This window comes from Panthera tigris, chromosome B2 (genome assembly GCF_018350195.1).
Source record: "Panthera tigris isolate Pti1 chromosome B2, P.tigris_Pti1_mat1.1, whole genome shotgun sequence".
Taxonomy (NCBI): domain Eukaryota; kingdom Metazoa; phylum Chordata; class Mammalia; order Carnivora; family Felidae; genus Panthera; species Panthera tigris.
Window position 1 is genome coordinate 48,287,528 of NC_056664.1, and position 72,089 is coordinate 48,359,616.

Consider the following 72,089-nt stretch of genomic DNA (forward strand, 5'->3'; position numbering starts at 1 on the left):
AATTCTTTCATATATAGGATGATTACCATATATATGTAATCGTTTATATTTGAATGTTTGAATCTAGTGCTTAGGCAACCTACATAATTCTAAATTTTAAAGACTGCATAAATACATGCTCATGGATATTAAGGGAATTTTCAATTCCCATTTCATACATAATCATGCCATGCATTCTAAAAGCATAGTGTTGGGGGAAAATCACAAACCAAAGTCATTTATATCTAATACCATTAGTGAGAAAACTTTAATATTAAAATGGTAAACATCAATTATTGCTATCATTGTGACAGTGTGGAAGAGTGAACTAAAAGATTGGGAACATAGACAGATGCATGTTTTGTAGCATTTTAATTATTTGGAACTCTGTTCAGATATATATGTGGATATACATATAGTAGTACACTGTTTACTTGTCCTGCCACTATTTCAGAAGTATTTTTCTCATTTTGTTTTGCACTGTTATCACTACCAGTCTACATTCAAAATTCACTTGATGATGTTATTTCAAAATTTTTTCTTTCCACAAGTCCATGACTTCTAGTGGCTTACTTTTATACTTTTTCACCTCTATAATTCAGCATTTGTTTATCCAGTTTATCCTGCATATATTCCTATGCATATAATATATTGTCTTAGTTTTAATGTCTTAGGTTTATTCATTGGTATTAACTAGGCACCCAAATGTGAGTTTATATGTATGTGTGGGTATGTTATACCTGATCTAGTTTCAAAAAGAAGAGATGGTTCTTTCTACTTACTGTGTGAATTGGTCAGGTTCAACCAGAGAAGTAAAATTAGTAGGATGGGTAGATGTGTGTATGTGTGTAAAACAAAGACTGACATGATTGTGGCTGACATGATTGTGAGGGGTTGTCTTAAGCAAGTTCAAAATCTGCAGGGCAGGCTAGAACTCCCTTTCCTGGGCACCTGCCAAGGTGGTTGTCCACAGGCAGAATCTCTCTGACTCTTTCTCTGAATCTTCATTTCTTCTTTTTTTTTTTTTAAATTTAAAATGTGTTTGTTTTATTTTTGAGAGTGAGACAGTGTGTGAGTGGGGGAGGGGCAGAGAGGAAGACAGAATCCAAAGCAGGCTCCAGGCTCTAAGCTGTTAGCGCAGTACCTGATGTGGGGATTGAACTCACGGACTGTGATATCATGACCTGAGCCAAAGTCAGCTGACCAACCAACTAAGCCACCCAGGTGCCCCAGTTCTTCTTTTAAGCCCTCCCAGTTGAGTTAATTCAGGATCATCTCAATTATCCAGGACACTTTCCTGTACCTAAACTCAATTGATTAGGGCCTCCAGATTCATCTGCAGAATTTCTTTACAGCAACTCCTAGATTAGCATTTGAATAACTGGAAACTGTAGCCTAGTAAAATTGACACCTCAAAAAGCAATCACATGACTTTTAGACTTTGATGCGTGTAGTTGGGGGTGGGGAGGGTAGATAAGGTATGCATTAATGAGGCAACTGAGCCAGAGGATAATTCCCAACTTGCAAGTGCTGTTGGAATTCAGAGGATTTGAAAGTTTATTGTTTACTGAAGTTAATCTGGGAATGCTTCAAGCTAGGTCTTGAGCTAGATTTGAGTATCTTAGTTGATCTGGAAAAGAGACTATGGATAATGTTTCACATTGAGAAGGATAAGTACAGGCAGATAGTAAGGGACAGGAATGAGATTAGGCTAACTGGCAGAAGTTGTAAACTCAAATGTCTATGAGCTAGATGGGTGATATAAATGAAGTTGGCAGGAATGGAAGGAGTGGTGGGACTGACTTGAAGAGTTGTGCCCAGTTTAAAGTTATTCACATTAAAACAAACATTAAAAAATGCTGTTTGAAATATACTGGGGGCATTGCTATAGAGTGGAAGCTTGTACTCCCCTCAAAATTCGTATGTTGAAACCTACCCCCCAGTGTGATGGTATTTGGAAGTGGAGCCTTTGAGAGGTGTTTTGGTCATGAAGGTGGAACCTAAATGAGTGGGATTAACACTCTTCTAAAAGAGACTCCAGAGAACTCCCTTGTCCTCTTCTGCCTTGGGAGTTTACAGCTAGAAGACAGCCATCTATGAATCAGGAATCCAGTTATCACCAGACACTGAATTTGCCAGTACCTTGATCTTGGACTTCCCAACCTCCAGAACTGTGAGAAATAAACTTCTGTTGTTTATAAGCCACCCTGTCTATGGTTGAAATATTGTGATTTATAAAACATGTGTATCTGGTCATTCAGATGACCAGATGTGTATTTCTAATATATATTTGGTCTTTGTCCACAGTTCTGTGTTCACAGCTCTCAAAATTCTTGAAATTTCCTGTCATAAGAGCAATAAATGTGTCCTTTGTTATGTTAATGAGGTGACTTTTGGAAGTCCCTTTGGTAACCAAAAGATGGGGGCTGGTTGCCAAGGGAATCAACCTTGTGATTGAAACTTGCAATCCTACCCTTGACTTCCAGAGAGGGGCTGGAGACTAGATCAGTTGCCAATGGCCTTGGATTTTATCAGTCACTGTAATGAAGCCTCCATAAAAACGCAAAAGGACTGGGTTCAGAGAGCTTCCTGGTTGGTGAACACATGAAGATGTGGGGAAAGTGGGGTAACTGGAGAGGGCATGGAAGGACTGTGCCCTTTCCCTATACCTTGCCCTATGCAGCTCTTCCAATCTGGCTATTCCTGAGTTATATCATTCTATAATAAAATGCTAATCTAGTAAGTAAAATATTTCTCTTAGTTCTGTGAGCTGCTCTAGCAAATTAATTGAACCCAAGGAGGAGGTTGTGGGAACCTCCATTCTGTAGCAGTTTGGTCAGAAGCACAGGTAACAACTTGGGCTTATGACTGGTATCTGAAGTAGGGGTTTGGAGGAGCAGTCTTATAGGACTGAGCCTATAACCTGTGGAATCTGATGCTAATGTCAGAACTGAGTGGAATTGAATTGAGTTCTTGGACACCCTACTGTTGTCTGTTGAATTGCTTGTTGGTGTGGGAACCGCCCCCCCCACTTTGCCCCCACTGAAATTAGTCTCAGAATCTATGTAATGGTATTTTATTACTGCAGCCTGAGCTGATTAATACAGGTATCAATTAGAGATATTTACATAGAGAATGTGACTTACTAGCTCTGTGACCTTGTGTAAATTATTTCATTTCTCTGTTCCTCAGTTTTCTCATTTGTAAACTAGGAATAGCAGTAGTACTAACCTGATAGGGTAAAAAAAAAAAAAAAAAAAAAAAAAAAAAAAAGGCATATAAAAGTTCTCCAAAAAAGAACATGGCACATGGTATGCATTAGTTGTTATTGATCTTAATGTATACATCTATAATGAACTAATTTCATAAACCAAGTTTAATTGGTAGGAATATGAATAGAAAACGTTTCTTCACCCTCCACCATTGTCTTCAAACAGGCTTTGATAAATCTCACTCCTTTATACCTTATCTGCATCTCCAGTGGATCCCATTCCTTTCCCAGTTATTCACATATATTAAAACATCCAAATATTCAGGTACTGAAGAATGTAGTCCAGTCCAGAACATCAGCCTCTCGTCCAGTTCAGACTTTCCCTGCCTCCCAATTCAGGGCCTGATCCATGTATACAGACCAGAAATTGAGTTTTCTTCTACTGTTTCTCTACCTTACTTACCCATTTCTGTTCCCCTCTCATTAAGCTGCTTTCTGACTTTTGCAGAGCAGTGAGAAAAATGCTAGGAAGGGGGCAAATGTCTTTTAATTCACTTGTGTGTTTACAGATTCTCTTGGCTGCTGAATACCCTGTGGCACTTTAAGAGTCTAATGCAGTCATTCTCATATGGGGGGCCTGTAGGTCCACTGAAGAGTCCCTGCAGGGTCACTCTGTTGGTACCCCTTTAAGACTGACCTTACCCTACAGCTACATACCTCTATAGTCTACTAGATAGCCATCTTGGGCAGAGTTCTTTCAAGATGTTTCAGGTCTTTTACTTTCAGCAGCATTAAAGACTCTGGCTAGATTAGGAATTAGAATTAGTTTCTACTTCCAGATGTATTTAGAATTGAATCTTTCTCACCACCACTACTGATATTACTTTGGTCCCAGGCACAGCATCTTTTACCTGAATTACTGCAATGGCCTTCTCTGACTGCCTACATTTACCCTTGTTGCTCTAAGGTTTGTTTTCAGCACAGCAGTCAGGGTGGCTCTTTTGAAATATAAGTTAGATAATGATCCTTCTCTGCTCTAAACTTTTCAGTGGCTCTATTTCGTAGTGAAGGACAAAATTCTTAGAGTGGCTTGCAAAGCATTACAGTTGACCTTTGAACAACATGGGGATGGGGGTGCTAGCCCTCAGCACACTCAAAAATCCATCTGTGACTTTTTGACCTCCCCAGAGCCTAACTACTCATAGTCTGCTGTTGACTAGAAGAAGCCTTACCAATAAGAGCCAATTAACACATGTTTTACATGTTATGTATATTATATACTATATGCTTACAATAAAGTAATCTAGGGAAAAATGTAACTAAGAAAATCATAAGAGAAAAATATATTTACAATACTTTATTTCAGAGAAAGAGAGCGTGTGAGTGGGGAGAGGGATGGGGAGAGGGAGAGAGGGAGAGGGAGAGGGAGAGAGAGAGAGAGAGAGAGAGAGAGAATATCAATCCCAAGCAAATGTGGGACTCAGTCCCATGACCCTGGCATCGTAACCTGCTCAACCACCTGATGCTCAACACCTGAGCCACCCAGGCACCCTGTATTGTGTTTATTAAAAACAAATCTGCATATAAGTGAACTTGCACAGTTCAAACCCATGTTTTTTTTAAGGGTCATGTGCACATGGTTGGCTTCGCCTTTCTTTGCCCTTCTGACTTCATCTCTTTCTACTTCTTTAATCACCTGATCCCTCCTTTTTGTGGAATCAATCATGACAGGCAAGTAGCCTCCTTAGGACCTTTGCACTGGCTTTTCACTGCCAGGGATGATCATGCCCCGACCCCCAATTATCCATGTGACTAACCCCCTTTTCCTTTTCAGGAGTTTTCTAAAAGGCCATCTTCCCAATGAAGACTGCTCTGATCACCCCTTTAAAATTACTAACCTGTGTACTCCTGTCGCTCCTTAGTCTTAATGCTGCTGTCATTTTCTTCTTTTATTTTTCTCTAATGCTTTTACCCCATGTAATATATTATGTAATTTTTTTATCATGTTTATTTTTATTATCTGTCTTCTTATGGATGGAAGCTCTGCAAGGGCCATGGTCTTTGTTTTGTTCACATATGTATCTGGAGTGTTGAACAGTGCTTCACATCTGAATGAATGATACATGGTCAGTTAGGTCATCCGTTGCCTTCAGCTTACAGCCTCAGCAGAAATTTCCAAATTCCTAGAGAACAGGAAAAGTCTCATTTAATATCTTGATATACAAAGTGTTTGTGGTGCTTTCATAAACACTGTCTCATCTGGTGTGATGAAAAATGCAACTTTCCTTTCACTTGGTTCCCCTTCCCTTCCCTTTCTTTTTCTTTCTTCTGCATGTATCTATTCAAGTGCTTAGTCCTTGCCAAGTTTGCAAAGGTTTTCAGCGAGGATGAGATGGGGTTTTAGTATAGGGAACACTGTGATAGAGGTAGAGAGGAGGTGCATGTTGGCCAATACCAGGACATTAGGGTGTCTTCCTGGATGAAGTAATGTATAATTTGAGACATGAGTCTTGAAAAGACATTGGCTAAGTGGGCGAGGTGGAGTGGGAAGGGTACAGAATGCCTTTCTGGCAATGGAGTTAGTAGATGCAAAACCAAAGTAGAGCATGGTGCTTTCTGAGAACTACAAGTAGTTCACTGTGGCTAGAAGAACAGTGAAGAGAGTTGAGGGAGAGGAATGGAGAGAAATAGGGCATGACACAAACTTTAAAAATAAAGAAGGGGTGCCTGTGTGGTTCAATTGGTTGAGCATCTGACTCTTGATTTTGGCTCAGGTCATGATCCCAGGGTCGTGGGGTCAAGTCCTGTATCGAGCTCCGCGCTGAGCATGGAGCTTAAGATTCTCTCACTCCCTCTGCCCCCCTCCCCTGCTAGCACACTCGCTTGCTCTCTCTCTCTCTCTCTCTCTCTCTCTCAAAAAAAAAAAAAAAAAAAAAAAAGGAGTCTCAGAGTTTTACCGAAATCCCTTTCCTGTGGTCATGTGAGTAGGACAGCTAGACCCCGGTCCTATTGTGCCTCTTCCCTGCTTTGTTGAGCTCACACCATGCCACACTTCAGAGTCAGCTTGCATTCTCTTTACCAGTATTAAGGAGAGAGAAAGGCAAAGACTGATTCCACTCATCCCCTTACCCAGAGACTCTTTGGGGAAAGAGCATTTATTTTCCTAAACAGTAGCCTTCTGAGGGAATGTTCTGCAGACAGAAGCCATTCAGAGGAAAATATTTTGGCTGTGTGGATGTAATCTAATCTATACTCTTTTTGGTCTTCCATGGCATTTTGTATTATTTAACACTTTTGATGATTGGATTCTTTTGTTTCTTTGTACATTTATGAGTTTTGCTTTTTAGGCCTTCACCATAGTGAAAAGCAGCCTAGCTGGTGGAGAATTCTTGTTCCAGGCTGGGTTGTCCACACCTGCGGCCTTTAGTACAGGCAATCTTGCAGGAGTCTGGAGCCTGATGCACTGTGGCCCATGGTGATCTTGTTGCATTTCCTTTTCAGTTTCTGTAACATGATAGCATTGGTTCATTCAAAAACTTGTTCAATGTATTGTATTTTTATATGCCTGGTATATACTTTGCTAGAGGTTTAAAATATATGGTGATAACTAATAATGAGGTGACATGTTCCAAATTTGTGCCCTGGTCCAAACTGCCTTCATATACTAAAGATAGAAGTGTTCTAGTCATAAAACAATATTTTCCAGCTGACAAAAGAAGCCAGTTCCTTGTTTGTTTTTTCCTTTTTTCTTTAAAATTTTTAATGTTTATTTATATTTGAGAGAGAGAGAGAGAGACAGACAGACAGACAGAGAGAAATAGTGCACAAGTGGGGGAGGGGCAGAGAGAGAGGGAGACAGAATCCGAAGCAGGCTCCAGACTCTGAGCTGTCAGCACAGAGCCCAATGTGGGGCTCAAACCTACAGCTGTGAGATGATGACCTGAGCTGAAGTTGGATGCTCAACCACTGGAGCCACCCAGGTGCCCTGAGAAGCCAGTTCCTTGTAATATGGGTATGGGTTCAGCTGTAGAGTTTGTATATTGCTGAAAAGTTGACTTAAGCAGTTCTGGAGAGCTGTCATATTTACACAAAGCTTGTAGTATATCCTATGATTTGCCTTGTGCTATTTTACTCATAAGTGAAACTTGGAGGCAGTATCAGGGAAACTAAAGACACAATCAAGAGAAATGGAGTTTTAGGCACTTTATTTAGATTATTATAATGAAAAAAAAATCACAACTGCCAACTATAATCACAAACATACTAAAATATTAAAAATATTAATATATTAAAATGCATAGGAAGAAAATCTAGAGTGAAAACTATCAAAACATGGAATAATGGACAATTAAAAAGAAGCTCTTCTTTACTTTCCAAAATTTCTACCATGAATATGAATTGCTTTTATAATACAGAAAAATAAAATGAGCAGAGACAGATATCTGTGCTGTAGAAGTAATTTTCCTGGATGGGAGAGATCCAGCTAGGTTGTCCATATTGATAACATTTATGAGCCCACTACCCCATTCATAGTATCACTTATCAGTAAGTTAGCTTGTTGGGCCAGTTATTTACCTCTTGAAGAGAAACAGTATAATAATGGATAGACATTTTAGTGCAAACTCTTTGTAAGAAGGAATTTTGTTGCCTGTCAGGACCGCTCTGTTTTGAAGACTAAAAATAACTAGGGGACTTGTACCTTTTCATGCATTAGAAATGAATATGGAAGGAGTCCAAAGTTTTGATTAATGCTTATTGATGGTGAACACTTAAAATAATTTATTAATAGTCTTTATTTTTTAGAGGAGCTTTAAATTTAGAGAAAAAGGGAGTGAAAAGTACAGAGAATTCTTATATAACCCCTCATGGCTCCACACATACAGTATCCCCTCTTAATTTCTTGCATTATATAATACCTTTGTTACAAGTGATGAGCCAGTATTGCTACAGTGTTATTAACAAAGATCTGTAGTTTGTATTAGGGTTTGCTATTTGTGTTGTACCTGCTGTGGATTACACAGAATGATACAGTTATAATGTATCATGTATAATGATACATGTGTAATGACATATATCCACCATTACAGTACCATACAGAATAATTCCACTTTTCTAAAAAAAACAAAACAAAACTTAAAAAAATTTTTTTTGAGAAAGGGAGTGTATGCATGAGCGAGGGACGGACAGAGAGAGAGAGAGAGAGAGAGAGAGAGAGAATCCCAAGTAGACTTCGTACTGTCAGCACAGAGCCTGACATAAGGCTTGAGATCATGACCTGAGCCAAAACCAAGAGTTGGATGCTTAACTGACTGAGCCACTATGTGCCCCCTAAAAAAGCCTTTTTAAAAAATCTTTAAAGTTTGTAGACTCTTGTGTTGACTTTTCATTCTAGTGCTCCCCTTCTCTCTTTTCTTTTTTAAGAGAGTCTCATCCTAACTAGATTTTGAGTCCATGGAGAGCTCCATATGTACTCCATGCATGACCCAGTAGGAGAAGTAAAGCACTGAAACAATTATTTCACTGTAATGGAAAGTTCTAGGTTTTGAAACATGGATGGATCCAGGAACTGTTCATGGAAAAGTAACCTCTCCAGATGACACTATTCATAGAAATGTAGCCTCCCAAACTTTCTGATTTCAACCATGCAGTTTTTCTTGTGTGTTACTCTTCCTTCTACCTATCCTAATTCTATCCATCCTGTTGTTAAAATCATGTTTCTTGATTCCCTGAAGCCTTCTCAGAATCGCTAGACCATTTCACTCTTTTCGTATTTATGTAGCAGTTGGCAGTCTGTAGTTCTCAATGTATTATTTCATTATATACTGTCTATTACTGTTTGCTGATGTTTAAAGTAATTTGATCTTGTCTCAATAATTGGAATGTAAGTTTCCAGAGGGTAGTGATAAGACGGATTGGGGCAATTAATGTTTATATTTCTTTGGTAATTCCTACATATACTAGAATCTTCAAAAGCATTCTTTTTTTTTAATAAAAATTTTTAAGTTTGTTTTTAGTTAGAGACAGAGAGAGAATGAGTGAGGGGGGGCAAAAAGAGGGGGGTGGAGAGAATCCCAGGCAGACTCCACGATGTCGGTGCAGAGCCCAGTGTGGGGGCTTAAACCCACAAGCTGTGAGATCATGACCTGAGCCGAAACCACAAGTTGGATGCTTAACCAACTGAGCCACCCATGTGCCCCTCCAAAGCATTCTTAATGCATTAATGGCCATAGGATCTCAGACCAGATGGTCAGTAGAGACATGACCTGCATTACTTGGAACAGCTATTTGCATCTTCATATTCACTCACAAATCGTCAGCTCTTTCATTTGCCAGAATCTTTCAGACCTAGGTATTTAAAGTCTATAGAATGGGCATTTTGTAGGACTTAGCATAATGTAGAGCTTCATTAAATATTGGCTACATTGAATTTATCGGAAGTGATGTGAAAAACCAGTAGTTCTATGTTTAGAAAGAAACAGCAGGGAAATAGTTACGAAGTGTGGAAGGAAAAGTAGGCTGATGAAAATTATGCCTTTATTTTAACTTTTATAAATATATGGTAAGTATAAATAGTAAAAGTTTCTCCAGAGTATTACATATGTTCATAGTGCAAATAAAAGAAAATAAGTATATTTACTTATAAATGTCCTAGAGTTCTATAAACCTGGACAAGCCCCATTCTTATTGAGCCCCAGAACCTCTTCTGTAAAATAGGGCTAATAACTTTCTTAAAAGATTATTCTAGATAATTTCTTGTGACCTGTATTGGCTCTAAAATGTTAGATTTGGGGATATTTTTATGTTCTCTGCATTGAACAGATATTCAGATTGTGTGTGTGTGTGTGTGTGTGTGTGTGTGTGTGTGTGGTGTTTTCCTGTTAAGATCTTATTCTAAGTGAGATTGTACAACCAAAGTATAACCCTCCAGGGAATCTGTGGAAATACAGACAGATTTAGCAGCAGGAATAAATTCTAGGGGTTCATCTTGGAGTTCAGATGAAGACATTGGAAACCCTGGGGCAACTTTGAAAGAGATTATACTATTAAAGGAATTTGGATAGAATATAAAGTGTTGCAAAGCAGCATCTCTCTGTACAGAGGGACTGTTATTGATAATATAATGAGGAATGTACAGATGTGGGTGTGTCACTGGGGAGTGCTCTTTGAGTTAGAGGGACTTGGGAGGGCCCAGGGTAGAATCATGAGCCAGCCAATAGAGGTGTGCAGTGCATATATATATGATGTATGTATATGTATACGTATGTATACATATGTATATGGCCTTTTGTTTGTGGCACTGTTGTTTTGGTATTTTCCACAGTACTCAGCATGGAGCACATACTTAGGTGCCCAGTAAGCTACTTGTGGATTGACGGTGTGAACAATGGCTTCGAATCATTAAGGAGGCCATATCTCTTGACCTGCAGCAGTTAGAAATAAGAGGGAAGTGGAAAGTCCATAAAGACAAGGGCTAAGCTATTAATAGAGTTAGGCTATGTGAACAGACACTGTAGCTGTGAATTGAAGAATTCACAGCCTGAGAAGAATCAAAATGTGTCCCACACAGGTAGGTAATACAGGCAGCTGCTGTTTTCTACCTGAGGGGCAAATCAGAGAGCTAGAAGAAACCACTCTCAAGTCATTTGCTTTACTCTTTATGGAGCTGAAAGTTCATTAATAATCGTATTAGAAACTCACATAACAAACCTGGATCATTTTGAAAAGGAAGATAAATATTCTTAAGTTTTTAGCAAAATAGACCCAAGCTAAAATGCACTGCTTTAATGCCAATGATTAAATTAGACATTGTATTTTATAAAGGGGCTTGGCTGTCATTGATATTGACCTCTAGGGGTGGCTTACCTTGAGTGACCAGGAATTGAATGGTTTTGAGTCCTTCTTGGTCCATTATTTCTGAATGCGTTGAGGTTGCTACTTAGGAACAAATGTTATGCCTCTTTTCAGTGGTGTGCCTATTCAGAAGTGATTTTCCTATAAAATCAAGGAAAAAACAAAGTATTCACAGAATACTCTGTTCTTGTCTGACGAAATAGTTTGTTCTTTGAAAGAAAGCCATCAGAGATGGTAGAACCATCCATTTACACATTCATTTCTAACGAAATTAGAAACATTGAAACAAATATGGCACTTCAGCCCTCTAAAATCCTATCCTATTATGTTTGAAATAATAATAGTGTCTGGAACGTAGTAGGTGTTTGTTAAGTACTCATTAAATGATAGAATGGCTGTTTTCTTCAACCACGTCTTTAAAAGCTTAATAATTCTCCCTCAGTGTTTACAAACTAGAAAGCCTTAATTTATACAACGAGAGGAAAGTGTTTGAGTATCTATGGAGGACTTATTAGTGCCAGAAACTTTGCTGAGCACTTTAAATTATTTCATTTAGTCCATGTTGTAACACATGAGGCAGGTGTTGTAACCATATTTTACAAAGAACAATTAAAGCTCAGCCTGCTCACATACTGCAGAGACCCAGAATGGTGGGATTAGGATTTGGTCTGTGTGCTGTACAGAGCTTTTCAATTCATGTTGCAGTCTTTTGGTTTTTTTCTTACTGCAGCTACATGAATTAAGATGATAAATAATAAGAACAGGTCCTCCATTTCCTTTTTTTGCAAAATCATCTTCTTCCATTACTCTCCAGTTTCTAAAAATCAATCCAGCAAAAGTTGCATGAGTACTTTTTATAGATTTGGAGAAAGACTATAAACTATTTTTGAGAAACAACGGCACTTTTCTCAGGATATTGTCTCAAATATTTGAAAGAGAGTCATGAGAAAGCATGACTCTAGGACTGATGACATCAGGTTCAGTAAATTAAGTGATGCTTTCAGTTTTAATTAGAAATGAAATGCTTTTTGTTTTCACATTAATATATTGATATTTTCATAATCTTGTTGAGAGTTAAGACTATAGACTCTGGAGCCATACTGCCTGATTGAATCCTAGCTCCTCCTCTTAAAAAATAGATAGTCGACTTTCAGAATGTTACCTTCATCTCTGTTTCTCAGTCTCTTTATTCGTCAGATGGGGATAATTATAAATTATTATGAGGATTAAGTAAGTTAAATTTTATAAAGCACTTAGAAGAGTATCCTGCACATAGTAAACTCTATACAGTATTTGTTATGTAATTACATATAATTTTGTGTTCATAAAAGTGAGTACTTCTTGAAAAAACTCCTTTGGGGTGCCTGGGTGGTTCAGTCAGTTGAGCATCTGACTCCTGATTTCAGCTAAGGTCATGATCCCAGGGTCCTGGGATTGAATCTCGTGTTGGGCTCTATGCTGAGTATGGAGCCTGCTTAAGATTCATATTCATTCATTCTCTCTCTCTCTCTCTCTCTCTCTCTCTCTCTCTCTCTCTCTCTCCCCCCCCCCTCCCCCCTCTCCCCCCTCTCCCCTGCTCATGCTCTTTTTCTCTCTAAACAACAACCAAGATTCTCTCTCCCTCTGCTCCTCTCCCCTACTGAAACTCTTTTTCTGTCTAAACAACAACAAACAGCAACCACAATAACAACTCCTTTAATACAAGCAAACCTCAAAATTTTGTTTTATGTTTTTGGAATGTAGCATATTTCAAATGAAGGTTCTATATGCTTTCAACATAAAAGAATTAATATATTTTGTTGCCTACATGCCTTATTTTGTTCACTGGAGAAAAATTGGAATGGAGAGAGTTTATTCTTTTGAATTTACTTATTAGTTGACTGACTCCATTTGCAGACAGACATCACAGTGGCCAGTACCAAGTTTTAATCTTATTTAGCACAGATTAGGAGGTGGAGATTTGGCAAGATCAAAAGCAATGGATCACAAAATATAAAATAGTCTCTACATTTGATATGTGACATAACTGCCACTGAAAATATGTTTAAAAAATAGAACTTCTAAATGCTGGGCAGACATCTTTTCGAGATGACTGAATTCTAACTCAGGGAAAAAGTGATTATGAAAAGACTGAGTTGATACCTGGGCAGGATATAAAAATATATATATTGTATTCAACCATCATATCTTACTTACAGGCTAATATAACAATTATCAGATATCTGTTCCTGGTGCAAATTTTAACTGTGTGCACTCTGAACATGTGCAGAAGATAGGACGGAGGCAAGTGATATGCAAAATGTGCCAAGTTACCTATGTTAACCTCTTTGGATTCTAAGGTCACTCCAAGAATTAGAGATTTGGATTCTGTGGTCACAAAACCATGACATTTAAAACAATTCTGAGCTTTCTCAGTGGTCCACCGGTGGCTAGAGACCCTGCAAGTAAAGACTACACACATTCATCTTTAGGAAGACACATAGTTGCTTTGCCAGACAGTTCAGGGAAACATCCAAGCACCTAGACCAAATGGTGATGTTGATACATTTAGCATTCAGAGGAGAGGAGAGAGGAGCTAATATTTAGATACCTCTGGCCTAGCTTTCCTATCTGCCACTGGTGACTATCACCATCAAATATAAAGACTGGAACATCAATCTGTGCCTTCTGTGTGGCCTGTTTGGTGCTCTAATGAACAACCTAATTCCTTTGTTTTGTTTTGTTTTGTTTTTTTAATTTTTTAAAATGTTTTTATTTATTTTTGAAGGAGAGAGAGTGAGACAGAGCATGAGGCGGGGAGGAACAGAGAGAGAGGGAGTCACAGAATCCGAAACAGGCTCTAGGCTCTGAACTGTCAGCACAGAGCCCAATGTGGGGCTTGAACTCACGAACTGTGAGATCATGACCTGAGCCGAAGTCAGATGCTTAACCGACTGAGCCACCCAGGCGCCCCCAACCTAATTCCTTTAATCATGCATTTTTGGCCCATGAAACTACTTTATCTGTCAGAAAGCCAAGTATAGTTAGTGTTTTACCAAGTCTTATTGAGGGTCAGATTGTTAACCGAATCAGAGGAAATTTTGAAAAATTACATCTTTTTCCTGTGGAATGTTTTGGTTTCTTATTTAAAATTTGAGAAATAGGGATTTGGTTCCATATTCTTCTGCTGAGTCACCGTGTATTCTTGGAAAAGTGAATCTCTCTGGGATTCAGAATTTTTATTTCAGAAAAGTGGAGTATATGATATTTCTTGGTCATTTTCATATGTTCGAATGATGTATGAAGGCTTACCTAAGAATGTTCTTCATGGACTTTGGATAAATGAAGCATGTGAAACATTAAAAGAACAAAAAGCTCATCTAATTTATTTTAAAATTATGAGTATTGGAGTTGACATCAGTGTTAGGGGATCATCTAGTCCATGCCTCTTCCATTTAGAAATGAGAGAATTGTGTTCTGAGGGGACTGATGATTGTTTTGGATCTATAGCAGAAATAGAACTAGAACCCAGGGCTTCTGCCTAGCTACACACTGCCTTAATTCTGCTTCATAAAGGGCACTGCTTAAAATATTTGATCCACGCTTTAAAAATGTCGCTGTGGAATCTGGAAACAAGCCAGTTGCTTTATGATTTTTATCCTTTTTGGTATGAATTATTAGCTCTAATTTTGCACAGGTCGCAGTGTTACAGAAGGGGGCTATTGGAAGACAGCAAGATTCATGGGTTTCAGACCTTATGCTGCAGTAAAGCAGTGCAAGAAGAGGAGGGGGCTTGGGGGGCACATGATGACAAATGTAATACATCACAACACAAACTTCTACCAGCCCCAGCAGCAAAATGTGGGGAGACCAAAGCCTCTGAAAGCAAGTGTAAGAGGAGAGTGTCTGCTATGAAGCTTAGTCCAGACAATGGTTCACTGGTTCCCAATTTACTTGCAGTATTGAGCTTTGAGCAGCTAAGAAAGGAATAAAACATAATATATTATTAATGGGAAAACAACAAGGGTAACTTTCATATGAGCAGGACAATAAAGCAATTTTAACTTTTGGTAACAAGTTGAAAAGCTCTTTTAAAAACATAATTAAATTTTACACTTTTTTTTTTTTTTACATTCTCTGCTCTGCACTCCCATAGAACCTCATATTAGTCGTTTTTTCAAAGCATGATCACAATGTATCGTAAACGATCTCCAGTATTAACTTTAAGTGCAGTGGAAACAGAGGCCCCTAACTTCTTCTGGTGTCAGCACATAGCAGGTGCCTGATAAATATTTGTGGAAGTAATGATTGAACTGGTGACAGTCCCCTTCCTGCAGTCCCTAGTTTAATAATGGCCAAGAATAAGATTAAGCTAGGCAATGGTGGTGTATAAGATACAGAGTTATTTGCATAAATTAATCAGTGTTTTTGAGGCTCTGATAAACTAATGTCAGGTCATTTATATGTAACTTTTTCTGATAGCGTGTTTTGAAGACTGTTCCTCCATTAGCTGTCCTCTCCACAATTCATAAGTGCTTGTAACACTGCAGAGCAGATTGAAGCTCCTCCATAATCTTAATAGGCAATTAATGTCTTTTGCATCTAAGACATTGAATCATGGCCCCAGTGAAATGGGTTTGGTTTGATCTCAGGAAATACAGTGATTGTACACTGTGAAGGAATATCACTGGGTGACAATGGACAAGACTAAAATTGGGAAAAATGAAGTTGCTCAGCTTGCTAAAACAGTTATCCTGGGCCTTTGGTAGATAAGAGGGTCAAGTCAGTGGCGGGTAAGGAAGATCATTGATCTGCAGAACTCAGTCTATGATCCCAAAGAAAGAAAATTAAACACCCCAAACTTAATTTCTGTCAGAGTGTCTAACCCTTCATTATAGCTAACCATTCGAAGAATGAATTTCTTACAAGCTCTCAAAACATGGCAATCCTAGCCACCCCTACTAGCCCAAGGAGTAGGCCAATAAGCTAAAATCAATGGTTTGACGCTGTCCTCCATTCTGAAACATAACAGTATCTTTACAGTAATTTGAATAGAATTAAACACTAAGAGAGAAGGAAAAAAGATAAGTTAAATCATATCAACTCTATTACTTTCAGCATTACCCAGACTCTTTCATATCATGCTGTGATACGGCTTACAAGTTTTCTGATTGTATTTTATTTTTACTACCCCTCCCCCGCTTTGGGTTACATGAATACCAAATGGATGATCTGAATATATATTTCCTAGTTATTCTCTTGCTATCTGTCTTTGTCTCTGTCTCTGTCTCTTTCTGTAATACTGCAGCTAATGAGGCAAAAGGCAATCCTACTGATCTAAACATGGTAATTTGGCACTTCTATTTCTCTAGTTCAGCCAATTTTGTTATTCTCATACATTTTTATAATTGCTATTTTTCAGCTATCAAGTTAACATAGGTAGAAGGAAAGCTAGTTTGCATCTGAACCTGATGCTAGAGGTCACAGAAAGATTATATAACAAGACTGAGAAGCTCTGCAAAGTGTTTAAATAGCAGAGCATTTCTAGTGGAGTGCAAGAACATAAAAGTGAAACCACAAACCCAAAACATTTTGCAATTACTGACAAAACTGTGCCTTGTCAGATAATGCTGGGGAATAGTTCAAGCAGAGGAGAGAGTTCCTAAAAATGGTAATAAAGAGCAAAATTCTGATTCTGTAACGACTGATTGCTTGTGTCCGATTTCTTGCTGTAATGATTCCCCTTGAAATTTAGTAGGATTGGTAAATAAGACAAAAGAGAAAAAAATTCTGTTCTCTGTGTGAATGAAGTGATAGAGACTACGGGTTATTTTTGGAAGCAAACTCTGAAAATCTTAGTTCAGAAGCTTAAATGTGGACCGAGGGACTGTGTCCTGTTTCTCCCTGCTGGGTTCATTTAGGATTAATCCCAGGCTGTCCTGCGTTTTAGTTGGAGACTCTCACAGTGGGGGTGATTGGACTTTCTCTGCCCTAGGCACAACATATGCTACTTCCCATCCCTTTAATAGGCATTAGTTCTGCAGACAGCACTGGTCAAATGTACATTATTCACAATCACTTTCATGCAAATATGCAAGGCTGAGGGAGAAAATATGTCACAAAGAGGCAGTCATCCATTTCTTCTCTTTTCCGGTTCCCTTTTTCACAGGCTCTCTTCTATATGTTTGATTTTAAAACAAATACAGTATAAAAATAAATGAAGGAATAGGTAGCATTCACTGTGAGAACCATAATATACCTCTCTGAAAATTCCCTAGAAATGCCTTTTGTTAAATGCCAGTAACTAGAACCCTATAAATTGTTTTGTCTTTATTGTTTCTTTTTCTTTTCTCTCTCTCTCTTTTGTGACTGTATTTTGTAAATTAAGTGGAATCCCTTTGTGTATACTAACACTGTTGCATTTGTAAGAAACAGAAGAGGCATCAAAAGCAAAGGGTAGAACTGTATTTAATCTGTTAAATGAAAATAAAACACACAATTAGTTTTGTACTGCAAAAATTAGCTTCTGCCTCATTTTCAACCTCTATTTAAAGAACTGTTTGATTTCTCAATAACAAGGCATCTGATCTGTAGCAGAACATTCCTAAGACAGATTTGCAAATGTATATTACGGAGGCATGCATTTTAAATCTGAGCAGAGATTATGTGGTATTTGTCTGGCTAAACCATGAAGATATAACTTGCTTTGCTAGTAGTGAACCCGTCTTTCAAAATTATCTGCCAAATATGGGAAAGACTCCTGGATTTCTGATACCTTGTCTCTGGGAAGTTAAACATTTCTGTTTTGTTTTAGAGTATATCCGGCGAATTTATTTACGTACAACTATTTGTCACACAAGAGAACTTGACATGCTAAACCTTGCTTTACATTAAGCACATGAAAGTTCTTATATGTGGGGAATGAAAAACTAAAATGTAACCATCTGCACATGATATTTCGAGATACATAAAGTTGTGCCAGGGACCCTGAAAAACCCATATGCATGAACAGCAATACAGAATTAAAATAAATATGCAGAGTAATAGAACATTTGGAAGACATTGTACTTCTTAAAATAATACAATTAAAATGTTAAGCAAATCCTGTGTTAGTCTAAGGTACAAGTGTAGCAAACATTTGCCATATGAAGGGAACAATATGCTTTTATTGTGACTCCATTCTGTTAATTTAATGATCTATGTCAGTGTGCTTACATATCATGTAATGCACTTTTCCTATCTTTTTAAAAGCAGTCACTCTAATCTACCTCTGTGCTTGCTTTCTTATTGTTATTATGTTTAACTTAGGAAATAGGGAAAATAAAAGCCAAATGAAGTGTCAGGTCACCCATTATTCTTTACTATGTCATTTTAATGTAGTCTTACCCTAAGATAATTACATGAAGAACATAACTTTTTTTTCTTTCCCCCAAAATTATTTTTTAACTGAAATAGCCAATTACCCAATAGAAGGGGGAAGGTCTCTTCAGCTATTGGTGCCTTGTGATTTACGTGGACCTCTATTAATGCTAATGGAAGGTATGTACATAAATCTGCCCACTCCAGAAGGATAATGGCCTCCTATTAGTCTCCTATAAAAGGGGCATAAGCAAAGTCTGTCTTTATAAATGACCTAGGTAGTGAATTACTTAAGGGAGATTTATATCACATCTAATTAAATAGTTGTAACGATTTCAGTAGCATTTTGTTTACATTGTTATAAATTTTTAAAAAATGCCAAATATGTCTTTGACTATGTAAACTGCCAAAATTAATTCAAGGCAATGTAATTATTAGTTAAATACCTGCCTTTTCATAGAAAATATATTGTGATGGTGAAAATAGATCTCTCATTGTTCCTAGGAAAGAGAATACATGAAACTTTTGTTTTATTTCATTGTAAGTTGTTAAAAAAACATTGTCACGTGCCCAATCCTAATGAAAGAACCAAAAAGTTTTTTTCAGATTGTATTGTATCCACTTACTGTTAAATTTAAAAGGAATGAAGAACTAGATTTTCAAATAAGAATGAAATGACTTCATTTAAGTAAATAACGCAGCCAGCATTAGAAAAAAGATTCTGCAAAATTGAGATGACTAAGAAGGAAGAGGTGAGTGTGAGGTATTATCCTGAAGACTCACCTGATAGTCCTTAAATAATTCCTGGGCCAGGCACCTGCGAGATGCTCAAAGTAACATTTGCCTCTAGGAGCATTTGCATTTTAAACCTCATTTCTGGGGCGCCTGGGTGGCTCGGTCGGTTAAGCGTCCGACTTCGGCTCAGGTCATGATCTCATGGTCCGTGGGTTCGAGCCCCACGTCGGGCTCTGTGCTGACAGCTCAGAGCCTGGAGCCTGTTTCAGATTCTGTGTCTCCCTCTGTCTGTGACCCTCCCCCGTTCATGCTCTGTCTCTCTCTGTCTCAAAAATAAATAAACGTTAAAAAAAAAAATAAACCTCATTTCTAATAGTTTTCTTTTAGAATGTTTTGTCTCTTATTAAAAGATCCAGAGTCAATGAAATCATATTAATATACTACTGCCTGAATTGGCTCTGGCTTACGGCCTCATCTGAATTTTGCCAGAGAGAGTGCAGAACAGGGGAAAGATAGGTCTGGAAATCCTGGAAAAAGGCTAAGTGGTTTGCCATTTGGGGATTTGCCAATTGGGGGTTGTCCCATTTGGGACATAAAGATGGTTGTTTTAGTCTAAATTTAAACGGCCTTTATTCCTTCCACTTAAGTTCATGTAAGCCCTTGAAGTCAATATTCAGAGTTAGTGTTGGGCTCCTTGATTTGGGGCCTAAATTAAATACATTAAATCAGATCCAGAGGTTCTGCTTACTATGTACAATCTTTTGCTCTAAAAAAATAGGTTTTTTTTAACGTTATCTGTTTGTTTTCTTCTTGAATAGAATTTGATACTGTGTATCATTCAAGGAATTTTTTTTATATTGTCTTGTTAATTGTTTTTGCATGAAGTTGTTTATGATAATCCTTTCTTATTCTTTTAATGTCTGTAGAACATACAGTGATGCTACCACTTTTATTTCTCATATTGGTGATTTTGTTTCCTTTTTTTTCCAGATTAATCTGGCTAGAGATTTATGACATGTATGAATTTTTTCAAAGAAACAGATTTTGGGTATGATTTTTACTATCGTTTTCCTTTTTTCCATTTTTTCCCTGCTCTTATTTTTATTTTTTTCTCCTTTCAGTCATTTTGCATTTGAAATGCAAAAAAGTTTTTAATTTCTTCATATTACTAATTTGAGTTCTCTCTTTTCTAATATAAGAACTTTAAAGCTATCAATTTCCCTCTAAGTTTTGCTTTAGCTGCATACTACAAAATTTTATATGTGTTTTCATTTGCTTTAAAACATTTTCTAATTCTTGTTGTGATTCCTTCTTGGATATAATTTCTTCTCAGATATAATGTGTCTTTTTCTTTGATTGCGTTTTCTATTTGTCATTGATATTCAGCAGATTGATCATGAGGAAGCTTAGTGTGATTTTTTTTGTTTGTTTGTTCTGCTTAGGGTTTGTTGAAGTTCTTAGATCTGTGGATTTATATAGTTTAGGAAAATGTGGAAGATTTTCAATTATTTTTATTTTTTATCATTCCTCTCTCTTCTTCATCTGGTACTTTAATTACATGTATTTTAGACTATTTGTTATTATCCTACAGCTCACACTCTGTTCATGTTTTCTTATTTTCCCCCAGGTTATTTCTTTATTATTTTTAGTCCCTTTGTTTCTCTTTGTTTTTGGACAGTTTCTGGTTTCCTGTTGTCAAGTTCACGATTTATATTTCTGCAGCACTTAACCAGCTGATAATCCCTTCCAGTGTGTTTTTCCTTTCAGATATTGTGTTTCTCTTCTGAATTGCCATTTGAGTCTTTTCTTAATATCTTGCATCTCTGTGCTTCCTCTATGTTTTTTAACATACGCAATATGTTCAATAGACTGAGTATGTATGTTGTAACTGTTACAACCTCTTTTTTGATAATTTTGTTATGTATGTAATCTCTTTCTTTTAACTGATTGTTCTTTGAGTTGCAGTTCATCTTTTCCTCTGCTGGACCTCAGACAGTAGCTGTCCCCGGTGGTGGTGTGGCAGTGCCTGTGTTTCTCTTCTGGGTAGGCCTTTCGTCTCTAGGGGCCGTAGTAATCGTACATTATTAGCAACTGTCTTCTCAATCCCTCACCTTTCCCCAAGGAGTGTGGTGTTTTCTCTCTTTAAAAAGTTACAAAAGTAAATCTTAAAGTTAGTTTTTAAGTTTCAGTAGGGTAGATCAAGAGGAGCTTTTACTATAAGGCTAATTTAATCCTACTGCTAAGATGATATTCCTCTGAGGACTTTAATTAATGACCTGTGACTTAGGAAACCCTTTTTCTGTGACTGGTGGAAATAAAAACTCCTCTCAGCCATATGTGGGCTTTAAGCATTATACAGCATATTATTTTCTGGTGATTCTTTTCCTGGCCTCTCAATGCACAATAGATCAGTATTCAGCTAAAGACTCAAGTATACCTCTGTGCATTTCCAGATTTGGGCTTCTGGCCTCTAGAACTGTAAGAGAATAAATTTCTGTTATTATAAGCCACCAGATTTGTGGTAATTGCTTACAGCAATGATAGGAAGCTAATACAAATTTTATAGTTTTAGCTCATACATTTAGGACTATCATATATGTATGTATGTAAATCAGTAAGTAATCTCTACGCCTAATGTGGGGCTTGAACTCACAAACCTGATATCAATTTGGAATGTTATTATCTTAATATTAAATCTTTTAATCCATTAACATTGAGTGACCCTTCATTTACTTAGGTCTTATAAAATTTCTTAATGAAGTTTTGTAATTTTCAAAGTGTAAGTCTTATATTCTTTTTCTTAGATTTATTCCTAAGTATTTTTCTTTGCTATTATAAATGGATTATTTTCTTAATTCAATTTTCTGACTGTGTTACTAGTGTATAGAAATACAATAGATCTTTAAAATGTTTATCTTGTATCTTGCAATCTGTCTGAACTTGTTTATTAATTCTAACATGTTTTGGTGGATTCCTTAGGATTTTGTATATTTAAGATCATGTCATTTTCAAATAGTGATAGTTTTACTTCCTCTTTCCAATCTGGATTCCTTTTATTTCTTTTTCCTGCCTAATTTCCCTGACTAGAATTTCTAGCACAATGTTGAAGAGAAGTAGTAAGAATAGATATCTCTACCTTGCTCCTAATCTCAGGAGAAAACATTCACTCTTTCACCATTAAGTGGGTATTTCACAGATAGATTTTTGTGTCATTTATTTTTTTTATATTAATAGGCTTAAATTTTTTTTAATGTTTATTTTTGAGAGGGGGGGGGAGGGAGGCAGAAAGAGAGAGAGACACAGAATTTGAAGCAGGCTCCAGGCTCTGAGCTGTCAGCACAGAGCCTGATGTGGGGCTCGAACCCATGAACCGTGAGATCATGACCTGAGCCCAAGTCAGACGCTTAACTGATGGAGCCACCCAGATGTCTCAGTAGGCTTTTTTTTTTTAAAGAGTAGTTTTAGGTTTGTAAAAAAAACTAGGCAGAAAGTACATAGAGTGCTTATGTATTCTGTCCCATATAGTTTCCTCTGTTAACATTTTGCATTATTATAATACATTTGTTGCAATCAATATTGCTACACTATTTTTTATGCACAAAAATGTTTATTTGAATTTTGAAAGATTATATAATATTAGTAACATTTTAATTTTGAAGTTTATAGAATATTCTTATGCTCAAGTTTTAATTTACTAAAATGGCACATAATAAGTATAAAACTATATTTTATATGTGATTGTTTGCATTGGAAGGGCATTCCAAAACATTTTTTTCTATTTTAACACATATTAATTTATTTATATTTGCTTTTTAATTTACAACCAAATTAGTTAGTATATAGTTCAATAATGATTTCGGGAGTAGAATCCAGTGATTCATCCCCTACATATAACACCCAGCGCTCATCCCAACGAGTGTCTTCCGTAATGCCCCGTGCCCATTTAACCCATCCCTCCACCCACGTCCCCTCCAGCAACCCTCAGTTTGTTCTCTGTATCTATGAGTCTGCTGTGTTTTGTCTCCCTCCCTGTTTTTATTTTGTTTTTTGAAAATTTTTTTATTAACTTGTTCTATTTTTTATTTTTTAAAATTTACATCCAAATTAGCATATAGTGCAACAATGATTTCAGGAGTAGATTCCTTAGTGCCCCTTACCCATTTAGCCCATACTCCCTCCCACAACCCCTCCAGTAACCCTCACTTTGTTCTCCATATTTATGAGTCTCTTCTGTTTTGTCCCCCCTCCCTGTTTTTATATTATTTTTGTTTCCTTCCTTATGTTCATCTGTTTTGTCTCTTAAAGTCCTCATATGAGTGAAGTCATATGATTTTTCTCTTTCTCTGACTGATTTCATTTAGCATAATACCCTCCAGTTCTATCCACGTAGTTGCAAATCGCAAGATTTCATCCTTTTTGATTGCCAAGTAATACTCCATTGTGTATATATACATCTATTTTATTTTTTTTAATGTTTGTTTATTTTTGAGAGACACGGAGCATGAGCAGGAGAGGGGCAGAGAGAGAGATTGGGAGACACAAGATCTGAAGCAGGCTCCAGGCTCTGAGATGTCAGCACAGAGCCCGACACGGGGCTTAAACCCACAAACTGCAAGATCATGACCTGAGCAGAAGTCGGATGCTTAACCGACTGAGCTACCCAGGTGCTCCAGTTGTTTTTGCTTCCCTTCCCTTCCCTTATGTTCATCTGTTTTGTATCTTAAATTCCACATGAGCGAAGTCATATGATATTTGTCGTTCTCTGACTAATTTCACTTAATATAATATACTCTAGTTCCATCCATGTTGTCGCAAATGGCAAGATTTAATTCTTTGTGATTGTTGAATAATACTCCATCGTATATATATACCACATCTTTATCCATTCATCTGTTGATGGACATTTAGGCTCTTTCCATACTTTGGTTATTGTCAATAGCACTGCTTTAAACATTGGGGTGCATGTGCCCCTTTGAAACAGCATACCTATATCCTTTGGATAAATACCTAGTAGTGAAATTGCTGGATCGCAGGGTAGTTCTATTTTTAATTTTTTGAGGAATCTCCATACTGTTTTCCATAGTGGCTGTACCAGTTTGTATTCCCACCAGCAGTTCAATATTGCTATATTATTAATTAAAATCCATAGTTTGCATTAGGGTTTAGTCTTCGTGTTGTATAATACAATGGGTTGGCAAATGTCATAATGTAACATACCCACTATTACAGTATCATACAGAATAATTTTACTGCCCTAAAAATCTCTTGTCTTCCAACTTTTGCTCCCTTCACTCTCTTGAGTCCCTGGCCACTACTTATCTTGTAACTGTCTCTATTTTTCCCTTTTCCAGAATGTCACATGATTGGGATCATATAGTATATAGCCTTTTCAGACTTGCTTCTTTCACTTATCAGTATGCATTTAAGTTTCTTCCATATCTTTTCAAGCCAGATTGCTCATTATTTATTTATTTTAAATTTTATGTATTATTTAAAAAAATTGAAGTATAGCTGACACTGGATGCTTTTTTTTTTTTTTTTAACTGCTGAATAATATTCCATTGTCTGGATGTGCCACAGTTTGTTTACTAAAAGACATCTTGGCTTCTTCTAAGTTTTGGGAATTGTGAATAAACTTGCCCTGAATATCCATGTGGAAGTTTTTGTGTAGACATAACTTTTCAACAACTTTGGGTAAATATAAAGGAGCATGATTGCTAGATTGAATGGTAAGAGTATGTTTAGTTTTGTCAGAAATCACAAAACTGTCTCTAAAGGCTTTCAAAAGAGTCTTTCATTTTGCATTCCTACCAGAAATGACTGCAAGCTCCACATCCTTACTGGCATTTGGTGGAACTGGTGCTTTTTGATGTATAAAAGGAAATAGAATGTTTTCCCTTATACATGTACCATTTCCATTATTATTTTAAACTGGAAGATGAAGGATAAAACACAATAGGCACAATTAAACAATACATTATGTAGTCAGACATAAAACCATCTCTGTTTATCTCTGTCATTTTGTCACTTGGAGTAAGTCTTTTCCTTATTAGGCCTTTAAGTTGCTTAAATCTAAGACATGGGGGATGATAGGAAGTTTTGTTAAGATTAACTATGATACCTATGTATGTGAAGTACATTCTGACACTTTTATCCATCTAGTCTTGAAATGTATGGAGTATCCATTGTGTATCTTGAGCTGCAACAGGCACTAGGAGCACATAGTTGGAGCTGGAGGAGACAGAGAAGCTAGCCAAGATACTTCTGTGTGGTAAGTGCTCCTGTGAAGATGTATCCCAGGAGCTTTGAAGGCATGCAGAAAGGTTTTCTAGAACAAGTCACTGTGGTTTCAGAGGACAAGAGCTACCAAGTATAACAATTTTGGAGATGTGGGGGAAGGGAAAGAAGTCTCTGCGGGTAAAGGGAATGGGGTAGCAGATACTGTTAAGGGTATATCAGCCCCCACTTCCTTTTCCTTCTAGGCACAAGGGAGGAAACTATATTTCTTGTCTCACTGCAGTTGCATGGGGCTATGTGTGTTCTCACCAGTGGACTGTGGACAGAAGTGATTCACACTAGACTCATCTCATAGGAAGACCTCCTGTGATTTTCCATGGGTTCTCTTTCATTCTCTCTCGCCTGCATCTTTGGTGGGCTGGGTGTAGTAGTCTAGCTAAACATTCTGAGGCCTTACATCATTGGCTTTTCTAACATGCAGTGGGGTTGAAGACCATGCCCTGGAATAGTCTTCCTCAAAGGATTCAGAGAATCAAACCCTATGGAAAATAATTATAGTGACTATCTTCTCCATCCCTGCAAGGAAGGTACTTATTATCCATCATTATGGATTAATAGGAAATGGGTAATTCATCACATGTAGTAGATGTCTAAGGGGATTAGGGATTAAGTCTTTCATGGAACCTTATTGAGAAGGGCTGCCCTGGAGGATATTGGAGCTACCGAATGGAAAGAACTTGGGTTCCTGAATAACTGAGTAGAGCAGAGAACAACTGCTGACCTGCACTGGATTGTGACTTGAGTGACAAAGAAACCTTAATGTGTTAAGTGACCAAAATGTCAGGGTTATTTGTTATATCAGCCCACCATAACTAATACAAATAGCAAATGCTAATATATTGTGGCTGCGGAAGGCCCAGGGAATTGAGGTCAAATAATTTATTCTAGTTTGAATAATGATTCGATATTTACCTGAGGTTGGGTTGAGTTGAGGGAGAAGATGCTGTGGTTAACATTGAGGTTGGCCAGCCGTGCGGTGGCCATATGATCAAGAGTCTTGTATGAATTTTTAGGCAATTTTAGTTTTACTCTAAACGTAACGGGATTCCATTTATTCTAAGGTTTTTCACTGAATAGTTTAACAGTTTCCCAACTTTGGAATACTACTTCCAAGTAAATCTGTAATCCAAGTGAAACCAAGGCCCCTAATGTGATCGGAAACCTAAAAAGGATGACCACATTGCAGTTTTCGATATGGAATGATGAAAGCAGGATTAAGAAAACTGGATGAAGGCTTCCCTCACCTCCCAGAAAATCAGATTATATTTGCCATTCATTCCAACTGACCACTAGCCCTAGAGATGTGCAGAGAAGGAAGCCAAGAAGCCAGTGCTTAAACTCACATGATTTTATATTTCCTTTTCTATTCTGCTACACAATTAATGCATCAGCTTACTGAACCAAGCAGAGCGATGAAACAATACAATTAGGAATAGTAAGCCTAGGGCAACAATAGCTACTCACGCTTTATGTAGATACCTCAGTACTTAACTCTGTAGTGGAATCCTGAGTAAGCACCATCCCCTGGATGTTGATTCAGTTAAGAATATTAGTGCAAAGGCAAGTAATCAGGAGGCACTGCTAACCTTCACCTTCACTTCAAAGTACTAGCAATGGTACTTGAACCTCATGTGCCTGGTTTTGCTTGGCTTTTGTTTTTAGTGGTCGATTTAGTTTTGATGTCTGAAAAGTCGGGATGATTCTATAAATCTACAGACATGCAAATAAACACATGGTTTCTCAAGCTTATGTTATTCTCTTGGGTTGAAAGACAGGAAAGAAAAAAAAAACTGCTTTAAGAAATGCTGGAGTACTACCTTTTAGGAAGCTTAAACACTGTTCAGAAGAAAACCTGAGAAATTAGGGTCCACGTCTTTCTGGATGTTTGTCTGAGTCATATTTTCCAATCTATTATGAGAAACCTGAATAGGGCAATCATTTTGAAGATGGCTTTGACCTTTACCAAGAAGAAGGAGGCAATTACATTCAATGCTATCTAGTCCACAATCAGTCATTGTGCTGACTGGGCCTGCTTTCCTTGAGAAAGCTTATTTTTCTTCTTTCTTGTTGCTCATGGGCCTTGTCACTGATGATTCTTCTACTGCAGGAAGTCTCATTTGCGAAGAATCATAGACTGTACCAGGCTCCCATCCTCAGGAACAGGATGGATGGAGAAGACAAGACTTACCAGCTGTCACATTTGGTGATGCTGAATTCATAGTGCCCTTTTCAGGATCTGTTGTCTGTCAAGTAATCTGTGTGGTGTGGATAAGTCACTGAACAGCTCTGGGTCTCTCTGTTTTCACCTGTCTCTTGGCACTCAGAAATGTTTATAAAATTGATTAGGTCATATTCTTGGAGTTTATCACCTATCTCTCCTAAAGGGAACTGTGGGACTATTAATTCTTCAGTCATTCTAAAGTGGTTAGTAATTAAAAAGGCATTTTAAACTTGTTTCTAGGGGGAAATTCTCCCACAAAAATACTGATTTTGCTGGTGGGATGGTACCTGCCGTATAGGTAAAATTTCTCTCCGCGCTCTGTAGGAAAGCCAGAAGAGTTCAAAGATTAAATTTATTTCCAAACAGAAGCATCTCCAAGGAAAAATATGCAACACAGTGAAATGATTACAAGGGTGGTTTTGGGGCCAAGCAGTCTGGGTTCAAAACGCAATTCTGCTACTTAGTATCCAAATGAGCTTGGGCAAGTCTTTCAACCTTGCTCCGTTTTCTCATCCCACTGCTATGGGAGACCATAGCCGAATCTTCATTTTAGGGTTGTTTTGGGATTAGTTTAGATGGTAGTATTTGTAAAATGCTTGTAACTATGCCTGGCACATATTTATTGCTATGTGTTTAATGAAATAAATATATTTTGTTGGTGCTTCTTACTCTACCTCTCCTAGTAGAATTATGTATTTATTTGTATTTGTATTTTACTTTAAATGGAACGGACATCCACCTACCTTTCAAATCTTCAGTGGAATAGATCCTGTGATAAAGGTGTAAATTTTTCAAGCTCTCAGCTTATCTGCCAATATGGGAAATCGCAGAGACATTCCTTAAACTTCCCGGAGAGGAAAAAAAAATCTGTGTCTGTGTCTGCATCTGCATCTATATCTATCTCTATTGATGCTCTATTTTGGGAAACAAATGCCATTGGAAATAAGGCCTTAATTATGGTTAGAGCTCTTTCCTTATTTTCTCATGGACTGTTCAGGATATATTAAAGCTAGTCATAGTAATAAGTTTCTTGGATTATTAATACACGTTTGTTGTATTCTTCTTACATGTTTGTTGTCTTCTTGATAACTGAATTTTCAGGTCTGTCCAGAAAATGTTTCATATGTAAGATCAAATGCCTCTTTTCTTGTATTAAAGGGATTTATATCACTTATTGTTCTCTTAAGAAAAATTTGCTTCTGCTAGAACTGACTGGTCTCTATGGGAACTCCTAAAATATTTGATCAGCAGAGCTTCCAGAGGTCATATGGGCTGGGAGTGGAAATACAAGGATAGAACCTGGAGAGAAAAATGGAGGACGATATACATCAATACAGTTACAATAAACTGTTTTGTAAACTTGTAGTTCTGCAAACATGTAAATATTGAACAGCACATCAGTGCCTTACTAGGCATATAGTTAGCCATCCCAGAGCAAATAAATCCCATTACTTTTTCTGATCTACTCAATCTCCTTGCCTTCAGGCTGGATTGTAACTCATCATACCGAACAGATGAATGTCTGTTCAGTTTTTGTTGTGGCTGTTCTCAACTTATGTTTAATTTTCAACCACACAATGGTTTTGGGAGGTATGGTGATCTTCTCTGTCTGAGAATCCTGAAAATTAAATCACATAGTTGTGTGCAGCAAGTTGCAAATGGGTTTTTATTTGCTTTTTGGTTGATTTGTTCAAGGCATTTTTGTTTGTTGTATTATTGGCCTGAAAAATGTGAGGTTTCAACCAGATATCCTTTACAGAAATATGATTGTATGTAACTTGAAAAGGAATTTTTTTACATCATAAAACTTTAAATCCTGATGAAACTGTTACGTATTTTTTTTTAATAGTCAAAGACACACGGCTGGAGGAAGAATCTGTAGTCTGTTTTATTTTTTCATCTCAAATGAGAAGGACTGAATTATCAAGCATGAAATTGCCATCTGTGCTACCCCTCCCTGCCCTCCACATTTTAAATAATTTTTTAGCAGACCAGGTGAAATCAGAAATTTGTTTTAGAAAGGATTATCTCATCGTACAACTGAATGTATATATCCATTCATCTACTTGGGTCAACAACTTCTCAGTATAAAAATATGAATGAGATAAAATTTTCTTTCTCCCTTTGCTCCTCTAGCCTCAGACTAATAATAAATGCAACTGGTTTTGCAAGCATTTGGCATAGCCAGGCACAGTGCTGAGTGCTTTGCGTTCATTATTTCTCTTAGTCCTTTCAAGAACCTCCTTAGGTGGACATAATAGTATAATTATTCCCACACCATAGTTGAAGGCACTGGGACTGGGAGAGATTAAATAACTCCTCAAATACCAGCATTTGGGGTCATTGTTGGATGTATATCCATCTCATTAGACTACTCTTGAGCCCAAGAACATTATTCTGACTTTTCTCACACTCACTGCTTTGTTTGTGATGTTTCTCTGCCTAGAGTGTTCTTCTTCCACCTCCGCCCATTGAAAATCAACACATTTTTCTTTTTTTTTTCAATATATGAAATTTATTGTCAAATTGGTTTCCATACAACACCCAGTGCTCATCCCAAAAGGTGCCCTCCTCAATATCCATCACCCACCCTCCCCTCCCTCCCACCCCCCATCAACCCTCAGTTTGTTCTCAGTTTTTAAGAGTCTCTTATGCTTTGGCTCTCTCCCACTCTAACCTCTTCTTTTTTTTCCTTCCCCTCCCCCATGGGTCTCTGTTAAGTTTCTCAGGATCCACATAAGAGTGAAAACATATGGTATCTGTCTTTCTCTGTATGGCTTATTTCACTTAGCATCACACTCTCCAGTTCCATCCACGTTGCTACAAAGGGCCATATTTCATTCTTTCTCATTGCCACGTAGTACTCCATTGTGTATATGAACCACAATTTCTTTTTTTTTTTTTTTTTTTTTTATTTTTTTATTTTTTTATTTTTTTTTATTTTTTATTTTTTTTAATATATGAAATTTACTGTCAAATTGGTTTCCATACAACACCCAGTGCTCATCCCAAAAGGTGCCCTCCTCAATACCCATCACCCACCCTGCCCTCCCTCCCACCCCCCATCAACCCTCAGTTTGTTCTCAGTTTTTAACAGTCTCTAATGCTTTGGCTCTCTCCCACTCTAACCTCTTTTTTTTTTTTTTTTTTCCTTCCCCTCCCCCATGGGTTTCTGTTATGTTTCTCAGGATCCACATAAGAGTGAAACCATATGGTATCTGTCTTTCTCTGTATGGCTTATTTCACTTAGCATCACACTCTCCAGTTCCATCCATGTTGCTACAAAAGGCCATATTTCATTTTTTCTCATTGCCACGTAGTATTCCATTGTGTATATAAACCACAATTTCTTTATCCATTCATCAGTTGATGGACATTTAGGCTCTTTCCATAATTTGGCTATTGTTGAGAGTGCCGCTATAAACATTGGGGTACAGGTGCCCCTATGCATCAGTACTCCTGTATCCCTTGGATAAATTCCTAGCAGTGCTGTTGCTGGGTCATAGGGTAGGTCTATTTTTAATTTTCTGAGGAACCTCCATACTGTTTTCCAGAGCGGCTGCACCAATTTGCATTCCCACCAACAGTGCAAGAGGTGAACCACAATTTCTTTATCCATTCATCAGTTGATGGACATTTAGGCTCTTTCCACAATTTGGCTATGATCAACACATTTTTCAAAGCCCAATTGAAAGCTGTGTCTTCTCTGTGAACTTCTGTTGGCCTTGTCAGAATTACACCTCCCCTCTCCAGTGCTCTTTCCTATAAAACATATTTATATTTTGACTTTAAGTGTATTAATACCCTTATGGTATTCACAAATCAAATCTTGTAGCATAATTATTGGTGCACACGTATGTTCTCTTCACTAGGATGTGAGGTACCTGAAGAGAAGGACTGACTATCCTTTGCTGCACATTCCTTGAGGGCAAATATGTTTGAATCACTTATACAAATATTTATATTTATTTATATCTCATCCTATTTTAGAGGGAATTCAAAGAGGATCTAAGAAAACAGAAAACATAATTAGATATCCTAAGAAAGGAACAAGGGCAGGGACATAGAGTGGAACCAGAAAAATGGATTTAACAATGCTTACCATATGATCTACATATAAATTTATTTTGAATATAAGCTTTCTAGCAACCCACATATTCTCTTTTTGTATTCTTGTTGCTAAATGCAGGGTCAGGGATATAGGAGGGTCAGAGAATACTTATTGATTTGAATGCCTGCCTGCCAGATAAGGGGGGATAGTGGAGAAAAGAATGGAATTTGAAATTAGACCACTTTTTAAAGGACAGTAAGAATAAGATACTGATAATACAGTGAACTGCACGTATTTAAAGTGTACAATTCAATCAATTTTGACACATAGAGACATTTTTGAAACCATTGCCAAAAACAAGATAATGAAAATAATCATCACTCCCCAAAGTTACCTTGTATTCCTTTGTAATACCTCTTTCCCACTCTTCCCCACCTACTCAGACAACCACATTTCTCTCGCTATAGGTTAGTTTGCAATTCTTAGAAGTTATATAAATGGAATCAAATAGTATGTACACGTTTTGCCTGGCTTTTTTCACTCATCGTAATTTTGAGAGTCATCCATATTGCAGTGTGCACGAATCATTATTTCTTATTACTGACTACTAGTCCATGGTTTGGATATGCTACAAGTCGTTTATCCATCTACCTGTTGATGAGTATTTGGTTGTTTTATGGTTTGACTATTCCAAATAAAGTGGTTCCTATGAACCTTTAGGTACAAGTATCTGTATGGACATATGCTTTCATTTTTCTTGGCGAGATTCTTAAGAGTGAAATGGCTAGATTATATTAGATGTGTGTTTGACTTTTAAAGAAACTGGTAAAATGTTTTCCAAAGCAGTAATGACATTTTATATATCTATCGGTAATGTATGAGAGTTCTAGTTCCTCTGTCTCCTTGCTAAAACTTGGTATGAGCAATTTAAAAAATTTTAGCTGCTCTAATAAATGTTTGTGGTCTATTTCTATAATGACTAATGATATTGAACATCTTTTTCTGTGCTTATTTTCCATCATCTATCCTCTTTGGCAAAGTGTCTATTCATATCTTTTCTATAATTTTCCACACTTTCACTGAATTTTTTCTTATTACTGAGCTTTCAGAATTATTCATATATTCTAGATAGATATCTTTTTTTTTAATGTTTATTTATTTTTGAGACAGGGAGAGACAGAGCATGAATGGGGGAGGGTCAGAGAGAGAGGGAGACACAGAATCTGAAACAGGCTCCAGGCTTTGAGCTGTCATCACAGAGCCTGACGCGGGGCTCGAACTCACGGACCGCAAGATCATGACCTGAGCTGAAGTCAGATGCTTAACCGACTGAGCCACCCAGGCGCCCCGTAGATAGATATCTTTTAACAGATACATGATTTTCAAATTTTTATCACATTCTATAGCTTTTATTTTCATCTCCTTAATATAGTATCTTTCTAAGACACTGTTGAAGAAGATTTTTAAAAAAATTTTTTAAACTTAAAAATTTTTTAAAATTTACATCCGAGTTAGTTAGCATATAGCACAACAATGATTTAAGGAGTAGATTCTTTAATGCCCCTTACCCATTTAGCCCATCTCCCCTTCCACAACTTCTCCAGTAACCCTATGTTCTCCATATTTAGGAGTCTCTTATGTTTTGCCCCCTCCCTGTTTTTATATTATTTTTGCTTCCCTTCCCTTATGGTCATCTGTTTTGTCTCTTAAAGTCCTCATATGAGTGAAGTCATATGATATTTGTCTTTTCTGACTAATTTCATTTAGCATAATACCCTCCAGTTCTATCCATGTAGTTGCAAATGGCAAGATTTCATTCTTTTTGATTGCCGAGTAATACTCTATTTGTGTGTGTGTGTGTATATGTGTGTGTGTGTATATATATATATATATATATATATATATATATATAAACACTATATATATAGTATATATATATATAGTGTATATATATAATATAAAATATATATATACCACATATAAAAATATATACCACATCTTTATCCATTCATCCATCGACGGACATTTGGGCTGTTTCCATACTTTGGCTATTGTTGATAGTGCTGCTATAAACATTGGGGTACATGTGCCCCTTTGAAGCAGCATACCTGTATCTCTTGGATAAATACATGGTAGTGCAATTGCTGGGTCATAGGGTAGTTCTATGTTTAATTTTTTGAGGAACCTCCATACTGTTTTCCAGAGTGGCTACACCAGTCTGCACTCCTACCAGCAGTACAAAAGAGATCCTCTTTCTCCGCATCCTCGCCAACATCTGTTGCCTGAGTTGTTAATGTTAGCCATTCTGACAAGTGTGAGGTGGTATCTCATTGTAGTTTTGATTTGTGTTTCCCTGATGATGAGTGATGTTGAGCATTTATTCATGGGTCTGTTGGCCATCTGGATGTCTTCTTTGGAAAATTGTCTATTCATGTCTTTTGCTCATTTCTTCACTGGATTATTTGTTTTTTGGGTGTGGAGTTTGGTAAGTTCTTTATAGATTTTGGATACTAACCCTTTATCTGATACGTCATTAGCAAATATATTTTCCCATTCTGTCAGTTGCCTTTTAGTTTTGATGATGTTGAAGAAGATTTTTATTTCGATGAAGTTCAGTGTATCACTTTGTTCTTTCATGGATTGTGCCTTCAGTGTTGTAGCTAACAATTTTTGCCTAATCCAAGGTTGCAAAGGTTTTTAATCTGTTTTTCTTCTAAAAAATTTTATAGTGTTTTAGGTTTTGCATTTAGGTTTATGAACTATTTTGAGGTAATTTTTGTATATGGTATGAGGTATGGATTGGAGTTTCATTGTTCTTTGTTTTTAGGTTTGTTTTTGCATATGGATGTCCAGTTGTTCCAACATCATTTTTTTTCCAGTTTGTTTACTTTTGAGAGAGAGAGTGAGAGAGAACACATACTCATGGGAGAGGCAGAGTGAGAAAGGATCCTGTGGAGCAGAGCCTAAGCCTGACCTGAGCCGAGACCAAGAGTTAGATGCTTAATCAACTAAGCCACCCAGATTCCCCATCCTGTATCATTTTTTTAATTTCAATTCAAGTTAGTTAACGTACAGTGTAGTCTTGGCTTCAGGAATAGAACCCAGTGATTCATCTGTTACATATGGCACCCAGTGCTCATCCCAAAAAGTACCCTCCTAATGCCCATCATCCATTTAACCCATCCCTCTACTCACCACCCCTTCAGCAACCCTCAGTTTGTTCTCTGTATTTAATATCTGTTATTAATCTGTTAATAACAGATCTGTTGTGTTTCTCAAATTCCACATATGAGTGCAATCATATATCTGTCTTTCTCTGACTTATTTCGCTTGCCATAATACCCTTTAGTTCCATCCACATTGTTGCAAATGGCAAGATTTCATTCTTTTTCATCACCAAATAGTATTCCATTGTGTGTGTGTGTGTGTGTGTGTGTGTGTGTGTGTATGTCTGTGTGTGTGTGTGTGTGTGTGTGTATGCACATACATACCACATCTTCTTTTTTTTTTTTTTTCTTGTGTACAGATCATTTTATTTTATTTCATTTTATTGTTAAATTGTTAAATTTTTTTGAGAAAGAGAGAGAGAGAGAAAGAGGCAGAGGGAAAGGGAGACACAGGATCCGAAGCAGGCTCCAGGCTCCGAGCTGTCGGCACAGAGCCCGACGCGGGGCTCGAACCCACACACCGTGAGATCGTGACCTGAGCGGAAGTCAAAAGCTTAACCGATTGAGCCACTCAGGCGCCCCTGTGCAGGTCATTTTAGAAGGTACACGGGCAGGGCATTAGATAGCATTGAATCACATAAAGAAGATGTGAGGTACACACACATATACACACAAACAGTGGAATATTACTCAGCCGTGAAAAGGAGTGAAATCTTGTCATTTTCAACTACATGGGTGGATCCAAAGGGTATTTTTTTTTTTTTTAATATATGAAATTTACTGTCAAATTGGTTTCCATACAACACCCAGTGCTCATCCCAAAAGGTGCCCTCCTCAATACCCATCACCCACCCTGCCCTCCCTCCCACCCTGCCCTCCCTCCCACCCCCCATCAACCCTCAGTTTGTTCTCAGTTTTTAACAGTCTCTAATGCTTTGGCTCTCTCCCACTCTAACCTCTTTTTTTTTTTTTTTTTTTTTTTTTTCCTTCCCCTCCCCCATGGGTCTCTGTTATGTTTCTCAGGATCCACATAAGAGTGAAACCATATGGTATCTGTCTTTCTCTGTATGGCTTATTTCACTTAGCATCACACTCTCCAGTTCCATCCATGTTGCTACAAAAGGCCATATTTCATTTTTTCTCATTGCCACGTAGTATTCCATTGTGTATATAAACCACAATTTCTTTATCCATTCATCAGTTGATGGACATTTAGGCTCTTTCCATAATTTGGCTATTGTTGAGAGTGCCGCTATAAACATTGGGGTACAGGTGCTCCTATGCATCAGTACTCCTGTATCCCTTGGATAAATTCCCAGCAGTGCTATTGCTGGGTCATAGGGTAGGTCTATTTTTAATTTTCTGAGGAACCTCCATACTGTTTTCCAGAGCGGCTGCACCAATTTGCATTCCCACCAACAGTGCAAGAGGGTTCCTGTTTCTCCACATCCTCTCCAGCATCTATAGTCTCCTGATTTCTTCATTTTGGCCACTCTGACTGGCGTGAGGTGGTATCTGAGTGCGGTTTTGATTTGTATTTCCCTGATAAGGAGCGACGTTGAACATCTTTTCATGTGCCTGTTGGCCATCCGGATGTCTTCTTTAGAGAAGTGTCTATTCATGTTTTCTGCCCATTTCTTCACTGGGTTATTTGTTTTTCGGGTGTGGAGTTTGATGAGCTCTTTATAGATTTTGGATACTAGCCCTTTGTCCGATGTGTCATTTGCAAATATCTTTTCCCATTCCGTTGGTTGCCTTTTAGTTTTGTTGGTTGTTTCCTTTGCTGTGCAGAAGCTTTTTATCTTCATAAGGTCCCAGTAATTCACTTTTGCTTTTAATTCCCTTGCCTTTGGGGATGTGCCGAGTAAGAGATTGCTACGGCTGAGGTCAGAGAGGTCTTTTCCTGCTTTCTCCTCTAAGGTTTTGATGGTTTCCTGTCTCACATTCAGGTCCTTTATCCATTTTGAGTTTATTTTTGTGAATGGTGTGAGAAAGTGGTCTAGTTTCAGCCTTCTGCATGTTGCTGTCCAGTTCTCCCAGCACCATTTGTTAAAGAGACTGTCTTTTTTCCATTGGATGTTCTTTCCTGCTTTGTCAAAGATGAGTTGGCCATACGTTTGTGGGTCTAGTTCTGGGGTTTCTATTCTATTCCATTGGTCTATGTGTCTGTTTTTATGCCAATACCATGCTGTCTTGATGATGACAGCTTTGTAGTAGAGGCTAAAGTCTGGGATTGTGATGCCTCCTGCTTTGGTCTTCTTCTTCAAAATTACTTTGGCTATTCGGGGCCTTTTGTGGTTCCATATGAATTTTAGGATTGCTTGTTCTAGTTTCGAGAAGAATGCTGGTGCAATTTTGATTGGGATTGCATTGAATGTGTAGATAGCTTTGGGTAGTATTGACATTTTGACAATATTTATTCTTCCAATCCATGAGCAGGGAATGTCTTTCCATTTCTTTATATCTTCTTCAATTACCTGCATAAGCTTTCTATAGTTTTCAGCATACAGATCTTTTACATCTTTGGTTAGATTTATTCCTAGGTATTTTATGCTTCTTGGTGCAATTGTGAATGGGATCAGTTTCTTCATTTGTCTTTCTGTTGCTTCATTGTTAGTGTATAAGAATGCAACTGATTTCTGCACGTTGATTTTGTTTCCTGCAACTTTGCTGAATTCATGTATCAGTTCTAGCAGACTTTTGGTGGAGTCTATTGGATTTTCCATGTATAATATCATGTCATCTGCAAAAAGCGAAAGCTTGACTTCATCTTTGCCAATTTTGATGCCTTTGATTTCCTTTTGTTGTCTGATTGCTGATGCTAGAACTTCCAGCACTATATTAAACAGCAGCGGTGACAGTGGGCATCCCTGTCGTGTTCCTGATCTCAGGGAAAAAGCTCTCAGTTTTTCCCCGTTGAGGATGATGTTAGCTGTGGGCTTTTCATAAATGGCCTTTATGATCTTTAAGTATGTTCCTTCTATCCCGACTTTCTCAAGGGTTTTTATTAAGAAAGGGTGCTGGATTTTGTCAAAGGCCTTTTCTGCATCGATTGACAGGATCATATGGTTCTTCTCTTTTTTTTTGTTAATGTGATGTATCACGTTGATCGATTTGCGAATGTTGAACCAGCCCTGCATCCCAGGAATGAATCCCACTTGATCATGGTGAATAATTCTTTTTATATGCTGTTGAATTCGATTTGCTAGTATCTTATTAAGAATTTTTGCATCCATATTCATCAGGGATATTGGCCTGTAGTTCTCTTTTTTTACTGGGTCTCTGTCTGGTTTAGGAATCAAAGTAATACTGGCTTCATAGAATGAGTCTGGAAGTTTTCCTTCCCTTTCTATTTCTTGGAATAGCTTGAGAAGGATAGGTATTATCTCTGCTTTAAATGTCTGGTAGAACTCCCCTGGGAAGCCATCTGGTCCTGGACTCTTATTTGTTGGGAGATTTTTGATAACCGATTCAATTTCTTCGCTGGTTATGGGTCTGTTCAAGCTTTCTATTTCCTCCTGATTGAGTTTTGGAAGAGTGTGGGTGTTTAGAAATTTGTCCATTTCTTCCAGGTTGTCCAATTTGCTGGCATATAATTTTTCATAGTATTCCCTGATAATTGTTTGTATCTCTGAGGGATTGGTTGTAATCATTCCATTTTCATTCATGATTTTATCTATTTGGGTCATCTCCCTTTTCTTTTTGAGAAGCCTGGCTAGAGGTTTGTCAATTTTGTTTATTTTTTCAAAAAACCAACTCTTGGTTTCGTTGATCTGCTCTACAGTTTTTTTAGATTCTATATTGTTTATTTCTGCTCTGATCTTTATTATTTCTCTTCTTCTGCTGGGTTTAGGCTGCCTTTGCTGTTCTGCTTCTATTTCCTTTAGGTGTGCTGTTAGATTTTGTATTTGGGATTTTTCTTGTTTCTTGAGATAGGCCTGGATTGCAATGTATTTTCCTCTCAGGACTGCCTTCGCTGCATCCCAAAGCGTTTGGATTGTTGTATTTTCATTTTCGTTTGTTTCCATATATGTTTTAATTTCTTCTCTAATTGCCTGGTTGACCCACTCATTCGTTAGTAGGGTGTTCTTTAACCTCCATGCTTTTGGAGGTTTTCCAGACTTTTTCCTGTGGTTGATTTCAAGCTTCATAGCATTGTGGTCTGAAAGTATGCATGGTATAATTTCAATTCTTGTAAACTTATGAAGGGCTGTTTTGTGACCCAGTATATGATCTATCTTGGAGAATGTTCCATGTGCACTCGAGAAGAAAGTATATTCTGTTGCTTTGGGGTGCAGAGTTCTAAATATATCTGTCAAGTCCATCTGATCCAATGTATCATTCAGGGCCCTTGTTTCTTTATTGACTGTGTGTCTAGATGATCTATCCATTTCTGTAAGTGGGGTGTTAAAGTCCCCTGCAATGACCACATTCTTATCAATAAGGTTGCTTATGTTTATGAGTAATTGTTTTATATATCTGGGGGCTCGGGTATTTGGCGCATAGACATTTATAATAGTTAGCTCTTCCTGGTGGATAGACCCTGTGATTATTATATAATGCCCTTCTTCATCTCTTGTTACAGCCTTTAATTTAAAGTCTAGTTTGTCTGATATAAGTATGGCTACTCCAGCTTTCTTTTGGCTTCCAGGAGCATGATAAATAGTTCTCCATCCCCTCACTCTCAATCTAAAGGTGTCCTCAGATCTAAAATGAGTCTCTTGTAGACAGCAAATAGATGGGTCTTGTTTTTTTATCCATTCTGATACCCTATGTCTTTTAGTTGGCGCATTTAATCCATTTACATTCAGTGTTATTATAGAAAGATATGGGTTTAGAGTCATTGTGATGTCTGTATGTTTTATGCTTGTAGTGATGTCTCTGGTACTTTGTCTCACAGGATCCCCCTTAGGATCTCTTGTAGGGCTGGTTTCGTGGTGACAAATTCCTTCAGTTTTTGTTTGTTTGGGAAGACCTTTATCTCTCCTTCTATTCTAAATGACAGACTTGCTGGATAAAGGATTCTCGGCTGCATATTTTTTCTGTTTAGCACACTGTAGATATCGTGCCAAGCCTTTCTGGCCTGCCAAGTTTCAAAGGAGAGATCAGTCACGAGTCTTATAGGTCTCCCTTTATATGTGAGGGCACGTTTATCCCTTGCTGCTTTCAGAATTCTCTCTTTATCCTTGTATTTTGCCAGTTTCACTATGATATGTCGTGCAGAAGATCGATTCAAGTTACGTCTGAAGGGAGTTCTCTGTGCCTCTTGGATTTCAATGCCTTTTTCCTTCCCCAGTTCAGGGAAGTTCTCAGCTATAATTTGTTCAAGTACCCCTTCAGCACCCTTCCCTCTCTCTTCCTCCTCTGGGATACCAATTATGCGTATATTATTTTTTTTTAGTGTATCACTTAGTTCTCTAATTTTCCCCTCATACTCCTGGATTTTTTTATCTCTCTTTCTTTCAGCTTCCTCTTTCTCCATAACTTTATCTTCTAGTTCACCTATTCTCTCCTCTGCCTCTTCAAGCCGAGCCATCGTGGATTCCATTTTGTTTTGCAATTCGTTTAAAGCGTTTTTCAACTCCTCGTGACTGTTCCTTAGTCCCTCAATCTTTATGGCAAGAGATTCTCTGCTGTCCTGTATACTGTTTTCAAGCCCAGCAATTAATTTTATGACTATTATTCTAAATTCACTTTCTGTTATATTATTTAAATCCTTTTTGATCAGTTCATTAGCTGTTGTTATTTCCTGGAGATTCTTCTGAGGGGAATTCTTCCGTTTGGTCATTTTGGATAGTCCCTGGCGTGGTGAGGACCTGCAGGGCACTTCCCCTGTGCTGTGGTGTATAACTGGAGTTAGTGGGCGGGGCCGCAGTCCGACCCGATGTCTGCCCCCAGCCCACTGCTGGGGCCACAGTCAGACTGGTGTGTGCCTTCTCTTCCCCTCTCCTAGGGGCGGGATTCACTGTGGGGTGGCGTGTCCCGTCTGGGCTACTTGCACACTGCCAGGCTTGTGTTGCTGGGGATCTGGCGTATTAGCTGGGGTGGGTAGGCAAGGTGCACGGGGGCTGGAGGGGCAGGCTTAGCTCGCTTCTCCTTAGGTGATCCACTTCAGGAGGGGCCCTGTGGCAGCGGGAGGGAGTCAGATCCGCTGCCGGAGATTTGGCTCCGCAGAAGCACAGAGTTGGGTGTTTGCGAGGAGCGAGCAAGTTCCCTGGCAGGAACTGGTTCCCTTTGGGATTTTGGCTGGGGGATGGGCGGGGGAGATGGCGCTGGCGAGCGCCTTTGTTCCCCGCCAAGCTGAGCTCTGCCGTCCGGGGGCTCAGCAGCTCTCCCTCCCTTTGTCCTCCAGCCTTCCCGCTTTCCGCGCAGAGCTGTTAACTTATGACCTCCCAGACGCTAAGTCGCGCTTGCTGTCGGAACACAGTCTGTCCGGCCCCTCCGCTTTTGCCAGCCCGACTCGGGGGCTCTGCTTGGCCGGCGAGCCGCCCCTCCGCCCCGGCTCCCTCCCGCCAGTCCGTGGAGCGCGCACCGCCTCGCCGCCCTTCCTACCCTCTTCCGTGGGCCTCTGGTCTGCGCTTGACTCCGGAGACTCCCTTCTGCTAATCCTCTGGCGGTTTTCTGGGTTCTTTAGGCAGGTGTAGGTGGAATCTAAGTGATCGGCAGGACGCGCTGTGAGCCCCGCGTCCTCCTACGCCGCCATCTTCCTTAAAACTCCCACATCTTCTTTATCCATCTATTAGTCAATGGAAATTTGGGCTCTTTCCTTAGTTTGACTATTGTTAATAGCGTTGCTATAAATATTGGGGTGCATGTGCCCCATGGAATCAGCATTTTCGTATCCTTGGGATAAATTCCTAGTAGTGCAATTGCTGGGTTGTAGGGTAGTTCTATTTTTAAATATTTGAGGGACCTCCATACTGTTTTCCAGAGTGGCTGCACCAGTTTGCATTCCCACCAGCAGTGCAAAAGGGTTCCTCTTTCTCTGCATCCTCGCCAACATCCTGAGCTGTAAATTTTAGCCACTCTGACCTGTGTGAGGTGGTATCTCAGTGTGGTTTTGATTTGTATTTCCCTAATAATGAGCGATGTTGAGCATATTTTCATGTGTCTGTTTGCCATCTGGATGTCTTCTTTGGAAAAGTGTCTATTCATGTCTTTGGCCCATTTCTTCACTGGATTATTTGTTTTTTGATGGTTGAGTTTGAAAGTTCTTTATAGATTTTGGATACTAACCCTTTATCCAATATGTCATTTGCAAATATCTTCTCCCATTCTGTTGTTTGCCCTTTAGTTTTATTGATTGTTTCCTTTGCCATGTACAAGCTTTTTTTCTTGATGAGGTCCCAATGTTCATTTTTGCTTTTGTTTCCCTTGCCTCTGGAGACATGTGAAGTAAGAAGTTGCTGTGGCCTAAGTTGAAGAGGTTGCTGCCTGTTTTCTCCTGTAGGATTTTGATGGTTCTCTGTCTTACGTTTAGGTCTTTCATCCATTTTGAATTTATTTTTGTGTATGATGTAACAAAGTGGTCCAGGTTCATTCTTCTGCATGACTCTGTCTAGTTCTCCCAGCACCATTTGCTGAAGAAATGGTCTTTTTTTTTTTTCTATTGGATACTCTTTCCTCTTTGTCAAAGATTCGTTCGCCGTATATTTGTGAGTCCATTTCTAGGTTCTCTATTCTATTCATTGATCTATGTGTCTGTTTTTGTGCCAATACCATACTGTCTTGATGATTACAGCTTTGTAATAGACCTTGAAGTCTGGAATTGTGATGCCTCCAGGTTTGGTTTTCTTTTTCAACATTACTTTGGCTATGTGGGGTCTTCTGCTTCCATAAAAATTTTAGGACTATTCTAGCTCAATTTTTGAAAAGACTTTCCTATTTCTACAAAATTGCGTTTGTACTGTGTTAAAATCAGTTCTCCATATAAGTGTGTATCTGTATTTGAACACTTACTCTGTTTCATTGATCAACTGGTTTATCTTTATGTCAGTACTACACTATTTTGATTGCTATAGATTTATAAGGAGCCTTGAAATCAGGTAGTGTTAGTACTCTAAATTTATTCTTATATGAAGGTATTTGGCCATTATACGTCATTTTCATTTTTATATGAATTTAGAATCAGTTTGTCATTTTCTACAAAGAAAAACTGCTGGGATTTTGAATGAGAGTTCATTATATTTATAGACACTTTGGGGAGAAATGATATCTTAGCAATATTGAGTCATTTGACTCATGAATATTGTGTGTGTGTATGTGTGTTGTGTGAGTGTGTGTGTGTGTGTGTGTGTGCGCGTATTTCCATTTATTTAGGTCTTCTCTCAACAATGTTGTAACATTTTTATTATTTACCACTTTCACACGTTTTGCCAAATTTATTCCTCATTGTTTTGGGTTCTGTTGCAAATGATGTTATTTTAAAATGTAAATTTCCAACTTTTCATTGCTAGCATATAAAAATACAATTGATTATTGTATTTTGATCTTATTCTAAGACTTTTCTAAACAGTTATAAGTTCTGTGGCTTTTTTTTGTATGTGTAAATTTTATCAAATTTTCTGCATATACTTTTGTGAATCATGTCTTGCAAATACAATTTCACTTATGTCTTTTATTTCTTGTCTGATTGTGCCAGCTAGAAACTCCAGGACAGTGTTGCATAAGTGATGATAATAGATATCCATCTATTTTCCTGATCTTTGGGGGAAAGTTTTCAACCTTTCACCAAAAGTCTAATGCTAGCTGTAGGTTTTTTACAGATGTCTATTATCAAATTGAGGGAGTTTTCTTCTTTTTCTAGTTTGTGGAGAGTTTTATCAGAAATGGATATAGGATTTTGTCAAGTGCTTTGTATGTCTATTGAGATGATCATATAATTTGCTTTTTTAGATTGTTAGTATGGTGAATTACCTTGATTGGTTTGTAAATGCTAAACTTACCTGATATTCTTCATAAAAGCACCACTTTGTCATGGTGTATTATTCTTTTTATACATTATTAGATTAGATTTACTACAATTTTGTTTAGAATTTTTGCATCTGCATTAATAAAATACATTAGTCTGTAGTTTTCTTTTATTGTAATAGCTTTGTCAGGATTTTGATATCAGCATAATTAATGCTGGCTTTAAGAATAAATTGGAGCATACTCTTCCCTTTACAGTTTTCTGGAAAAGTTTGTTTGGAATTTGTGTTATTTCTTTGTTAGGTATTCAGTGGAATTCACCAGTGAATACATCTAGTTCTGGAACATTCTTGTAATAAAAATAATAAAAGATTATTGAGATTACTTCTGCTTAGGTGAGCTTTGATAAGTTGTGTTTTTTGTCCATTTCATATAAGTGGTGAAATTTATTGGCCTAAAGTTATCCATCATAGTCTATTTTTTTCTTTTAATATTTGTGGAGTCTGTAATTATCTCATCTCTCATTTATGATACTTTATTCTTTTTATATTTTAAAATATTTGTTTATTTTTGAGAGAGAGAGAGAGAGCAAGCAAGCAAGCGAGCGAGCATGAGAGCAGGGTAGGGGCACAGAGAGAGGGAGACAGAGGATCCAAACTAGGATCTGTGCTGACAGCAGAGAGCCATTGTGATGCAGGGCTCAAACTCACAAACCATGAGATCAGGACCTGAGCCGAACTTGGATGCTTAACTGACTGAGCCACCCAAGCAACCCTTCTTCCTGATACTTTAAATTTGTGTCTTCACTGTTTTTTGCTTTTCGTGATAAGTCTGGGTAGAGGTTTTTTCATTTTATTCACTTTTTTTCAAAGAATGAGATTTTAATATTTTTGTGTTGTTTGCATTGATTGCTTTTCTTTATTATTATAATATTCTTAGTTCTACTAACTTTGTTAATTTACTCTTCTTTTCCTAGTTTCCTAACTTGGAAGTTGAGGTCATTGATTTGAGAGCTTTCTTCTTTTTTTAATATAGACATTTAACGGTATAAATTTCTCCATAGGTACTACTTCAGTGGTGTCTTATAAATTTTAACCTATTGTCCTTTATATTTCATTCGGTTCAAAATGTGTTCCACTTTTCCTTTTGGTATCTTCTTTGATGCATGTATTACTTAGATGCTTGTTGGTTAGATTCCAGTTATTTTGGAATATTTTTAGATGTCTTTCTGTTACCGATTTCTAATTTAATCCTTTTTCGTCAGAGAATGAATTTTCCATGACTTGAGTGCTGCCAAATTTATTGATACTTATTTTATGTCATAGAATACCATCCATTTTGGAAAATAATATGTATGCACTCTAAAAGAATGTGTGTGTTAGCAATATTTGGGCGGAGTGGTTTAGGTCTAGTTGATAGTGTTCAAATCTTTTATATCCTTATTGACTTCTCTCTGTCTGCCATATATTGAGAGGATTTTGAAATCTCTGGCTATAATGAGAGAGTTGTCTATTTATCTTTTTACTTTTGCCTCATTTATTTTGAACTGTGTTTTTAGATTTAGGATTGTTATGCCTTTTTGATAAATTGATCCCTTTATCATTGTGGAATGACCATCTTTATTGCTGGTAATATTGTCTGCTCTCAAATTTTTATTGTCAGACAAAGCCATTCTTACTTTGTATTACTATTAGTATGTCACATCTTTTATTTAGTATATTTGTTTTTTGACTTTTACCTTATTTGTGTCTTTAGATTTCAGGTGTGTTTTTGTAGTTGGGTCTTAATTATTTTGTCTTTATCTACTTAAAAATCTTTTTAATGAGGTATGTGAGCCATTTATATTTAATATGATTAGTGATATGCTTAGGTATAAATATATCAACTTGCTACTCATTTTATATTTGTTTCATCATATATAGTTATCCATTTTGATTTCCTGTTTTTTTGGCTTATTTATTAGAAGTTTTTAAAAAAAAGATTCTTTTTTATCTCCTTTCTTGGCCTATTAACTGTATTTTTTATTTTGCTTTAATGTTCATAATATATGTCTATTAATATAATATATTGAAGATTACCTTTAATTGATATTATACTACTTTACATATAGTTTAAGAACATTAAAATAGATTTCCATCTCTCCTCCAACTTTGTGTTATTTTGTCATTTTTTTACTTCTATATTCTATATGTATTATAAACCTAACACTAGATTATTATTTTTATTTAAAGTCAGTTCTTTTTTAAAGAACTTAAATAACAAGAAAAATGATATGTTTACTGATGTAGTTACCATTTCTGGTGTTCTTCGTTCCTTTGTGTAGATCTATATTTCCATCTGTTATAATTTCCTTCTGTTTGAAAGACTACCCTTTATAGTAGTTTTGGTTTACTAGTGATGGATTCTTTTAGCTTTAGTATTTCTGAAAGTGTTGATTTGTCTTCAGTTTGTTTTTGAAACCTCCTCAATTTATCTGTCTATCTATAATTTATTTAAGCAGTCTGTACACCTGACATGGACTTGAACTCATGATCCCAAGATCAAGAGTTGCATGCTCTACAGACTGAATCAGCCAGTACTCCTTATTATTATTTTTTAAATTTTAATTTCAGGATAGTTAACATACAGTGTTATATTAGTTTCAGGTGTGCAATGTACTGATTCAACAATTCTGTGCTTTAGTGCTCATCAAGATTAGTGTACTCTTAATCCCCTTCACCTATTTTACCTATCACCCCATCTACCTTCTCTCTGGTAGCAATCAGTTTGTTCTCTGTAGTTAAGAGTCTGTGTTTTGGTTTGTCTTTTTCCTTTGTTTCTTAAATTACACATATTAGTGAAATCATTGTATTTGTCTTTCTCTGACTGACTGGCTTATTTTCCTTAGCATTATACTCTCTAGCTCCATCCATGTTGTTGCAAATGGCAAGATTTCACTCTTTTTATGGGTGAATTATATTCCATTGTGTATATATACCACATCTTCTTTATCCATTCATCTATTGATAGACACTTCAGCTGCTTCCATAATTTGGCTATTGTAAATAATGCTTCAGTAAGCAGAGGGTGCATGTATTTCTTTGAATTAGTGTTTTTGTATTTCTTGGGTAAATACCCAGTAGTATGATTACTGGATCATAGGTATTTCCATTTTTAACTTTCTGAGGAAACTCCATACTGTTTTTCAGAGTGGCTGCACCAGTTTGTATTCCTACCAACAGTGCAGGAGGGTTCCTCTTTTTCCACATCCTCGCTAACACCTGTTGTTTCTTGTGTGGTTGATTTTAGCTATTCTGACAGTTGTGAGGGGGATATCTCATTGTAGTTTTGCTTTGCATTTCATTGATGATGAGTGATGTTGAACATCTTTTCATGGGTCTATTGGTCATCTGTATTCCTTATTTGGAGAAACATCTGTTCATGTCTTCTGCCCATTTTTTAATTGGATTATTTGCTTTTTTTGTGTTGGGTTGTATTTCTTTGTATATTTTGGATACAACGATTTATCAAAGATGTCATTTGCAAATATCTTCTCCTATTCAGCAAGTTGTCTTCTTGTTGTGTTGATTGTTTTCTTTGCTGTGCAGAAGCTTTTTTTTTTTTTTTGAGGGGAGGGGCAGAGAGAGAGGGAGAGAGAGAGTCTTAAGTACGTTCCATGCTCAGCATGGATCCAGACATGGGGCTTGATCTCATGACCTTGAGATCATGACCCAAGTCAAAGTCGGATGCTTAACTGACTAAGCCACCTAGGTGCTCCAGAAGCTTTTTGTTCTGATATAGTCCCAATAGTTTATTTTTGCTTCTGTTTCCCTTGCCTCGGGAGATATATCTAGAAAAATATTGCTATGTTTGGTGTCAGTGAAATTACTACCTGTGTTCTCATCTAAGATATTTATGGTTTCAGGTCTCACAATTGGGTCCTTATTCCATTTTGAATTTATCTTTGTATATGGTCTAAGCCGGTGGTTCAGTTTCGTTGTTTTGCGCAGAGTCATCCAGTTCTCCCAATACCATTTGTCAAAGAGGCTTTTTTCCACTGCATATTCTTTCTTCTTTTGTTGAAGAATAATTCACCGTGTAAACATGGGTTTATTTCTGGGCTTTCTATTTCCATTCCATTGATTTATATTTCTGTTTTGGTGCTTGTTCCATACTGTTTTGATTACTACAGCTTTGGAGTGTAACATGAAATCTGGAATTGTGATACTTCCAGCCTTTTCTTTTTCAAGATTGTTTTGGCTATTTGGGGTCTTCTCTGGTTCTATACAAATTTTAGGATTGTTTTTTCTAGTTTGGTGAAAAATGTTGTCAATATTTTGATAGGGGTTGCATTAAATTTTTAGATGCTTTGAGGAATATGGGCATTTTAACAATATTTGTTTTTTTCAGTCCCTGATCATGGAATATCTTTCCCCTTGTTTATGTCATCTTCAGTATCTTTCCTCAGTGTTTTATAGTTTTTAGAGTACAGGTCTTTCACCCCTTTGGTATTTGTTATCTTTGGTGCAGTTGTAAATGGGATTACTTTCTTAATTTCTCTTTCTGTTGCTTCATTATTAGCATATAAAAATGTCACAATTTCTGTACATTGTGTATCTTGCGACATTTCTGAAAGCATTGATCAGTTCTAGTGGTTTTTGGTGGAGTCTTTAGGGCTTTCTATATATAGTATCATGTCATCTGTAAATAGTGAAATTTAACTTCTTCCTTGCCAATTTGGATACCTTTTTTTCCTTTTGTGTGATTGTTGTGGCTAGGATTTGCAGTACTATGTTAAATAATAGTAGTGAGAATGCACATCCCTGTCTTGTTCCTGACCTTAGGGGAAACACTCTCAGTTGTTCACTATTGAGTATGATGTCAGCTGTGGGTTTTCATATATGGCCTTTATTGCATTGAGGTATTTTCCCTCTAATCTTATTTTGTTGAGGGTTTTTATCATGAATGGATATTGTACTTTGCCAAATGTTTATTTGCATCTATTGAAATGATCATATGGTTTTTATGCCTTCTTTTGTTGATGTGATGTATCACATTGGTTGACTTGTGAATATTGAACCACTCTTCCATCCTAGAGATAAATCCCACTTGATTGTGGTGAGTGATTTTTTTTAATGTATTGTTGGGTTTGGTTTGCTAGTATTTTGTTGGAGATTTTTGCATTTATGTTCATCAGAGATATTAACCTGTAGTTATGTTTTTTGGCAGTGTCCTTATCTGGTTTTGGGATCAGGGTAATGCTGTCCTCATGGAATGAATTAGGAAGCTTTCCTTCCTCTTCTATTTTTTGGAATAGTTTGAGAAGACTAGGTATTAGCTCTTCTTTAAATGTTTGGTAGAATTCACCTGTGAAGCTGTCCGGCCCTGGACTTTTGTTTGCTGGGCATTTTTTGATTACTGATTCAATTTTATTTCTGGTAATAAGTCTGTTCAAATTTTCTGTTTTTTTCTGATACAATTTTGGTATATGTGCTGCTGAAGCAAGCACTTTCTGATACAATTTTGGGAGGTTATATGTTTCTAGGAATTTATCCACTTCTTATAGGTTGTCCAATTTGTTGCCACACAATTTTTCATAATATTCTTTTACAATTTTTCATATTTTTGTGGTGTCAGTTGTTATTTCTCCCTTTTCATTTCTGATTTGATTTATTTGATACCAGTGCTCTCTGTCTCTTTTTCGATGAGTCTGGCTAAAGGCTTATTGATTTTGTTCATCTTTTCAAAGAACCACCTCCTGGTTTCATTGATCTGCTCTATTGTGTTTTAGTTTCTATTTTGTTTATTTCTGCCCTAATCTTTATTATCTCCTTCTTTCTATTGTTTTTGGGTTTTATTTATATTACAATATTATTGACTTTGTTTCACATGCTGTACATTTTATTCCAATGACTTATTTATTTCATAACTTGAAGTTTATACCTCTTAATCCCCTTCATCTAGTTTGTCCATCCCCTCCAATCCCCTCCCCTCTGGCAAGCACAGTTCTTTGTATTTATGAGTGTATTTTTGTATGTTCATTTTTTTTATATTCCATATATAAGCAAAATCATATATTTGTCTTTGTCTCTTTTATTTTACATAGCACAATATTCTGTAGGTCTATCCATGTTGTTACAAATGGCAAGGTCTCCTTTTTTTTAATGGCTGAATAACATTCCATTGCATTTATATACGACTTCTTCTTTACCCATTGATCTATCAATGGACACTTGGGTTGTTTCCATATCTTGGCTATTGTAAATAATACTGCAGTAAACATAGGAGTGCATACATCTTTTTGAATTAGTATTTTTGTTTTCTGTGGGTAAATGCTCAGTATTGTAATTATTGGATCATGTGGTATTTCTATTTTTAATTTTTGAGGGAATTTCTTATTATTTTCCACAGTGGCTGCACCAGTTTACACTCCTACCAACAGTGTACAAGGATTGCCTTTCCTTCACATCCTTGCCAACACTTGTTATTTCTTGTCTTTTTACTACTAGCCATTCTGACTGGTATGTGGTGACATCTCATTGTGGTTTTGATTTGCATTTCCCTGATAGTGATGTTGAACATCTTTTCATGTTTCTGTTGACCATCTGCATGTTCTTTGGAAAAATGTCTGTTTAAGTTCTCTGCCCACTTTTAATTGGATTATTTGCCTTTTTTGGTGTTGAGTTGTATCAATTCTTTAAATATTTTGGATATTAAGTCATTATAAGACATCATTTGCAAATATTTTTTTCCATTCAGTAGGTTGACTTTTTGTTTCATTGAAATTTTCCTTTGTTATGCAAAAGCTTTTTATTTTGATATAGTCCCAGTAGTTTATTTTTGCTTTTGTTTCCTTTGCCTGAGGAGACATATTCATAAATATGTTGCTAACGGTTACTGTCTATGTTTTCTGTTAGGAATTTTGTGGTTTCATGTCTCACATTTAGGTCTTCAATCCATTTTCAGTTTATTTTTATGTATTGTGTATCATTTTTTTGCATGTAGCTGTCCAGTTTTTGCCAATGCCATTTATTGAAGACTTTTTTATTTCATTGTATATTCTTGCCTTCTGTGTCATATGTTGGCCATATAAGAGTGGGTTTGTACATGGTAGTGCCCCTTGAATCTTGAGATTTACTAGGAACTATACCTGGCTCTGTGCAAGTGTTGGGCACTTGTACCTCTTACTCATTCCTGTGGTACTGTTCCTGTAGTTTCCTCCCATGCATGTGCTTATCAGTACTCAGCTGAATATTGAAGGGGATCCTCTATATATTATCAAGTTTTCTCTGTGCAGTGTTCTCCTTTTTGAGACTATGTCCTGTGAACTCTAGTTGTCTTAGTTTCCCCAGGGTCTCAGCTCTGGTTTCTACCTTCCTATGCTGTAGTCTGGAAACTCTCAATTCAGTAAGCTGGGGGGCAGATTGTAGGGTTTACTTTGTTTTCTGTTCCTCAGGGATCACTATTCATCACTGCTTGATGCTGAATGTTTTGTAAACCTTGTTTTCAAATATTTTGAAAACCTTATTCAATGTATTTTGATTGTTTCAGGAAGGAGAGTGAATCTGATCCCTGTTATTCCATGGAGGCTGAAAATGGGAGTCTAGGCACAATTGTTTTAAAATTTTGGCTCAATCACTTAGTTGTGAGACCTTAGATGTGTTTCTTTAGTTCTTTGAACTTAAGTGTTTTTTTTTTAATCAGTACAACTGGGAAAGTATCAGAGATCTCTTAATAGAAAGAAATGAAATAAATGAGATAACATTTAAGTTGTGTCCACATGGTGTTGGATATATATATAATATATATTTAATATTTAACATACATTTCTTTCCTTTGTCTTCTTAGTCTCCTTTGCTTATGATGGTGATAAAAAAATGTTTATTGAATTGTGTTAAATTAAGTTCTGTGGCTCCAAATTTATTCATCCTGTTCTCACAGGATCTCACAGGATCTCAATATGAAGGCTGGAGGGTAACCACATTGTTGAAAACTGCCCAAACTTCTTTTTCTTCTAAGTGTCCAGGGGCAAATAAGTCATCTGATTTTACTGCTAAGATTTATCTAACTTTCTTGAGGAATTGCTGAATCTTATTCTGTTAATGTGAAGAGGAGAGAAACACAAGTGAGGCTCAAAGAACAGTGTGGTTCTTGATCTCTAACGTCTGCTTTTCTATTCTTTTATGCTAAGTGACAGTTTGCAAGTGTTACAGAATTATTTCATTACACATGCTAGGATATCTTGTAGTAGGAAAACTGATGTTTTCCAGAAATCTCACGTTCTTTTAATTTGTAAGATTTTGCTAATCCATACTACATTTGTCTTTGGGGAGAGACATGTAGATAGAATGATAGTATTTTAATGCTTTATTTACATCTGCCATAATGGTGCTTGACCTAAATATGTAGATAGATGTATTTAATTTTTTTTAACGTTTATTTATTTTTGAGACAGAGACAGAGCATGAACGGGAGAGGGGCAGAGAGAGAGGGAGACACAGAATCGGAAGCAGGCTCCAGGCTCTGAGCCATCAGCCCAGAGCCCGATGCGGGACTCGAAGTCACGGACTGTGAGATCGTGACCTGAGCCGAAGTTGGACGCTTAACCGACTGAGCCACCCAGGCGCCCCTAGATGTATTTAATTTTTAAATGCCACAAAATTTTGTGAATTCTTTACTAAGTAATGTGACATAGGGAAAAATAGTACATATGGCTAAAATTTGAGGTATAGCTACAGACTAATGAAACTAGTTCTGAAGTGGCCATAACATTCATGGCATTTAGTTTTGAACAGTATTAATAGTCAATTTTAGAAAGAATAATTGAATTTATTATCTTCATTTCCTGTAATTCATCTTGCATAACTTTATCAAATTAATCTTCCTTAATCACTGCTTTCACATTGTCATTCCCTTTCTCAAAAAATGTTTAGGAGATCTTAGTTTTTACTGGCTTTACAAGGGAACTCTTTTGCCTTTCTTTCAAGTCTTTATACACATAGGTTTCATCCTTCATGTAAAAACCTACTTCTTCATACTCCCTTGGGTGAAGCCTTCAAGTAAGTCAGAACTTCCTCTTTTTAGTTTCTTTAATTTCTCCGCTCTTTTCCTTCTCATTGTCTTCTCATGTGTTTGTTTTCTACTCTTCCCTGTTTATTTCTTCCCTATTCCCTAGGTAGATCACCTTTACTTCCTTAACAAAATCTTCTGTGTGTCTGGCTATCACAGATACCCCTTTTCTCTATTCATTGAAGAATGTGTAATTACAGAATTATAGCCAAAGCTATAATAATGTGTTAGAAGATAATTTAACCTAAACCCTTACTTTTAAGTAGGAGAAATTGAAGCCCATGATTTTGTAACTGGTCCAAGCTCATGCAAAGAAGTAGTTTTGGAGACTAAACTAGAAGTTAGGCCCTTCTAAACCTGTGTGAAAAATTTTATTAACTTGTTCATTCATTCACTGAATATAGACTGTGCACCTTTCATTCAGTCTTTTAATCCATGCAAAAATCCCAAGAGGTAGGTACTATTATTGTGCCCAGTTTTTAGATGGGTACCAATCCATGGCATCAGAGGTTAATTGGTAGAGTTGGAATTGAAACACTAGTAGTTTGGTCCTAAGGCATGAGTGTGTTTTTGTTTTGTTTTGTTTTTCCTTCTGAGTGTTTAATCATCATGTGATACTGCCTCTCTTTGCTACTGGCCTCTGGCTAGTTTTTGCATACTTAAAGGATGGGACCATGTCCTATGCTTTTGGGTTTCTCTCTGTCCCCACTATGGTAAGTAAGCTCACAGTGTAGCTCAGTATTTGATCCAGCAATATCTGACCCAGCAAATTGCTCATTACGATAGCCCCTAAGTATGAATCAGCATGGCCACACTCATATTTTTAAAGAAATCATTTGAACCTAGCCTAAAGCCAGATGTGTACACAGGAATTAAAGTGTGAGTTTATTATGCAGATAATTACGATAAAATTCTACCTTTTTCTTTATTAATTTCACTTTTTTGTATTTTTATATTGCTTCCCTATCTTTAAGGATTTTACTTTATCATTTAGCACTGCAGTTCAAACCACTTGGTCTCCACAAATCTTTTAGTTCCCACCCCCCCCAACCAAGTCAGGCAAATATGTAGAGAATTTGGATGGCAGAGCCATAGTCAATTCTTTCAGGCTCCTTACTGACTTTGTTTCATTCTTACCACATAGTGCAGGGTTTTCAATTGACTTCTATATACTCTGGTCTGTGTAGAATCTGTCCAGCCATCTTCATGCTTAATTGGCCTGTATGGGATATATACATGAATAAAGCATGTGATATCCATGCTAAAATGACAAGTGAATATGGAACCATTAGGAGTCCACCTGGATTTCCAGTAAGACTTTCTGGATAATTACAGAACACAATTGAACAAGCACAGTTCCCCTTGCCTCCCCAACAAATCCTTCTTTCAGTCAGGCTACTAAAAAACAAACACCAAATTCTTATTGCATGAATCAAGATAGTGATTTCTTCCACATAAAAAAGAGAACATTATCCTTAATCTTTCATTTAAGTCAAGAGCAAGATCGATTTGCTTTTAGCCCTTAAGTGAATGTTCGTGAACTTAGGTTTATATGACTAATAGTCGGATCCTGAAGTGATAGTAAATGGTATGAATATCAGTTTTACTTGAGGTTGGTATATACATATGTTGGTGAGAAGTTCTATTTAATTCATGGTATGCTCTTTTTTTTCTCACACATGTAAACGAAAAAATTCCTTTTGAGTTGAAATGGAAACAAAGGCCCACATTTAGCCAAGTATAATGATTAGGAACAAAGTTGGTTTGGTGTCCTAATAGATCAGAGAAGTAGCCTAACCATTGTCTTGAGGCTTCACCTATATTTATTTTAAAATTTTTAAATGTTTTTATAATTTTATTTTTGAGAGAGAGAGAGTGTGAGTGGGGGAGGTGCAGAGAGAGAGAGAGAGGGAGACACAGAATCCAAAGCAGGACCCAGGCTCTGAGCTGTCAGCACAGAGCCTGGTGCAAGGCCCTGAACTCATGGATGGTGAGATCATGGCCTGAGCTGAAGTTGGATGCTTAACTGACTGAGCCACCCGGACACCCCTCACTTGTGTTTATTTTAATAGCTACATGATATTTATGAATTTTTGTTCTAGGAAAAAATGAAGAAGAGGGCACTTTATATCTCCCCTCATTTTATTTGAGAATTATTATTTAGGTGTCATGCTTACTATTATCATTACCATTTAAAAATATTATTTCCCAGATTTGGTATAATTTCTATCTATTAGAAGTAAAAATAGAACAGTTTTTACCCCCTGATGGAAATGAAATACTGACTGTTAATGTCTTTTAGCACACTAACTTTGCTTATTATGATGATTTATCTGAACTCACTGGAATAGACATAATGTCTAACTTTAGCTGTGTCTACAGAATGGCAGCATGCATTTGCTGAAAAAACTATAGTAGTACGTCTCACCTGAGTTTTCTTATGAAGAAAATATATTATTAAGGGAGACTACTACTTGATTTTTATGAACTTCTTCTGACCAACTGGATCTGGGATTGTAAAAAGCAGATGTACCCTTGGGTTTCAACACACATGTGTTCTTTTTTTCAAGAAATTTTTTCTTCTAGTTGAATATTTCCACTTATGTTACTTGGGAAAAGATTGCCACCATAATATGAAGCATCATTACTAAATCTAAGTGATGCCCAATTAGGAAGGAGCCATGAAAGGTAAAGGAGAATATTGACAAGAGAACTCAGCAAGCTTGGCAAGGGCTATGGTAAGAGGCCCTAATTAGTGCATTGGATCTATTTAATCAGAATCAGAGATGGTAATTGACTTGGATGTCAACCTACTGAATAGTTGGCATGAATCTGGAAAACATAATGCAGAACAAAGACAAAGTTGCTTCAAGGGCCCTAGACTAGGGATCACATTCTCCTGTAACAAAACTACATAAAAATCTGATGTTTTTTCTCATGGACTATGTGTCACACTTCTTGTGAAAATGACTGCATGTGGATAGCCGTGGTGTCCATTCATGATCTTTTCTATGCCATCTAGACAGGTTGAAGGGCTGTTATGGTTTAGTGACTAATGCTGACTAGCCACCATCACTGGATTTTTATGATCAGTGGAGACCACAGTGCTCTGACAGCCAAAGTGCCCAAATTGGCTGTGCTGTGGCTGGGTTAGTTCAACTTTATCAAGTCCAGGCAGCCTGGGTGCTTGGGTTCTTTCAAAGGGATGAGTTACCAAATATCCTTTGGGTTCTGAGATTGTGCTGGACAATGACATACTGAGGCACATTCCTAGTATCCTACCTCATGAATCTGAGTTGTGATCATGGCACCATAGGCAGATATTCTTGGATTTTTTGTCAAGTGTCCTTTTGCCTGCTTTAGATAAATAGGTGCTTTAATTGCTAAATTGTTTGCTCTAATTCTGCTGTTGCTGCTGTTGCATATATTTGAGAGTTTGTCAGAGACAGAGGCAAGGGCTACGATAGTCACAACTTTCACCAGCAGGCCAAATATGATTCATTTTTTTTTAGTCCCCTGGGGCTGCAATGCTTTGGAAACTTTAGATCTTTATATACTTGTATCTCAACATAAGGTTTTATCTACTCTACTGCAGAATTACATGGGCCAGATTTGTGGTTTTGAGCCCCTTCTACTCCTTGACAGAGTTTTCTCTTTGGGAGATCCTTCCCCTACTTGTGTCTTCTGTTTGAGCCACTGAGCTAGGCAAAGGGACTTTGTGAGACTCCTTCAGTGTTTGATAACTGTTATTTTTTTAAATTTAAATTTATTTAAATTTTAGTTAACATAGAGTGCAATATTGGTTTCAGGAGTAGAATTCAGTGATTCATCGCTTACATACAACACCCAGTGCTCATCACAAGTGTCCTCCTTTTTTTCTTTTTAAATAATTTTTTACATTTATTTATTTATTTTGAGAGAGAGTAAGCACAAGCAGGGGAGGGGCAGAAAGAGGGAGAGAGAGAATTAGAAGCAGGCTCCATGCACTGTCAGCATGGAGCCCTATGTGGGACTTGATCTTACATACCATGAGATCATGACCTGAGCTGAAATCAAGAGTCTGCAGCCCAACTGACTGAGTGGTTCAGGCAACCCAACTAGTGCCTCCTTAATACCCATCACCCATATAGCCCATCTCCCACCTACCTCTCTCCATCAACCCTGTTTGTTCTCTATCATTGAGTCTTTTGTAGTTTGTTTCCCCCTCTCTTTTTCCCCCTTTCCTCTGTGTTCATCTGTTTAGTTTCTTAAATTCCACATATGAGTGGAATCATATGGTATCTGTCTTTTTCGGACTGATTTCTCTTAGCATAATATGTTCCAGCTCCATCCATGTTGCTGCAAATGGCCAAGATTTCATTCTTTTCGATGGCTGAGTAATATTCTATTGTGTGCATGTATAGCACATCTTCCTTGTCCATTCAGTTTGATAACTCTTGTGACTAGAGGAGTGTTGACTGAGCATGGGTATTGGCACAGCCCTCGTACCACTGTTGGGTATCGGACCCTTGAGTGCACTCTGATCTAGTTTATTCCCATAGGAACAGGAGTGAGATTTATCAGCGATTTCAGTTACTCTACTAACCTAAATTTTATACTTTAACTTTTTGTGGTTTTGAAAATCAGTATGTTAGAGAAGTGGCTTTGTGTGAAAATCAGTGTTAGAGAAGTGGCTCAGCCATTGTGTCTGCCTGCCTTGCTGACTTTTATTTAATTCCAAACATTTGTTGAGTCCTTGCTGTATTTCAGCTGTTTGAAATAAGGATGTATGTGTCTATATACATTTGAGAATATTATTTCTGACTGGGAGAAAAATATTAGTTTCCATCTATATCAAACATTGAGTGCAAGACACTATTGGTATGAGATACCATAATATGGGGGTATTTACTGAGCATCAGTTATGGGTCAGAGACTTTCTGAATATAGAGCAGGGAAAAAGGGAGAAATATATGCTTTGATAGAGCTTACATTCTAAGGGAATCAGGGTGGGACAGATTATAAACAAAATGCACAAGTAAAAGTGACAGTGTGAGATATGGTATGTTAGTTAATAGGTGGATTGTATTGAGAAAAATAAAGCATAGAAGGCCTTATGGAGAAGGTGACATTTGAGCAAAGGCCTGGAGGAAGTAAGGGAATAAAGAGTATTTCTGGTAGAGGGAACAACAAATGAATAGGCCCGGATTCTAGGAGTGTGTCTAGCATGTTGAAGGTACAGCAGGGCATGCGATGCACATAGGGAGAGACAAATAGGAGATGAGGTCCGAGGAGTGATGGGGGGAGGGTATAGGTCAGAGAGGGTTTGATTATTGTTTTTGTGGACTTAGTTGATATATATTTCTCTTAACCCAGTTGGAATAATGTGGTAATTCTTGTGAAGGATTGACTGCCCAGGGAAGTTTACAAATAAAATTTCTAATATCCATAAAATTATTCCATATACAAGTATCTTTATACAGGCTGTACTGACATATTTATATGGAGACAGATATAGCAAGTGGATAGCAAGTTCTTTTGTGAGGAAGAATAAAGCCTAGGTACGTGTACTCCCCATCTTGATGGTTTAGTATGTAGTATTTTACCTTGTCTTCAAAAGACATGAGACTTAGCAACTGAGTAAGAACAGCTGCTTTTGAATTTTCCAATATAAAATGTTTAAGAAGTTTTTCATTTTTAAAGATTTCTCTACTATCCTTTTTTGCTTTATCATGATGTTATCTATTATTTATTATTTTTCAACTTGAAGCACTAAATATGCCAGAAAATTTTAAATGATAATCTCATATCAAGAGTAATTTTTAGGGCAATGGATTAAATTTTTGGTGATAAGGTTATATAGATAGTTAGATGGATAGGTGGGTGGATGGATAGATAGGTAAATAGGTAGAGTCCTGCTTGCCTTATAGCAGTCTAAATTAAATTAGAACTCCTGAATGAAATATTTACTAAATTTACTCATCAAGTACTTGTCCTTGTGACAACATTACATGAAGCCGACAGGTGACATTTTGACATTCTAAATAGTAACAGAGATACAGCTTCTCTTTCTCAGGATTGCTCATTACCCAAAGTGAATTTTCTCTCTTGTGTTTCCATTATCATTTTGATATGATTCATGGTGACCTCTTAAATTACCTCAAGGGTTGTGGATAATTTAATGTGCTCTTATTAAAAAAATCCTTTTTCTACTCCAGCAGGGTTTTTTTAACTGGCACTACCATCTAGGGGGTTTGTACTAAGGCTTCAGTGGTTCTCTTTATCCCTTGATATTGTATGCATGCATTTATGTGTATGTTCACATATATATTTTTCTGAGGAGAGCATTCTAACTCTTACCAAATTCTCAAGGGATCTGTGATCTGAAAAACATTAATATCACTTGTTTAATAGAAAACATTTTAGTGGGTGTTGGGTGGCAATAAGACACAGCATGAAGTCTCCATGTAAGAAAAGGCATGGTTGGGACACTGAATGTGTGTTCACATCAATTAGCAGACTTAAAATTTTCTATACCAACCACATTACAAGGAAGTAATCCAAGGAGGGATCATTTCAAAGGGAAAAATAAGATGAAGTTTCCAGCGACAGATGAATTCACTTATGGACCCAATTTTTGGGCAAAGATGGATGGAAGGGGGAAGAGTTTTGAGCTGCTCATTGCCATTTATTGCCCTCCTAACTTAGACGTGTGTGCTGTCTTGGAGGTAATTGTGGTGTTCAAACATCTTTAGGAGCCCAACCTGCATTGGATTACAGAAATATAGCTCATTGAGGAAATAGGATACGTGGTGGTTTCTGTTGTGAAGTGTTATAAAGGAGGATAACTCATATATAGAAAGGAAGAGAGGTGGCTTCATATTAGAACTTTTTGAAAAAAAAATCATATACCATTTTGGTGAGGTCCTGGTGGACATCAGAAAGAAATTTGTTTGTGGAGACTTGAGAAGAAAAGTCTGAGACTGTTCTAGTAAGGATCTCTAAGGAGATTAAATGACAGTGCAAGAGGAGAAAATGTCACTGATGGCAGAACAAGAAAAAAGCAGATATTTCACCCCCACTTTCTAGTATAGAGGTTTAGAAACTAGGAAAGGCTTTGGACTAGAAATATTATAGAAAATAGATTAATATGAATTCTCTTAGTAGGTTGGAGGAATTACAGCAATGTGTAGCACATTTTACACAACAGCTGCCCAGACGTAGGCATTAGGGAAAGGAAACAGTAATAGTTGGTCTCAACCATAAGCTATAATGAAAATATTTTATGACCAGTTTGCAAAGATTATGTAGAAGCAATAATAAGGGTGGCCAGCAGTGGCGACAAAGAATTTACTTTCATAAAGACTTGCTGGGGTGATATAAATGCAGAAGACTTATAGATTCTCAAAGGATCAAAGAGGAACTGATTGAAAGGAGGAAAGAAGCTAATAATAAAAGAAGAAAATATGTAGAACATTTTAGTTTAATGTTTTTAATTCAACAAATATGTTATAGGCACCAAGGAGGATGGAAGGAAAAGCAATATCTGTGTCTTCAGGGAGCTTCTAATATAGTTACACAGTTAAGAGCAAATACTATAGTAGTATATAGATCACAATATGTTATACAGGGATTGCATGTACAGAGCACTTTGTTTGGGGCTGCTGAAGATGCAGAGATGAATCCTCATCATAAGGAGCTTGGTTGATACCAGTGAGGGAAATTAAGTCATTCATACAACTAACCTTCACATAAGCAAGAATATATTAACTGCCACTAGGGACCATGGTATCCTTGTTCAAGGAAGGTGAGCTCTTATCTGATCAAGGGTAACTGGAAAAAGCTTTAGAGAGGAGGTGATATTGTCAGTGGGCTCTGAAGGTTGTATAGAACTTTATCAAGCTATTAGATAAATTCAAAAGGAAAGGGTGCATAAATATTGTAGGAATTATTTGGTTTTGGTCAAAGAAGACTTATATGTATGAGTAAGCATTGGATGAAAAATAATCAGTGGCATCTTTTCTCTGGTCTTTTACAAAAAACTATAGATAATTACCCTTTTAGCGGCATGAGAAGGACTGACATAATCTTTCTTGGATGTTTTCCAACTCTAATCCAGTGACTCTCTAAACCTGTACCCAAGGAAAGTGAATGCCTTACTTATTTAAAATAAAATTTACAATCATACTAAAAAGGCCTTGAAAAAGTTTTATAAATGCCTCTGTTAGTGATAATATTAATTGCAGCCATATTTTACTAAATTATCCCAAGAACCTCATGAGTTATGGATAATAATCCTCATTTTTCAGATGAAGAAATGCTTAGAGACGTTAAGTAATTGTCCCAAGTTCATACAGTTATTAAGTGGCAGAACTAGCACGCCCAGCCATGTCCTACTAACTCCAAAGATTGTTTCTTAACCACTACTCAATACCATCTTGTTACCTTTCTACTGGAAGCATAGCACAAAGTCTAAGTGGTTGTATCAGAGTTCCTGTTTGTCCACAACAAAATCGACTCCAGCTAATGGAAGTAGAGAAGCAATTTGTTAAAGAAAATTGGCCAGCTCCAGGAAGGGCCAAGGAGTCAAACTTGTAGTCTGTGAATCCCAAAAGCATACCCAGTCTTACTGCTGCACTGATTTAGTAGAGGCCCCATGACTTCTGCCTCTGCACATAGCTTTGCACAGGGTGCTGCTGATAGTGATGTAGGGTGCCACAGCTGGGACCTGGACCACTGCTGCTCCGAATGCTGGATGAATCTCTGTGCTTCTCTTGGTAGAATGAGTTCCACATGGTATCTCCTATACCTCATTTCACTTTCTTGAAGTTGTCTGTGGGTGTGTCTAATTGGCAGAGCCTAAGTCATATGTCAGGACAAATTACAAAGGAATCTGGGAGACAAATGCCTAGCTTGTAGCTTGGGAGGAGATTCCTAAGTTAAGAAATTCTCTATATAGGAAGGATTTTTAAAAGGTTCTAGAGAACCAAAAATCAGTGGCCAGTAGAGGTTCATTTTGTATAAGAGTCTAGCATTTATCCAAATTGTTCTTTATCTGTCCAGAGTTTCTGTCAGCCCTTTATTTCCTTGTAGTCAGAAGGTGACCTTACCAGCATCTCAATTCTAACACCATGCCAGCAATGACCCAGGCAGTAAAAAATATATCACCGAATTAATTTAGTGGAAACACTAAAACATTCATGGTCTTAAAATTTTAACAGAAGCCTGTGTTTTCTCCATTAAAAAAAATTAATCGGGTAGGATGTCTTTAATCAAAAGACAAGTCAACTGGGTCACACAAAAGACCAAATAATAGCATTGTAACTTTACAAATTCTCTGACTTTTGGCTGCTTTTTATAAGCCTGAAAAAAAATATCAAAAGCAGTAAAAACTTGTATTATTTCTGTCAGTAGTCTTTTTCATAAAATGTTGTGAAAACAATCTCTTTAAGAAGGAAGCAACATACTGAGCAGCAAGCCTCAGTCACAGGAAGTTCATTTTTTCTTTGGCTTACAGCCCAATGCCATCAGAACTAATTAAAAACAGAGCCACGCTGGTATGGGGCTCAGTGTTTGGGTTTTACAATAACAGAGTCGCAAAGCAGGGGGATGTCTAATGAGAATAGTTTCTGAGTTTGTTTTGTAGCATTGGGCAACTATGTCAATTACTGGAACTGCAGCTCAGGGCCAGCACCCATGCTGGGATGTGAGAGAGTCTTATTGCTGTACAGATTGAGCTTCCACTTTGATACATGTGATATGCATGTCACTTGTATACTGGTGTGGCTCCTTGGCTACAGACTATATCAGAGGAGGCTGATGCCACCTTGCTCCTCTTGTCTGAGGCCAGATCAAATGTTACTAGGCCCAGATTTCATCTGCATCATTAGCTATGCTCCAGTTAAAAAATGAAACATGTCCTCTGGTTGGGAAAGTATTGGAAATGAAGGCTCTGACTTACACAGCCATATGTATGAGATGCTGGGGAATTAATGCAGGATGGAAGAGGCAGGCAGAGAAAGACATACATACCAAGGTAAAGAAAGAAAGACGAATAAAGCAACATGGCCAATTAATGAATAATTCAGGACTAAAATATCCCCTTTGCTTTATTTTATGTATAATAGTAATAAAAGCAAGATTTTTTTGGTTTCTTTACCTTTTTTCCCCTTTGCTTAAAGAATAACATCCCCCAACCCCACCTCCAAGCCCCCTTGCAAAAAGAACCTTATTTTTTCTGTATATGGTCATTTAAGAAATTGATTTACAAGAAGGAGGTAGAGTGATGGAAAAAGCTGATAGTTTTAGGTAAGAAATTATCAGTAGAGTACTTGTAACTCTGTATATGGTCTCTTCAAGTTTATAATTTAATCTGTGATCAAGGTGATTTTTCTTTTCCTATATGTTTGCAAAACATGATGGAAGAACATTCCAGTGCCAAATGTAGGTATTGCTGAATATATTAAAATAGAACTACAATAAGAGCTCAACAAATTTTGGATCTATTCTTTTTTTGTGATTTAGTGCATTTAAAGGCAGTTGTATTTATTTGTATTCTGTTTCATTTATATTTTTCATGTCTTAAGAATATGTGCAGAGAAAAATCAATATATCGTTCTAGTAGATAAATTCAAATAAATATGGAGTTTTATTAATTAACTTATATAATCAAGGTATTAGTCATCTGCATTATTAATGACTCATGAAACATATATGTAGTTATATATGATCTTTCTTGGTGCTTTTTAGAGTTGTGAGCCAACAAACATGACAGATGAACATGCTATGGGAGCAAGATTTTAAGAAGGTTGACATAAATTGGGGTGCCTGGGTGGCTTAGTCGGTTGAGCGTCCGACCTCAGCTTAGGTCATGATCTCATGGTTTGTGAGTTCAAGCCCTACATTGGGCTCTGTGCTGACAGCTGGGAGCCTGGAGTCTGCTTCAGATTCTGTGTCACCCTCTCTCTCTGCTCCTCCCCCGCTCACACTTTCTCTCTCTCTCAAAAGTAAATTTAAAAAATTTTAAAAAATTAAATAAAATTTTAAAAAAGGTGGACGAATATATTCTAGACCAGCAATATGACAATGTAAAACATTTAATGATTTAGACATTATTCCTTAATCTTAATATGATTAGGCACAAAGAATGAGGTATTTTAAAAGTATATGCAATTATTAATACCTTGCAAAACAGAGCATAATTTTATAATTTTTCTCTTCTCACTATTATCACTCTCTGGGCTCTTCAATCAGTGTTACAACTGGTGATTCCATTCAATGTCATGTGTAGTGTACTTTTCATCATGGTCATGTATATCTGCCTTGAAAATTATACGTGCTGAAATCTAATAGACTGGGATTTCCTTGATGTCTCTCTTTCTAGCACCTTCTCCCACCCCTCAAAGGACTTTTCATCCAATATTCTATAAAGTCTTTGAATAGTAGATTGAGGAAGCTGTTGGGTACCTGTGCTCTCAAGTATCCTTGTTTCCAAGGAATCAAAGAACAAAACTCTGGACAGAAGACCATGGGCAGTCTTCCTGGAGAATGACAGTAACATTAGCATGCTGGGAATGTCCTGCTGGGATACTTGGTAAGGCTGTGGCCAAGAAGAGAATGATACATATTAAAAACCGGCCTTAGAACTCTGTTGCCTGTTAATCTTGGACCAGAGAAAGGGACAGGGAGGGCAGGAGAGAAGGAAGAAAGAAGATAGAGACTGCAAGAAGGTTTGGCAAGCAGAGACTTCCACAAGTTAAACTCATGTCCTGGGACTGCTCCTGAGTGAAATGGGCTAGACTCCTCCAAAAGTCTACTCTCTGCAAATAGAAAAGGGCCGCTTGAAATCTGCCTTCAAACCCAGGTTTACGGGGAATGGTGCTGGCAATTCAAATCCTGCAGATGTGGAATATTGACAGAAAATCAGTGGTGGTAAAGTGAAGTTAGAACAGCAGCAGCATGAATGAAAGGCATTTGATTGTTTTTTCTTTTGCTATAAAAAGGCTTTAGAAAACAGGAATGTGTTTGGGGAATGTGTAGAGGGTTTGAAGGGCTTTAGAGTTTTTATTTTACTTCCTGTTTACATCCTCCTTCATGGATAAATGAACTCTGTTTACTTAAAAGATTTTGTAGAGCAGCCACAGTCCCTTATATAATCTTAATGCAAGCATTGCTTTTATGAGCCTATGGACTTTAGTGTTATAACCAGAGAAGGGTACGGAAAGACAGAGTGCACTTAATCTGGTATATGTTATGTGTCACGTACTTTTTGGCATATTTCACTTATTTCTCAATAACACTTGCAAGTAAGGAAACTGAGGCTCAGACAGATTTAAAATTAAAGCCATATAACTTGTAAAAGAACTGTGATTTGAATACAGTCTTGAGTATAGAAGCTATGTTCTCTCTGTTCCACCACCTATCATTAATATTTCTATTATAGGGGTGCCTGGGTGGCTCAGTCGGTTAAGCGTCCGACTTCAGCTCAGGTCACGATCTTGCGGTCCGTGGGTTCGAGCCCCGTGTCGGGCTCTGGGCTGATGGCTCGGAGCCTGGAGCCTGCTTCCGATTCTGTGTCTCCCTCTCTCTCCGCCCCTCCCCTGTTCATGCTCTGTCTCTCTCTGTCTCAAAAATAAAGGTTAAAAAAAAATTAAAAAAATATTTCTATTATATTTCTTAGGGAATTTGGAAGTGGCACTTCAGAAGGAAGTACCTTTCAGATACCTACTACTTAAACGGGAAATTTGTCTCCCTAATAAAGATAAAGATAATATCCTTGGCTAGTGCCCACATGATAGTGATTATACGAGTGTGTATTTACGAGTTGTTTTATCATATATGTAGCAGATTCACAAACATCAGTGGAGGAATCATCAATGTAGGAAACTTGCGTTAAAAAATTATTGCAGACATGTACAAAGAATGCTTCTGAAATTAATTAGGAAGATCAGTATTGGGTTTGGTTCTTTACTACTCTGCATTGTTCAAATATTTTATTGGGTTAGAGAGAAACTACTACTTAAAGTGGCACTTTAAGTGCTAAGACTTTGTGAAAAGTAGCGCATGGCCTCTTTTCACCCAACTCTTGTAAGAGATAGGTTCCCTGATGGGGAAGAACTGTTTTTTTCTTTTCTTTTCTTTTTTTTTTAAACATTCGTGGATACTGACATTCCCAGAAATTTTGACATGTAATTGTGTTACATTTGGTGTCAAGAAGTTGAATAAATGATAAGTGGATATTTTGCATTTATGCCCCTCAAATTCATCTCCCTATCAAATCATTGGCACCAAATGTTGCTTGTTTTCAGTTTAGGCCCTATGCTGTGGCAATGGTGTGTGGGGCTGGTGTGCTGTTCTCTGAATGTGGCGTAATTTCAGTGATATGAGGTTGGTTTCTACAGCAACAGGATTAGTTCACTTTACTAAAGATCCATCCCATTTGGGTGGCAGTATTGTCCTTGGCAGATTAAAAAGAACTTGTGTTTTTTGGGGGTTCCCTGGGTGGCTCAGTCAGTTAAGTGTCTGACTCTTGCTTTGGGTCATGATCTCACTGTTGTAAAATTGAGTCCCATGTCAGGCACCACACTGACCGTGGAGCCTGCTTAAAATTCTCTCCTTCACTCTCCCTCTGTTCCATCCCCACTTGCATGCATCCTCTCTCAAACTAAAAATAAAAAAAAAGAAAAAAACCAAAAAAATTTACAGTTTTTCCATTGTGCAGCTCGATTATAGAAAAAAAAGGACTTGTGTTTGATATTGTCATATTCCTCTTAATTGTATTCTTTCCTTTAGAAAACATTTGTGAAACTCTCACTGGATGCATTATAGGGATGTTATATGAAGAGAAAACAAAGTGCTGTACTCAGTCTAGTAGGGAAATTAAGGCAGACGGAAACAGAGTTCTGTGGGGGTCCATGAGGATATAATACTTTAGCAACTTTACCATTCTCTAAGCCAGTCGTTCACTTTGGCTCTGAGATCTTTGAAGAAGGCAAATATTAATGGACAAACTTGGCTTTTCCAAGGGAAAATAAAAGCCAATTATCTTTTCCTATAAACTCTTTTAGAATTTTTTTGTAACTCTGTCATAAAATTTGTGCATGCCTAATTACTGCTAGTAGTAAGTACATGTGGGGAAGGTGAATAAGTGAATGGGCTACCAAGATGGTGTAAGATGCTGCAGCGTCTTTGAAATTTTTTAAAATTTTTAAATTTATTTTTGAGACAGAGAGAGACAGAGCATGAGCAGGGGAGGGGCAGAGAGAGAGGGAGGCACTGAATCTGAAGCAGGCTCCAGGCTCTGAGCTGTCAGCACAGAGCCTGATGTGGGGCTCAAACTCACAGACTGTGAGATCAGGACCTGAGCCGAAGTCAGACTCTCAACCGACTGAGTCACCCAGGCACCCCTGCTGCAGCTTCTTTGAAACACATAGTCATTACTGCAGGTGTGACTTCTTTCAAAACAGAAGTGAAGAATATGCATGTATCAAAGGAATTCTTCTGTGTAATGTGAGTTTGGGTTTGTTGGTTCATCTTTTACAGTATGACCTTGTCATATTCATTCACTGATAGATCCCAAAGAGACTAATGTTATGAAGATTTGACTGTGATCCCGTAACAATTGAAACTAGCTTCTTGTGTCCTCTAAATACAGACATTGAGGAAGAAATCCACTAAATGAGGTCACTTAACCTGGCTATAGCCATTCTTTATGAGTTTGTCTTAATAACATGTAACCTTATGTTAATTACCACCAAAAAATTCTCCTTAACTGAAATTTAAGAACTACTTTAAAATTTTGAGCATTTCAAAGATCAGCAAACACAAAGCATTAGAATAGAATAGTCATACTAGTGGTAATTAACTTACCTATATTATATCTTTACTTACGAGAAACTTACCTATGAATGAGCAGAATAAAGGGAAGAAACTATTAATTGACTGGATTGTGTTTAAGTGGGACTCCATAGTATACATTTTCTTAGGTATTTAGGCTGAGTATGAATGTTGCCTGAAGTGGGAATATAAAATGGTGTAGTTGTTTTAGTAAAAAATCTGTGAGTTCCTCAAGTGGCTAAACATAGTTATCACATGATCCAGCAATTCTGCTTCTAGGTATTTGTCCACATAAAAACTTGTACATGACTGTTTGTAGCAGTGTTATTCAAAGTAGCCAAAAAGTGGAAACATCATAAAGTCCATTGACTGATGAATGAATGCATGAATAAAATGTGGTATATCTATATGATAGAATACTATCTGGCAATATAAGGAAATGTAGCAGTGATACATGCTACAACATGAACTTTGTGCAAATCTTATGCTAAGTGAAAGAAGCCAGTCACAGTGCACCACACATTGTATGATTCCATTTATATGAAATGTCCAGAATAGGCAAGTTTATAGAGTAAAAGAGTAGATTAGTGGTTGCTTACATCTGGGAGTAGGATTGAAGGGTCTGGAGGGTGTGATAGCTAAGGGGTATAGGGTTCTTTTGGGGGTAATGAAAATGTTGTAAGATCTATTGTGGTGATGAGTGTCTGACTCTGTGAATGACTAAAAGCCATTGAATTGAACACTTTAAATGGATGAAGTATGTGAATTATATCTTAATAAAGTTGTTTAAAAGAAAAGAATGCTGCCTGTATATACAGTCCCAGTATATAAAATGAAACCACTTTATATTATCAGTTTTAAAACTCTCACATGTATTATGCTAAATGACCTTTGGTCTCTTTTAATAAAGATTTAGTAAGACTTGTATTCCATTTTATAAGGTGGGTATATGAGAGCTAGGGGAGCTATCTGATTATCACATATAATACACCAGCAATGCTTTTGGTCACTATGTAAAAGAGCCCCCTTTTAACCATGAAAAATCTGACTGAAGTCAATCATGGGAGAACCACATTCATTTCAGAAGGATTTTGTAAAAGCAAAAGTAATTGGCAATAATATATATAGGACTTGTAAATATTATATATACTTCATGAAGTTAGGTCTGAAACTTCTGGACTCTTGTCATGTGGTACTGTACTTGTACTGTGTTCTTACAGCATTAGACCTCTTAAATTTATAAAGAAACATTAAGAATTGTTTTTATTTAGGACTGCACACAGAATATGAAGTATGGTTATCATATTCTCTGTGTCTCATCGCACAGCAGACTATAGAATTGAGACCTTGATCTTTGTTCACATCATGTTAAAGTACTGCTTGGAAAATTTGAACAGACTAAATATATATTTCTCTCTTTCATCTTATTAACCATATAGTAAGGTGTCAATAATACAAAGAAGCCTGATTCTTTTCTACTCATATTTAAAGAAAGAAAATCAATTTCAATGTCTATAAAAACAAATAAAACTCTTAAAGTATAAATAGTAAACAATTGGAGACACTGTTTTTAATCTGCAAACATTGAAAACCTTGACATGTAATTATTAAGGCTACATTTTTTTTCAAAGAGTACATGTATAAGTTATCAAGTGGTAGGTTGGTAAATAGTTAACAACCAGCTTTCCAAAAAAAAGAAAAAAAAGCCTTGATTTGTAGTGGCGGTTGGTTTTTGTTTTGTGGTGTAAATATTCCCACCATGGCTGATTTCAGGCTACTTGTGAGATATCTCTAATATGCAGTTGAGTCAAGATGCACACAGTGGCTTCTGAAAGCTTGATTCAGCAGGTGCTTCCTAACATGCACATACACAAACATACAGACTCATGTACTTATACAAAACATACTGTCATTTGTAATTTGTATAACTCTACTGGAAATGAGATGTTCGACAACATGTTTTTCTTGATATAAATACAGAGGTATTTAAAATTTCAACCAAATTGGAGGCTTCTTTTTTCTAAAATATCAAATCCCTTGCTTATGATATAGAATATACTTCAAAAAAATTTTATCTTGATCATTCGAAATCAATCATCTGGGTGATGAAGTAAGATTGGGGTTCTCATTCCAACTCAGTTGTTAAGTAGGGGTGTATGTATGTGTGTGGGGGGTATGTATGGGTATGTGAGGGGGGTGGGAAAGAGAGAGGCCACCTTAATTGAACAATGCTTCAATTATCTCTCTAGGCTTTGGTTTACTGTCAATGGGCAAGTTTAATTGGGTAAATTCCAAGGTTCCTTCCATTTCCAAACCTGGGAAAGTAGTCATTATGAACTGATACATGCCAAACCACTGCTCTCAGTGCAACATGATTTAAAGTGCTTATATCTGTATTTAGTATTATTCTCTTTGGCTGTTTTTGATACTACCCTAATTTTTGCTCTTAATCTCTAGATTTCCTTTCCCTACCTTTAGCTGGCTGCTTCTAATCTCCTTTGGGCTTAAGTGAAGGAAGCATGTAGGAATGGTATGTAGGTCATGAGCAAAAACTGATGTCTGAGGGGCTGGCTATCCAAAGAATAAAGTACGGAGTATTAGATTATGTTATGAAGTGCTTCTTGCCCAAGGTCCTTACAGTGATTGGAGAGCTGAAGTTGCTATGTAAATGGTATCTGGATGAGTTAATTATATTTTTACTGTATATTTTATTATATAGTGTTTATTCTGTGTTTTGGTTTTTATTGAGATATGGTAATTTTTAATAGAGGAAATTTTAAGAAATTTGTAGAGGGCACACTTTAAGAAAGCTAATTTTTATATATGGAAAAACTGAGGATGAAGGATGATCTCGAAACTATTATATCTAAAGCAGAAGCAAGATTAGAATTCAGAATTACTGACCTTAGGGCCATTCACAGATTTGTAATTCACTATCCATCCAAGAGCTTCAGTAAATTCATCATGTCCATATTTTGGACAACATTTTATTTCCAGGCCCTTCAAAATAGATGTATAAAATATCAAGTGTTGCATTCCATTCTTTATAAAGCAATTTGATTTTGATTCATTTCACTGGTGAGAAATTCTAATTCAGTCATTCTTGTGGGTCTCCTTTCTTTGTCAAGATTTAGGGGTCTTAAGCAGTATCAAAGGTGGTTACAAGGCCTTGGCTGGTGGGCACCTCTGGACATTGACCCTCTTTCCAAATGGTTTCCATCTCAGTTGTACACTTGCCTTTTCACAGAAACTTTAGGTTTGAGGGACATGGTTGTTTTCATACCACAGTTGAGACATGTGAAAATTTTCAGGGCTTCCAGTAGTAAATTTCAATAATAAGATAAACTCCTTGATAAGATATTGATACTTCATCAGAGAAGATCTATGAATAATCAACGAACATACAAAAATATGCTCAACATCATTAGTTATCAGGGAAATGCAGATAGAAACTCATTAAAATTGGGAAACCTTCATACCCTTATGAGAATGGCTAAAATTAAAAAGACCAAGAATTCCAAATGCTGACAAGGATGTGGAGCGACTGGAAGTCTCATACTTGGCTGATGGGAGCACCAAATGGTATGGCCACTTTGGCAAACAATTAGTTTTTTATAGATTTAAACATAACACTTGTCATAAGACCTAGCAGTCTCACTGTTAGGTATTTAGGCAAGAGAAATGAAAACATACACACAGTTCACAAAAAGGTAATGTATGCAAATATTGATAGGGTCATTTGTAGTAATCCCAAACATCTTCACTGTCCATCAGCTAGTGATTAGATAAGCAAATTGTGATGAATCTGTACAATGGAATACTATTCAGCACTTTAAAGGAATGAGCAACTAATAAATGCAACAGCCTTTATAAATCTCAAAAACCATATGCTAAGTAAAAGAAGTCTGATCCAGAAAGCTCCATACTGTATGATTTCATTTATGTAACATTGTAGAAAAGGCAAAAGTATAGGAACAGAAAATAGATGAGTGGTTGCCAGGGTGAGAGAGGGATTGGCTACAAAAGGGCCTGATCATCACCTTATGTCTTTCCACTGCCTGACTTCTTGCACTATCATTTGAGGGCAGTTTTTCATATATTAAAACCTTTTTATTTTGAAATAATTTTATACTTAGAGAAAACCTGCAAAAAACAGTAGAGTGATTCCCTGTATACCTTCATGCCACTTCTTTTAATGTTATGATTATAATCATATAACCATAGAACAGTTAAGAAAACCAGGAAATTAACATTGATACAACACTGTTACACACAGACCTTCTTTACATTTCACCACTTTCCCACTAATGTCCTTTCCTGGTCCAGGATCCTGTCCAGGATTCCACGTTGCATTTAGATGTCATGTCTCCTTAGTCTCTTCCAGCCTGTGATGGTTTCTGTCTTGTCTTTCATGATCATACAACTTTTGAAGAAGACTGACTAGTTATTTTGTAAAATGTCCTCAGT